Here is a 72,089-nt window from a genome sequence, read left to right on the forward strand (position 1 = left end):
TGGATGTGAATGTGGATGTGTATGTATGGATGTATGCATGTAGATGTGGATGTATGAATGTGGATGTGGATGTATGAATGTGAATGTGGATGTGGATGTGGATGTATGGATGTGAATGTGGATGTGGATGTATGGATGTGAATGTGGATGTGGATGTGGATGTGGATGTATGGATGTAGATACGGATGTGGATGTATGTATATGGATGTGGATGTATGAATGAGGATGTGAAAATGGATGTATGCATGGATGTGTATGTAGAATAATGAATGTGAATGTGTATGGGAAATAATGTGTCATCGATATGAGTGAATGGATGAGAATGAGTACATATGAATGGAATGTGGAATAAGTAATGTGGATTGAGGAGAGATAATATGGAAAGACGGGAGTTTGATATAGAAACTGTATTTTGTGACCTGTTTGTAAATGGGTATAAGCATGTTAACGTGCTATGCTTTTTATGCTAGTTCACATGTGTGAACAAGCATTCCTAGTTAGCATAAGTTTAGGCATGTAAGTCACTATATTAGTAATCATATTTAAAACTTCTGGCTGATACAAAAAGCTCAAATGAGCACTTCAAAAAAAAAAGAGTAATCAATGAAAGTTGTGGTATATTGAATTACGAGCTAGTCTTTGAAGCTAGTTAGCACGGGCGTTACAGCGGAGTGGTAGGGTGATGAAGTGCAAAGGCCAGAGCACCATGGAGCCCGCAAGCAAGGCTGCGCATTCGCGTTCTCCTATACACAAAAAACGCAGAGCCGCGCCGCCTTCTCCTATACACAGAAAACGCAGAGCCCCTTCTGCTTCTCCATCTCCCTCCAAAAGCGCAAAGCGATCTCAAGGTTCCCCAATGTCCCTTTCGGGTACTCTCTCTCTCTCTCTCTCTCTCTCTCTCTCTCTCGTGCAGGTTCTGTGTGTTTTCTCTTCTACTTTCGACTTCAGTACCACAAGAAGCTCCATGCAATACAGTTGAGCACATTTCCATGCAATATAGTTGAGCACATTTCCCTTTACAGTTGAGCACATTTCCCTTTGATGTGTGCAGGCCGATGGAAAGCTCCGAAGGTCATGATCCCCATGCAGGAAAATTTCTGTACAACTTTGGTAGAGTTCAATGCTGCTTATGGCCTTTCCATGGAGGGTTTAGATCCCAAAATGGTTAGGTAACACCATATTCGTGAGTTTGGGAATCTCCCAAGTCCCATTTTTGTAATACTAAAAAGGTGGGACCCGATTAACATGTCTATAAGTTTCTCAAAACCCTATCATGTGACCTATCATTGGAAAGCGCTTGAAAAGAGGGATCTATTAAGCTTTAAAGCGCACAATTTGGAGTAATGGTGTTCAAGTTATGGCAAATCCAAAGTTTTGACCACGTGTCCTAAACTTATGGGAAATTCCCATATTCCCCAATATGGTATTAGGTGGGAGCAGGTCACTGATGCTGAATGGTTCAGTGTGTTCAAACAAACAAAGGATCCCAGCCAGTACCGCATCAAATGCAGCACCATCCACACTGAAATGTATGAGTCGATGATGAAACTGCACTACAATGTATACCACAAAGCCCCAACCAACATGGAAATTTCCTCAACATTTGCAAAGGGTTTCGTGAAAGAATTCAACCCTACCGTGATTGCAAGCGGGCAGCCATTAGGTTCAATTGGGCCGAGTTTGCAGTGCAGTACTTGCAGGATATTCGAGAGAAGGGCTATTATGAGGGCCATGTTAACAAGTGGAGACTACGCAATCTTCAGCTTCTAGCTTAAAAAATTGAGGATGAGTCTGCTGACATCTGCGAGGAAAACATGGCATTGGCAGGAAAGAGTACTGCCAAATCTACCAAGGCCACACTTCAGCCTCATCAAGATAGTCGACAGGAGATGGAAGCTTCTTCATTTTGTGGGTTGGAGGAATGGCAGTGCATGAAGGCAGTTGTCCTTCAAATGAAAACACAGCTACATTATGAGAAACAGAATCTAAACAAAGTGCAAGAGGGCCTGGAACTTGCTAGGGCTTTGAATGCTAAAAATGCGAAGGTCACTCCTATTGTCACGGCCATGAGACAGAGGTTGCAAGCAGCTGAGATGGAGTTGCACGCTCTATTGCAAAGCAATGATGTGGATGCCCGACGAAAGATGGAGCTTGAAGTCAGAATAGAGACAACCAAAGACACCATAGAGGCTATGGGGTTTCCTCTTCGTGAAGATGACCCCATAGATAGTGACATAGACATAACCTGTAAACTGGTAAGTGTCCGTAAGTTTCATCTCTGCACTTTATGTTTGGTACATGTGCTCAAGTAACTCATGTACTTACCATGCTCTTTTTGTCTTGGTTTTGTAGGTTGAGGTGGAAATTGCAAAATCCAAGGTGCAAAACTCTAAAAGCCAACTTGAACTTCTGATGCACATGCAGTCCAAGCTGCAGGGCTCGTTTCTCCAAACTGCCCTAACTAATCTAGCCCTTGCTAGTTTTATGAAGGATAGAGAGGTGCAAGACAGCATCGGAACAAACCTGTGTACTGGCTGTGGTCTGCCCCTTGAGGTCCAACCATTCCTTGCAATGGTCAAGCTCCCTTGTGAGCATAATTATTACCTTCTGTGCTTTGCTGCTACAGGCTCCCTTGGGACCGTATATAGGTGTAAGATCCCTGTTCCCACCGAGCAACGGATTCGGGGTACTGGCAGCGGAAGTAGCGCTTCTCGCGCGGGACAGGGGTCCCACACTCGGGCCTCGCCCACGGATATCCGGATAAGAGACTAATCCGTCGGTTGTTCCAAAACCGAACCCGGAAAAACTTCCTTTACCGGAAAGCACGGGCGATTCCACCAGGATAACTTTTTACTCTAACGTAGTCAAGATCATTTCTGATCAAGATGATCCGTTTACATCTATAAGATACTTAGCCAGTTCAAGGAAGAAACTTGCACTTGGATCATTGGGATCAACGCTTTTTTCCCCATTCAAGAGGCACAGCCGTTGATTCCTATCCATAGAACAGTTTCTGTCCGGGATTTATATTTTTATTTTCTATCGTAAAAACAGAAGTTTGAGTCTCGATTTACGGATCCATCAGTCCAGCCTAACCCCATCCAATCCCATGGGTTAGCCAACCGCCCAACCACTGTAGTGATGGGATCCAATTAAAAATTTGGTTAGGTTTTGTCCCGGGTACCAAGGAAAAGAGTTCCAAGGCCCCCTAGCCGGATGTTCATGCAAAATAAAACTAGTCACACCACTCACACACCCAATATGAAATTGCCTTTTTCAACCAGATTCAACCAATTTAAAACAATCCTTTAATAAAACCATAGTGTCACTGATCACAATCTTCCAATTTATCCAATTGATTCTTAATTTCCCATCATTCCTTCATCAGAGTATCTATGGCATCATTGGCAACTAGAACGCTCAGGAGCCGTTTCGATAGTTCCTAGCCCATAATACTTGGCAATATAATCACTTAACAAGATGGACTCTCGTTGAAGATCAGCAAGATCAACCAACAGATCCATATAAGGAGCCATGGACTCATCCATTGAAGACCAGCAAGGTCAATCAACCAGATCCATGCTCGATTTCAGAAAACAACTCCAACTCTATTCCAATATCTTCCTCGACGCACGCGTGGGTATCCTAGGCAACCCAGAGCCCGAGCACCGTATGGTCAGCACCCTCTAGGATCCTTCGCAGGTAACCTAGCGCTTCACGCATAGGCCGCTTCCTTGGCCCCTCATCCACCGTACCGGAAGCTCACCATTTTAATCGCACCGAGGCTGGTCAAGACCTCGGCCGACCTTGCTACGCGAGACGTCCTTCATTGACTCCCCGTCAGCAGTTGCAACTTTCTCATCACGACCTTAATCACAAGACGGTCAAAATGCTCCCCCCAGCATTCTTGACATAAAACAATCATTTACAGACAGCATTTACAAACAGCATTTACAAACAGTTTACAATACAATTTCTATTTTAACTTTCATTTTGCCACATTATCCCTCCTCAATCTACATTACTTATTCCATATTCCATTTATATGTATACTCATCCCATCACATCATTTCCATCTCATCACTTCAGATTCCCTCACATCACAATCGTATATTCACATCCATACATCCACAACTATATGCGTACATTCACATCTACATGCATACATCTACATCCCTATGCATACATTCACATCCACATTCACATTCACCTCCATACATCTACATCTACATGCATACATCCACTCCACATTCACATCCACATCTATACATCTACATCTACATGCATACATCCACCTCTACATCCACATCTACGTCTATACACCTACATCTACATGCATACATCCACCTCTACATCCACATCTACGTCTATACACCTACATCTACATGCATACATCCACCTCTACATCCACATCTACGTCTATACACCTACATCTACATGCATACATCCCCATCCACATCCACCTCTACATCTATACATCTACATCTACATGTATACATATACATCTCCATTAACAACTACATCTACATGCATACATCCATATCTCCATTCCCATCTACATCTATACATCTACATCTACATGCATCCATCCACCTCCACATCCACATCTACATCTATACATCTACATCTACATGTATACATCCACATCTCCATTCACATCTACATCTATACCTCTACATCTACATGCATCCATCCACATCTCCATTTACATCCTCATCTACACATCTATTTCTACATGCATACATCCACGTCCCATGCATACATCCACCTCCACATTCACACTCACATCCATACATCTACATCTACATGCAACATCCACATCTCCATGCATAATAAAATTCTTTTAATTTATCTAGGATGATAGTTCCTAGAATATGGTAGGAATTCCTCTTTTTATACTTTGAATGAATTTATTTTATGCGTAATTTCTATAAAAATTTTGCCATAGCTCCGCTACTATGACTGATAAATCTCAATTTTTTTTCTAAGGGATAAAGCTCATTATTAAAGAAATAATTAGAATGGTCCCTAATTGGATCATCAATCCATAATGGTCTCTAATTGGATCATTAAGAAAACAATTAGAATGGTCTCTAATTGGATCATCAATCCACAATGGTCTCTAATTGGATCATTAAGAAAACAATTAGAATGGTCTCTAATTGGATCATCAATCCATAATGGTCTCTAATTGGATCATTAAGAAAACAATTAGAATGGTCTTTAATTGGGTCATCAATCCATAATGGATTGAATCATCAATGTGCATAAACTAAAAGCATAGCAAAAAGCCATTAATTTGGCCTCAAGCATAGCTTAATCTTGGATTAAGGAAAAGCTTTATGAAAAGCTTCATTTGGATTGAGAATGGGTCGTGAGTATGACCATTTCTTGAGTGAGAGAGAGAAATTATAAAAACCATTAGAATTTAAATATAAGTGGAAATTAACTTCTATAGCATTTATTAAATTATGTAACTCTTCACTACTATTCACCAATTAACTTCAATAGCATTTAAAAAAAAACCATACCAATTAAACTTCTCAAGCTTGAGAGGGGTTGAGAAGAGAGAATCATTGAGAAATCATAGAAAAGATCAACATTCAATATACTTACCTTATGATTTGCTTGATTCTTTATTCACGGTAGAGGCCCCCAACCAATCAATTGGTTTAGTATGTTGATGGAGCCACCAATGGGGATTGAAGAAAGAGGGAAGTATCAAAAACTAGTGAAATATTAAAGAATTCACAGTTCTTGGCTTAGGTAGAGTAGAGTAACAAGGCATAAGACACTATATATTTTAGCTTAGGTGGAGTAGAGTAACAAAGCATAAGAGATTATATTTTGGCTTAGGTGGAGTAGAGTAACAAAGCATAAGAGACTATATTTTGGCTTAGGTGGAGTAGAGTAACAATGCATAAGACATTATATTTTTTTCAACAAGGGGAGGCTTCTATTTATAGGAAAATTTGAGCTCCTAACCAAACAAACTGATTCTAGAATTTTCCAAGTCAGTTTGGTTGAATTTGGACTAGATTTGGACTTAGTTTGGTTACTTTTTGATTCGGTTTAGTTCCATTTTGATTTGGTTTGGTTCAAGAGAGATGAGAGATAAAAATATCACATTATTTTTTGTTTAAAACTCATTCAAGCATGTGAAATATGCACCTCCTTTAAAGAATTCCCCTTCCTTACATATGTGTCAAAATTTTATTGCTCATAGTTTTTTACTAATAAACCTTGTACATTTTCAACTCTTCATCTTATGTGAAATATGCACCTCCTTTAAAGAACTCCTCTTCCTTACATATGTGTCATAGTTTTTTTTACTAATAAACCTTGTACATTTTCAACTCTTCATCTTATGTGAAATATGCACCTCCTTTAAAGAACTGCCCTTCCTTACATATGTGTTTATTTACTAATAAACCTTGTACATTTTCAACTCTTCATCTTATGTGAATTATGCACCTCCTTTAAAGAACTCCCCTTCCTTACATATGTGTTTATTTACTAATAAACCTTGTACATTTTCAACTCTTCATCTTATGTGAGCATTTACTCATTTTTGGATACCCAAAATATCTCATATTTTTAATATTGCTCATAGTTTTTTTTACTAATAAATCTTGTACATTTTCAACTCTTCATCTTATGTGAGCATTTACTCATTTTTGGGTATCTTCTTTTACAAATTGGATTTATCTCCTCCCTACACATGGATTGATGCTATTGGCCCATAGGAACCTTAATTGGACCATAATCTAAAAATTTCTGAAAATCTAGACCCTTAGACTAAGGTTCTTTATACTTATTTTTAATTAATTCCAATTGCACATTGGAAAATTCTTTTTGAATTTCTATTTCAGGGGAACTTATTTTAATAAGATGAGTTAATTTTCTATCCCAAAAATATTCATAATCTGAATATTCTCTCTCTAGCATATTTTTCTCTCTCTAGGCTAAAACAGTTAGAACAAGGCCTTTATATTTCTGAAGAGGGATTGATTACAGGGGAAGATACTAGACATCAAAAAGGGGTTGGGGGAGGAATCTTACATTCTACCCCACTTAAAAAACGCGAGATGTCCTCATCTCGTAACTTGGAATAATTTCGCAAGATGCACGAATATGAGACTTAGAGAAAAATTTTAATCACGATTAACGACCAAGAAAAGTCTTAAAGAGAGCAAGATTCAAAATAAGAACAAGATTTAAAATTTATTCATTCACGGGACTTATACAGTAAAGATAGAAGAACTCTTTACACTTCCATAAGCCCGTCCATCATATGGTCACAAAAGCAGTCCTCACAAGCTGCACAAGTATAGGGTAACTCATCTATGGGAATGATTCTGCTGGTTATTGCCGCACCTATCTCAGTGGTATGAGGTGATCTAACAAAAGGACCTCTGAGAGGCAAGCCAAAAACGGGGTAAAGGCATATCTTCTCATGAGGAAGAAAACATGCTAGTAAGAAGACCCGCTCAGAAAACCCAAGATGCCTTGATCTCATGACACAGTAGTATCGGGGACCCAAACCCAAAGCTTCAATAACCATGGCCAAGCGGACATTGTTACGAAAGTGTTGCTGACCCCAGGGTGTTACCCTAGTTATGTTTTGATAGGTCCGCCATTTGGTCTGCGCTACAGAAGTTCCTAGGTGAGGAAAAAGTGAGCGCTCATACTGTTCTATAAAGTCTTTCTTCACAGACTCTCTTGCGTCTTGAAGGTGAGAAATCATCAGGGATAAAACTAATTCCTGTTGCCAAGCCATGAAGGAGATTAAGAAAGAAAGGAGATTGATGGGAGTAAGATTACTGTGAGCGACAAGTAAAAGTTACGACTTATATAAAGGAAGGAGCTAGCGTAACCTAGAAGCCAACGGTAACTTGCCACTGAAGTTTTACCGTCTTTCCATGATTTGTGTTTGACACATTTTTCTATAGAAGGCATTAAGAATTTTGAGATGAGGAGATAAAAGAAACTTGTAGGCTAAGTCACCTACTTTCATTGAATTCAGATATAAGGATCACAATATCTGGGGGATAACTTCTTATACTCCCCAAGAGATAAAGAACTTCTTTTGGACCGTACTCGAATGAAAACCAAAACCTTGGTATCCAAAACACCGATTCTCACTTCTAAACTCATTGTTCTAAATCCTTAAAACATGCGTGACTCCTGAGAAGTATTCTAGGAAAAGGGTCTTCCTTTTTTAAACAGAAATTTTCTTTTATTTTAGAGAGGGAATAATTATAAGATCAGAAAGGAAGATTCTTACTCCAGTATACCTCGAAGGCTGGGGAGGAATCTTACATTCTACCCCACTTAAAAAAATGCGAGATGTCCTCATCTCGCCAAGTAGAGGACAACTCTTTTTCTTAAGATCCAATTTATTCTGGGGTTCCTTATATTCTGGTCAACCCAACAGAACACTGGGATAAATATCCCTTATATAGAACTCATTATTAAATAACAATTCATTCAGATCATATCATTCATATCTTTAACATGATAATGGTCCATTAGACCGAAAAGTTTCCTTCGAAACATTCCTCCATGGAAATTTCAGTCAAGCAAGTTCTCAATTTGACATCCCTTAACTTGATCTACCGGTCAAATATTAACAGTAGCAATCTAACAGCACACCCATTAACCTCATAGTGATTTGCTGAATTCATTATCATCATTCTAGTTATGAATATCATTACAGGGATTCGTCCCATTCCCCCTCATTGTGGTTTCATTATATTTCAACTAATTTTTTAAAAATCAACATTTTTCAATCAGCATTTTCAATCAGAATCCAAATCAATTCATCCATTCTCAAACAGAATTAAAAATCATATCAATCACATGCAAAATCATCATCTGGATAGCATTAACGCTTATAATTTCAAGTCTTAGATTTACTCGTATATACTGTCAGTAAAGAGCTGCAGTATACTCTCGGTATATACGGGTAGTCACGGTCCTTGGAATTATAAAGTAAATACTATCATGTCTAGGCCTCAAGCAAGTCAGGGATTCTATATAATTGCGGTACTTCCATTTGAAGACCCAATTACCAAAATTACGAGTTTCAGTTTGAATATCAAATTGTATGAATTATATCACACAATTATAACCTTTTTGTGTTTCTTGATAAATTTTTGACCTATTTGTCTTCTCAGGTGATCTTTATTAACCAAATGCTCTGATACCAACTGTAAGATCCCTGTTCCCACCGAGCAACGGATTCGGGGTACTGGCAGCGGAAGTAGCGCTTCTCGCGCGGGACAGGGGTCCCACACTCGGGCCTCGCCCACGGATATCCGGATAAGAGACTAATCCGTCGGTTGTTCCAAAACCGAACCCGGAAAAACTTCCTTTACCGGAAAGCACGGGCGATTCCACCAGGATAACTTTTTACTCTAACGTAGTCAAGATCATTTCTGATCAAGATGATCCGTTTACATCTATAAGATACTTAGCCAGTTCAAGGAAGAAACTTGCACTTGGATCATTGGGATCAACGCTTTTTTCCCCATTCAAGAGGCACAGCCGTTGATTCCTATCCATAGAACAGTTTCTGTCCGGGATTTATATTTTTATTTTCTATCGTAAAAACAGAAGTTTGAGTCTCGATTTACGGATCCATCAGTCCAGCCTAACCCCATCCAATCCCATGGGTTAGCCAACCGCCCAACCACTGTAGTGATGGGATCCAATTAAAAATTTGGTTAGGTTTTGTCCCGGGTACCAAGGAAAAGAGTTCCAAGGCCCCCTAGCCGGATGTTCATGCAAAATAAAACTAGTCACACCACTCACACACCCAATATGAAATTGCCTTTTTCAACCAGATTCAACCAATTTAAAACAATCCTTTAATAAAACCATAGTGTCACTGATCACAATCTTCCAATTTATCCAATTGATTCTTAATTTCCCATCATTCCTTCATCAGAGTATCTATGGCATCATTGGCAACTAGAACGCTCAGGAGCCGTTTCGATAGTTCCTAGCCCATAATACTTGGCAATATAATCACTTAACAAGATGGACTCTCGTTGAAGATCAGCAAGATCAACCAACAGATCCATATAAGGAGCCATGGACTCATCCATTGAAGACCAGCAAGGTCAATCAACCAGATCCATGCTCGATTTCAGAAAACAACTCCAACTCTATTCCAATATCTTCCTCGACGCACGCGTGGGTATCCTAGGCAACCCAGAGCCCGAGCACCGTATGGTCAGCACCCTCTAGGATCCTTCGCAGGTAACCTAGCGCTTCACGCATAGGCCGCTTCCTTGGCCCCTCATCCACCGTACCGGAAGCTCACCATTTTAATCGCACCGAGGCTGGTCAAGACCTCGGCCGACCTTGCTACGCGAGACGTCCTTCATTGACTCCCCGTCAGCAGTTGCAACTTTCTCATCACGACCTTAATCACAAGACGGTCAAAATGCTCCCCCCAGCATTCTAGACATAAAACAATCATTTACAGACAGCATTTACAAACAGCATTTACAAACAGTTTACAATACAATTTCTATTTTAACTTTCATTTTGCCACATTATCCCTCCTCAATCTACATTACTTATTCCATATTCCATTTATATGTATACTCATCCCATCACATCATTTCCATCTCATCACTTCAGATTCCCTCACATCACAATCGTATATTCACATCCATACATCCACAACTATATGCGTACATTCACATCTACATGCATACATCTACATCCCTATGCATACATTCACATCCACATTCACATTCACCTCCATACATCTACATCTACATGCATACATCCACTCCACATTCACATCCACATCTATACATCTACATCTACATGCATACATCCACCTCTACATCCACATCTACGTCTATACACCTACATCTACATGCATACATCCACCTCTACATCCACATCTACGTCTATACACCTACATCTACATGCATACATCCACCTCTACATCCACATCTACGTCTATACACCTACATCTACATGCATACATCCCCATCCACATCCACCTCTACATCTATACATCTACATCTACATGTATACATATACATCTCCATTAACAACTACATCTACATGCATACATCCATATCTCCATTCCCATCTACATCTATACATCTACATCTACATGCATCCATCCACCTCCACATCCACATCTACATCTATACATCTACATCTACATGTATACATCCACATCTCCATTCACATCTACATCTATACCTCTACATCTACATGCATCCATCCACATCTCCATTTACATCCTCATCTACACATCTATTTCTACATGCATACATCCACGTCCCATGCATACATCCACCTCCACATTCACACTCACATCCATACATCTACATCTACATGCAACATCCACATCTCCATGCATAATAAAATTCTTTTAATTTATCTAGGATGATAGTTCCTAGAATATGGTAGGAATTCCTCTTTTTATACTTTGAATGAATTTATTTTATGCGTAATTTCTATAAAAATTTTGCCATAGCTCCGCTACTATGACTGATAAATCTCAATTTTTTTTCTAAGGGATAAAGCTCATTATTAAAGAAATAATTAGAATGGTCCCTAATTGGATCATCAATCCATAATGGTCTCTAATTGGATCATTAAGAAAACAATTAGAATGGTCTCTAATTGGATCATCAATCCACAATGGTCTCTAATTGGATCATTAAGAAAACAATTAGAATGGTCTCTAATTGGATCATCAATCCATAATGGTCTCTAATTGGATCATTAAGAAAACAATTAGAATGGTCTTTAATTGGGTCATCAATCCATAATGGATTGAATCATCAATGTGCATAAACTAAAAGCATAGCAAAAAGCCATTAATTTGGCCTCAAGCATAGCTTAATCTTGGATTAAGGAAAAGCTTTATGAAAAGCTTCATTTGGATTGAGAATGGGTCGTGAGTATGACCATTTCTTGAGTGAGAGAGAGAAATTATAAAAACCATTAGAATTTAAATATAAGTGGAAATTAACTTCTATAGCATTTATTAAATTATGTAACTCTTCACTACTATTCACCAATTAACTTCAATAGCATTTAAAAAAAAACCATACCAATTAAACTTCTCAAGCTTGAGAGGGGTTGAGAAGAGAGAATCATTGAGAAATCATAGAAAAGATCAACATTCAATATACTTACCTTATGATTTGCTTGATTCTTTATTCACGGTAGAGGCCCCCAACCAATCAATTGGTTTAGTATGTTGATGGAGCCACCAATGGGGATTGAAGAAAGAGGGAAGTATCAAAAACTAGTGAAATATTAAAGAATTCACAGTTCTTGGCTTAGGTAGAGTAGAGTAACAAGGCATAAGACACTATATATTTTAGCTTAGGTGGAGTAGAGTAACAAAGCATAAGAGATTATATTTTGGCTTAGGTGGAGTAGAGTAACAAAGCATAAGAGACTATATTTTGGCTTAGGTGGAGTAGAGTAACAATGCATAAGACATTATATTTTTTTCAACAAGGGGAGGCTTCTATTTATAGGAAAATTTGAGCTCCTAACCAAACAAACTGATTCTAGAATTTTCCAAGTCAGTTTGGTTGAATTTGGACTAGATTTGGACTTAGTTTGGTTACTTTTTGATTCGGTTTAGTTCCATTTTGATTTGGTTTGGTTCAAGAGAGATGAGAGATAAAAATATCACATTATTTTTTGTTTAAAACTCATTCAAGCATGTGAAATATGCACCTCCTTTAAAGAATTCCCCTTCCTTACATATGTGTCAAAATTTTATTGCTCATAGTTTTTTACTAATAAACCTTGTACATTTTCAACTCTTCATCTTATGTGAAATATGCACCTCCTTTAAAGAACTCCTCTTCCTTACATATGTGTCATAGTTTTTTTTACTAATAAACCTTGTACACTTTCAACTCTTCATCTTATGTGAAATATGCACCTCCTTTAAAGAACTGCCCTTCCTTACATATGTGTTTATTTACTAATAAACCTTGTACATTTTCAACTCTTCATCTTATGTGAATTATGCACCTCCTTTAAAGAACTCCCCTTCCTTACATATGTGTTTATTTACTAATAAACCTTGTACATTTTCAACTCTTCATCTTATGTGAGCATTTACTCATTTTTGGATACCCAAAATATCTCATATTTTTAATATTGCTCATAGTTTTTTTTACTAATAAATCTTGTACATTTTCAACTCTTCATCTTATGTGAGCATTTACTCATTTTTGGGTATCTTCTTTTACAAATTGGATTTATCTCCTCCCTACACATGGATTGATGCTATTGGCCCATAGGAACCTTAATTGGACCATAATCTAAAAATTTCTGAAAATCTAGACCCTTAGACTAAGGTTCTTTATACTTATTTTTAATTAATTCCAATTGCACATTGGAAAATTCTTTTTGAATTTCTATTTCAGGGGAACTTATTTTAATAAGATGAGTTAATTTTCTATCCCAAAAATATTCATAATCTGAATATTCTCTCTCTAGCATATTTTTCTCTCTCTAGGCTAAAACAGTTAGAACAAGGCCTTTATATTTCTGAAGAGGGATTGATTACAGGGGAAGATACTAGACATCAAAAAGGGGTTGGGGGAGGAATCTTACAATAGGGCTCCCTTCTGCAAAAAAAGCATACCTACCGCATGGTTGTGCAACCTTGCAACACAACGACATCCAACCACACAAGAGATTGGTAAGAAACCATACTTGAATGTATGCTTGCTAGCTAGCATACAGGACATATAGTCTGCAAGCTTGATCATATTGGGAATAAAAGGTGTGCTAGTTAGCATAATGAATATGCTAATTAGCATGCCAGGTATGCTAGTTATCATACTAGATATGCTAGTTAGAATATACAGTATGATAGTTAGCATATTGCATATGCTAATTAACATATCCAGTATACTAGTTAGCATACTAGATATGCTAGTAGGATGCTAACTAGCATATACCGTATATGCTAGTTAGCATACCCTGCATGGTAACTAGCATCCTCGTTAGCATACTCTGTATGCTAACTAGCATCCTAGTAAGCATACCCTGTATACTAACTAGCATAGCATATATGCTAGTTAGCATACCCAATATGCTAACAAGCATACCGGATATGCTAATTAGCATATCAAGTAGGCCTACTAGCATATCCAGTATGCTAACTAGCATACGGGATATGTTAACTAGCATGCTAACTAGCATACCGGATATGCTAAAAAGCGTATCCAGAATGCTAATAAACACAACGGATATGCTAGTTAGGATATTGGATACGCTAACTAGCATACAAGATATGCTAATTTGTGTAACCAGTATGCTAACTAGCACACTGGATATGCTAGTTGGATGAGTGGATGCTAATTAGCATATCCAATATGCTAGTAAGCATATTGGGTATGCTTATTAGCATACCGGAGATAGCATATTGAATGCTAATTAGCATATCCAGTATGCTAGTTAACATATTGGATTGCTATCTGAAATGTTAATTAGCATACAGGATATGCTAATTAGCATATTGGATTGCTATCTAAAATGCTAATTAGCATGCAGGATATGCTAATTAGCATATCCTGTATATAACTAGCATACTGGTTATGCTAATTAGCATACTGAATATGCTAGTTAGCATACTTGATATGCTATTATGCATGTTGGATATGCTAATTACCAATTTTTATATGCTAGTAAGCATTTTGGAGCATATTGGATTAGCTTAGAGGTTATAAGGTCTACTAGTTAGCATACTAGGTATGCTAGTTAGCATATTGGATATGCTTATTAGCATACCGGATATGCTAGCTGGAATGATAGTTAGCATACAGGATATACTAATTAGCATATCCAGTATACTGGTTAGTATACTAGATATGCTAATTAGCATATCATGTATGCTAACTAGCATACTGGATATGCTAATTAGCATACTTGATATGCTATTAAGCATGTTGGATATGCTAATTGGCATATACTGTGCTCTAGTAAGCACATAGAAGCTTTTGGGTACACTTGAATTGCTTAGAGATTATAAGGTTTACTAGTTAGCATACCTGGTATGCTTGTTAGCATACTTGATATTCTAGTTAGCATATACGATTATGCTAGCTAGCATACACGGGAATGCTAATTAGCATACTGGCCTAGCTGCACACATAGTTAGCATATGAAACATACTATGTAGCATACATGACATGCTTATAAAGGGTGTAATCAAAGATTTTTTTGTTGCAGGCCTCTCAAAGCCCCTACATGATGTGGGCAGTGTGCATGACACCAAAGATTTTTTTGTTGCAGGCCTCTCAAAGCCCCTACATGATGTGGGCAGTGTGCATGACCCCAAAGGTAAGGGAAAGGCTACAAACTGAGAACCCTTCGACTGAGAAGGGTGGTGAGCTAGATACAATGAATGAAGAAGTAGATGCGGGATCCCAGCAAATGCAAAGTGCAAGCATGAAAACAACAGAGGAAGGCGGTGACGTGAGCAGTAAATCAGAAGAAGATGATTTTTTTGTCATGGTTCCTCATGCGCATGCCATGCCTGCTGCAACTGACACAGTAAAAACTTCTCAGCAAACAATGGCTAGTGCTAGTGCATCAGGGAGAACATTGAAGACTAACAGCATAGAGGACCCGCAGGAAGTTGGTGATAACAGCCCTCTCGAGGGTTTTTTGCGAAAGGCTAAGGCAAAGAGAAAATTGGGCCCGGAAGAGGTACCTGAAGAAACTGCAAGCAACGGCTATGGTTCCCCAAAGAAGATGGAGGACAAAGCTGAAAGCACCAAAGGTGAAAAGAAAGCCACCCGCTCAAGAGCTTGCAAAAAACTGTGTTAAGACCTTTCCTTTTTTGCCCAGATTCTGTACTGTAAGCAGGCAACTGTCACTGTTCAGTTGTTTAGCCTTTACTTAGTGTTCCCATACCTATGCCCTTCACTCTTATGGCTATGCCATTTTGAAAACCTAATGCCTCTTGTGGCTATCATGTAATTTTTTTTATTTTCCCGGTGAAAATGTCTTTGTGTAATATAATGTTGAGCAGCAGTCCATTATATTTTTCTACCAATCTATGAACTTCTTCACTTCGTATCGCTGTTTCTTTGCAGAGGAAGAGAAACTGGCATTAATTGCCTTGCCTGATGTAAATGCTGCCATGCAATGGCAGAAATTACGGAAATGGCGAGTCCGCAAAGTCAGGCAGATAAGGAGACAAAAATTGGAGATTGAAAAGCGGCCCAAACGATATTCACAGCGTGCCCGCATAATTTTTGAGCGCCTAAATTATGTTCACCCATCAGGGGAGGTTATATATACTAAATGGTTCCAGACCCAATATGGGTGCCTAAGCGACTGTATGATGAAAAAAGGGCTCTTTTACTAGATCTCAACGGTCTTTTGCTGAGGGTGGTAGAGACTCGCTTCGGCGAAAAGCCCCCTGCATATGCAGATGAAATGTTAAAATACAATGTAGAGGATAAGCAGGTGTTCTGTCGTCGCAAGGACAGCCACATGTTTTTGGACTGGTGTCTTCAGTTCTTCAGTGTGTATATTTGGAGCACAAGCATGCATCATAAAGTCATGAATATTTATAGGGCTGTTTTTAAATTGGAGGTAGTGCCAAGGATTGCCGGTTTTTTTGTGCAAGAGCACTGCAGTTCGCAACCCTGGCAGATCTTGAATAAACCTGTGTTTATGAAAGATTTAGCCTTGTTTTGGAAATACAATCCGGCGTACAACACCAAAAACACGCTTTTGATGATGATATCCTCTACAAAGTGTTTCAGAACCCAGCACAAGCTTGGCTCATTACTCCGAAGCTAGAGGACCAGAGTGCTGAGGAGAGACAACAGTTTCTTATAGAAACTTTGAAAGACTGGCTTTTTCTTTGGCTGCAATCGGATGATCGGGCAGCGTATGTGGCTGACAATTTCTTTGATACAGGCTCTGATAACTTCTCTGATGCAGTCATCAAACAGTTGGCTGAGAGACAAGCAGAACTTCATCACAAACAAAAGGAAGATGACCTAGAAGCAGAGAGAGAGAGAAAAAAGCTAGGCTGGAGAGGGAAAGAAAAGAAAAGGAACAACAGAGAGGTGACCTAGAAGCAGAGAGAAAGGAAAAAGCAGAGGAAAAGGAGATTAGAGAGAAAAAGGAGGGAGCAGAGAAAAAGGAGGGAGCAAAAAAGCCCGGTCACTACAAACGCCCTCTAAGGAGGCCTAAAGATTTTTGGCGGGTGTGACTCATTGTAAAATTAAACCCTATGTAATGTTATTTGATGCTGGAAGTTAATGATGAGATAATCTTTTCAACAGTTGCCTCCTACTATTCCATTTTTATGTATTACAGAATTATGTATTGGGTTTTTTGTTAGGTAGCACACACTATAAAGTAGCAAGTATACAGTTAGCATATACTGTGGTAGTTAGCATACACTATATGCTAGTTAGCATAATCCTGTATGCTAGTTAGCACACTATATAGCAGCTAGTTAGTATACAGTTAGCATATACTGTGCTTGTTAGCATACACTATATGCTAATTAGCATATACTGTATATGCTAGTCAGCGTATACTGTATGCTAGTTAGCATACAGTATATGCTAACTAGCATATACTGTATGCTAGTTAGCATACGCTTTATGCTAGTTAGCACACACTATGTAGAAGCTTGTTAGTAAACAATTATCATATACTGTGGTAGTTAGCATACAATATATGCTAGTTAGCATATACTGTATGCTAGTGAGCACAAGCGATTGAATCTCATTTTTCTCCTTGAATGCATAGTTTTCTGCAAAGTCTACAACCGACACAACCACATCGTCAGGAAATCTAAGAATACAATCCTTGAACTGTTGTGCTTGCCATCGAGCGATATAGTTATGTTTGATAAAAACCTTCAGCTTGGTCTGTAAGAGTTGAAGAAACTCCCAGCACTGCATTTCTTTAGTCACAAGATCTTTTCTCTTTTTTTTGTCTCCGTGCTTATCTGTTACCTCCACATATGCAAACAATTTTACAAAGATATTCTTACCTGGGCTTTGTGTCTCTAAGCAGCATGTTTCTAGCTTTTTCACACCACATTTCTTACATTCGCCCATCAAACACTCACTATTGTGGTAACCAGCATCTATCTGCTTCGGGCAGAGAATTGACTCCCATAGATGTGTGACACCTTTGAAAGTTTGACATAAATCCATGCAACCCCTGCTAGTTTCATCACCTCTGACGCAAACGCTGCATGTACATCTACATTGGGCTCCATGCAGCCCGAATGACTGAGACCGCATATGGTTAAGTGTGTCCTTTAAAAAGGACATATGCACATGATATTCGCAGCAGCATGTGTATCTATCTTTCAGCCGCCGTACCAAAAATGGCTTCATCATCTCAAACATTCTCATACCTATTTTGTAATCTGGATGCTTTTCTTTGAATCTGTAGAAGAGCTCAACCTGCAATTATGAGAGTTAGAAGGCGGTTATTATGCTAGTTATGCTAATTAGTATACAGGCCATACGCACGGAAGCATACTGTATGTAACCAGCACTTACAGTATGCTAACTAGCACGTACAGTATGCTTCCATGCATGTGCAGTATGTTAACTAGCACTCATAGTATGCTAACTAGCACTTGCAGAATGCTAACTAGCACTGACACTATGCTAACTAACACATTCAATAGGCTAATTGGTACATTCAGTATGCTAAGTAGCATATTCAGTTAGCTAATTGGTATATTCACTGTGCTAACTAGCACAAACAGTGCTAAACTAGCACAAACAGTATGCTAACAAGCACATTCATTATGCTAACTAGCACATTCAATATGCTAAGTAGCACTTACAGTATGCTAACGAGCACTTAAAGTATGCTAATTAGCACTCACAGTATTCTAATAAGCACATACAGAGTGCTAATTATCACTAATCATATGCTAACTAGCACTTACAGTATGCTAAGATGCACCTACATTATGCTAACTAGCACCTTGAGTATGTTAACTAGCACTTAGAATATGCTAACTAGCACTTAGAGTATGCTAACTAGCACTTACAGTATGCTAATCAGCACCTACCATATGCGAACTAGCACTCACAGCATGCTTACTAGCATATTTACATGCTAACTAGCATGTAGAGTGTGCTAATCAGCACATAGAGTATGCTAACTAGCATACACAGTCTGCTAACTAGCATTTACAGTGTGCCTCCAGGTATGGCTTGTATACTAACTAGCATGTAGAGTGTGCTAATTAGCACATAGAGTATGCTAACTAGCATTTACAGTGTAGAGTGTGCTAATTAGCACATAGAGTATGCTAACTAGCACATAGAGTATGCTAATTAGCACATAGAGTATGCTAACTAGCATACACAGTCTGCTAACTAGCATTTACAGTGTGCCTCCAGGTATGGCCTGTATACTAATTAGCATTACTAATATGATAAATAACGCACTCTGTAAGGTGATCAACATATTGAAGATTTGAACTAGGATATACAGTATAGCATGTTCTAGCATGTAGAGTGTGCTAATTAGCACATAGAGTATGTGCTAATTAGCACATAGAGTATGCTAACTAGCATACACAGTCTGCTAACTAGCATTTACAGTGTGCCTCCAGGTATGGCTTGTATACTAATTAGCATTAATAATATGATAAATAACACACTCTGTAAGGTGATCAACATATTGAAGATTTGAACTAGCATATACAGTATAGCATGTTCTAGCTAGAATAAACCATAAACAACCACAGTGTAAATAACAACCAGTATGCTAACTGTAAAGTTTCACATGCTTTTTAGTGTACTTGAATAATGGTGCTTTGGTTAGATCAATTACTTGAGGTTCATCAAGGAGGTGTACAGGGTGCTTTATGTAATTTTTTCTCCCCATCCTCTTTCGACAAACATCTTTTTTGTTAGGGGATACACGTGTCTCATTCCTCCAAAATGTGTAAACCAGCTCTTTCATCTCATCTGTGATTGTGCTACGACGGGCATGTTTTTGACATGCAGCCAATGAAAACATTCCACCGTCAACATTCGATGTCACCCGCAATTTAGCCTTGTACAAGGATCGACGCAGAACTTTAAGGAGTCTCGAGAATTTTGACATTTGCATGTTCTCCTTTGAATTCAACATCATGGACAATGCTGTATGCTTCAAATACAACTCCTCATTACAGCTTGGCTGCTTTACAAGCGCCAAGGTGTTACGAACATTGCACATGATTGCACTTTAAATAGTAGACTCCTCTGGACACACTGCTTGCACGACAGGATGATGAGATACTAGATTCCAAATTTCTTGCTTGTCTTCTGTACTAATTCCTTCAGTCCTCCTCTTGAATAGTGCCACAATCTCAGACGAGATTTTCTTCTTCTTTTCCTCCTCAAAGGCAAGCTCTCGAACCTGAACCTGCTTAAGTTTTTTCTTCTCTCGTTGTTTCCTCTTTCTTTGTCTCTCATAATCCCTAATGGTAGTACAAGTTGGGTCCTCCAAGTTCGGATTCATTGTCTGTAAAGGATCCCTTCTGCTACCTTCATCTCCTGCCCTTGAACGCGCAAGTAAACCTACCAGATCAGATTGCAAGGTATGGTTCGCCATAACTCTATGAGATGGGGAGGAAGTGGGCTACACGGAGAGAATGCGAGGCAAAGGGAGAGGGTGAGACTGTTTGAGCAGCATCACAGAGAGAGAGAGAGAGAGAGAGAGAGAGAGAGAGAGACTTGGCTTACACAGATCATGGAGAACCTCGAGAGAGCGAGAGAGAGAGAGAGACACAGAGACAGAAAGATAGAGAGATAGAGAGAGAGAGAGAGCGCTCATCCACTACACCATGACTTCAGTGACTGAAAAGATGCTACATTTGAATTTGGCGCCGAGTAAATTTAACATTAATTATGGAAAGTTTATTTCAAAATGGACATATTCTTGGCTCTCGAATGTATGCTAACAAGCACTACTAACTAGCATTGTCCGGGACAGCATTTTTTGTGCACGTTAACATGCTTCTACCCAAATGACTGTTTTATGTCAAGAATGCTGGGGAAGCATTTTGACCGTCTTGTGGATTAAGGTCATGGAGACCTAACTGATAAAGTTGCAACTGCTGACGGAGAGTCAATGGAGGACGTCTCGCGTAGCAAGGTCGGCCGAGGTCTTGACCAGCCTCGGTTCGATTTAAATTGTGAGCTTCCGGTACGGTGGATGAGGGACCAAGGAAGCGGCCTATGAGTGAAGTGCTAGCTCACCTGCGAAGGATCCTAGAGGGTGCTGACCATACGGTGCTCGGGCTCTGGGTCGCCGAAGATACCCACACGTGCATCGTGGAAGATATTGGAACAAGGAATAAGAATTGTTTTCTGAAATCGGGCATGGATCTGGTTGATTGACCTTGCTGGTCCTCAACAGATGAGTCCATGGCTCTTTTATATGGATTTGTGGGTTGATCTTGCTGATCTTCCACGGAGATTCCATTATGTTATATGAATATATTGCCGGTTACTATGAGCTAGGAACTATGGAAAAGGCCCCTGAGTGAACAAGTGGTGAGCGTTCTGGCCGGTTGCTAATGATGCCATAAGTACACCGATGAATGAATGACTAGAAATAAGGATTCAACCAGAGATTTTGAGGATTGTCATCAGTGACATAATGGTTTCATTAAAGGATTGTTTTAAAGTTAGCTGAGAAAAAGGCAATTTCATATTGGGTGTGTAAGTGGTGTGACTAGTTTTATGTTTGCATGAACTTCCGGCTAGGGGGCCTTGGAACTCTTTTCCTTGGTACTACCCGGGACAAAACCTAACCAAATTCCTGATTGGATCGCATCACTACAGTGGTTGGGCGGTTGGCTAACCCATGGGACTGGATAGGGTTAGGCTGGACTGATGGATCCGTAAATCGAGATTCAATTTCTGTTATTACGATAGATAAAGTAAATCCCGGATAGTAATTGTTCTATGGATAGGAATCAACGGTTGTGCCTCTTGATGGAAAAAAAAAGCATTGATCCCAATGATCCAAGTGTAAGTTTCTTTCTTGATCTGACCAAGTATCTTTATAGATGCAGTCGGATCAGCTTGATCAGTAATGGTCTTGACTACGTTAGAGTAAAGAGTTATCCTGGTGGAATCGCCTGTGTTTTCCGGATAAAGTAAGTTTTTCCGATTTCGATTTTGGAAAAACCGACGGATTAGTCTCTTATCTGGATATCCGTGGGGCGAGGCCCCGTGTGTGGAACCCTGTCCGCGCAAGATGTACTACTTCCGCTGCTAGCACCCGAATCCGTTGCGCGGTGGGGACAGGGATTTCACACAATCGATAAACTAATCGTCGATCGATAAAGTTATCAATTGAAATAAATCACTATAAAAATAGCACATCATTTCCAATGTACTATGTGCATGACTTTCAATATCTGAAGGCCGTAGGCTAAAAAAAGAGGCATTTCTTTTCCGTGGGTAGTGCTTCTAAAATTGGAAAATTATAAATATTTCTAATATATTGTAAGGTTCCCCCCTTCTAAAATAGGGGAAACACTTAAGATAGTCCACTAAGTCTTAACTTGGAGAAATTTTCTATTCATCTCGACACCTTAACCATGTAGAGATTCGAGGATACGATTCATAGATAAGACTTAGTCCTATCCCACAGGGAGAGCGTGATCTTCTAAAAATCAAATCACCCATAGGGTAATTGATCATAAATTGGGCAACTACTAGACTTGATTTCTAGAGGCAACGCTTTTTTTCTCATCCATGCAAGGCACAGCCACTGGCCTAGTCTTCTAAAATAGAGTTGCCCAAGAACCTATTTATCTAGCGTAGGGCTTTCACTTAATCTATTGGTCTGTAGGATGGTGCCGTCGAGGCATTCCATCCTCCCACTTTCCACCCTACTCACACGTCAATTTGTTTTCTAATTAATCCTACCACACTGTTTGACATAAATAAACATGTTTCTTAATTAAGGCTCTTTTCACAAGGTTTGTTAAAACAGTCTTTTTCCACAATACAATAATGCCAAAGACAAGATTCATAAAAAACGTTTTTACATGAATCAATTCCATAAAGCCAAACCGACTCTCTTATTCTTTTCCTTTATACTGCCGATTTTCTAGCATTCAGCCTTCCAGTCTCTACATGCTCGGCAAAACCCTACCGGACCATACACCTCATCGTCGACTACCGGGGTGAGGACTCAAGCCGGCTTGTCTCATGGCCTGTCGCCCTCTCAGGCTCCATCGCTCGATCCTCCTGCCCCTCAGAGGGATGTGTGCACACTAGGGTGGGCTTATTCACCACACTAGCCTGGGCCCTCAGAACTAGACAGCATCATATTAATCTCTCGCCTCAATCGGTGAACCTTATTCTCCCAATGGTATGAGGAATACCGTGGGCCATTCCCGAGCTTTGCTAACGACGCTGCCCGACTACACAAGCACGGAACGAAGTTAGCGTCGAAGCCAGGAAAAATTTTCACTCTTTAAAGATAATTTCAATGCAATTCATTGAATATACAGAATCACTCAATTCGTAACTTCATACAATTTTGTCATTATTTTAAAAGAAAAAGATACACATTTATTAACACTAATATTAAAAAAAAACTCTTCTTTAAAAGATAACCAAGCTAGCCTAGTCACCATTTCCTTGAGGAGCTTGTAAAGGGAGGGTTAGAGCCGTATCGGGAGCATCTTCTCTAATCTCGTTGTTGCGCGCTCCTCCCAAGGCAATCTTTTGATGTTTCCGAGAAGGGCCATCTTGGACGTCGTCTTGTAGGGCTCGCTGTCGCGGTCAAAACGCTCCAGTCAGATCTCAATTCTGGGATCATTTGCTCACCGTGCATATGAGCAAAATACCACAGTGCATGAACCCTCTCTAAGGCTAAAACCTCTTGCTAAAGTCCACGCAAAATGGGGGGAGAGAGAGAGAGAGAGAGAGAGAGAGAGAGAGAGAGAAGAGTTAAGGACACTGCCTCCTAGTAAGAGGGGGATAGAGGAAAATTGCTTTATCTAAAAAGTGGCAAATGAGGGGGTGTGGAGAGGGGTGGCTGTACTACAGCAAGTACACTGCACAGGGACAGACGGTGGTACGGACGGCGGCACAACAGAGCATAAGCTACGCTGAAATGCCTGTTGCCCATGGAGCACCCCGAGAGGGTTTATATAACTGTGGGGTACGGGTATGGGCGCTACGCAAAGCAAGGACAAAAGGACGGTGTACCAAAAAAGGTTGTAGATCAGTGGCCTGCATGGCTCAGGGGGGAAGGTACGATGTCGGTTAACAGGGAAAGGAGTGGTACACATGTACCTTATCTGATTAGGGGCAGCATGGGTGTCCACCTAGCGGTACGTGTGGACCACACAGTGGACGGCTATCCTTTGTTTCTTGTGCCACCATCGTGCACCCTGGTAAGTGTGTACGGTCCAAATTTTTGGAGCGGGGTCCCCAAATTTGGGGCACCGATCTCGATTTGCGTGCCAGACCGCCCCGGGGGCGAATTTTTTTTTGTCAGGGATGTTCTCTTGGTCGTTGGGGTACAAACCGTTTGTCAATCGGACGCTCGGTCGTGCATTTATTAAGGTTTAAAGGTCGTCGCTTTTTAACTAAAAATGACTGAAATCTGCGTATAAGCTTGATCCGGTGTCCGTTTTGGATGTTGTAAAATCCTATACTAGGGTAAAATCGCATGCACATTCCAAATTTAGGCTCAAAATTTAAAGATTCTAAGTAGAAATGACTCATTTAATAAAATCATTGATTTTTATACCATAAAAACTCATAAATTTATGTATTACATGGACATTTCTTTATTAGTGAAGATGGGTATGTTACATCGTTCCCCCCTTAAAGATATCGAGATGTCCTCATCTCGTCATGAATTGGGGATAATCCTTTAAGAGGGTAGCTTCATCTTCCCAAGTTGCATCCTCTTCAAGGTAATCTTTGCACTACTGTACTAGATGTTCTACAAGAGTTCTATTTCGGAGTTGCCTTTCCCTAGAATCTATGATGCTACTGGGCTCTAATTCAAGGACTCCTTGAGTAGGGATTACAACTTGTTCATCATCAACAAGGTCCCACTCGTAGAAGAACTTTGTCTCCACCCTTAAAAATCCTTTCAGACCTCTTGTTGTCAACATAATAATTTTGTCGATCTTGGGCAGCTTTAATATCCTTTTGGATTGCCTTGGTTTGTTCCTCCATCTCTTCGAGCAATTTTCTAGATGCCTCAACTCTTATGGTCAGATCAGATAAATTTAGAGGAGACAAGAATTCTTTCCCATAGAGTGCTTTGAATGGTGACATTCCTATGCTCTAATGATAAGATGCATTGTAGGCAAATTCTACCAGAGGAAGGTATTGAATCCACCTTCTTGGTTCCCGTCCACAATATGCTCTGAGAATGTCTTCAATTACTTGATTGACTCTCTCACTCTCGCCATCGTTCTCTGGATGATAAGCTGTGCTAAAGCAAAGTTGAGTTCCCAGGGCTTGAAATAAGGACTGCCATAACTTTGAAGTGAAGTCAGAATCCCGGTCGCTTACTATCCTTTTTGAGAGTCCATGAAGTTTGAGGACTTCCTTGATGAATATTCGAGCAACATCAGAAGCTTTGAAGGTCTTCTTTGTTGGTATAAGGTGAGCTACTTTGGTAAGTAAGTCCACTACTACCAGAATGGAGTCATATCCTCCTTGAACAGTGGGGAGACTTGTGACAAAGTCCATACTAATGTACTCCCACTTCATTTGGGGAATATCCAAGGGTTGAAGTTTTCCAGGCATCTTAACCCTTTCAGCTTTGATCCTTTGGCATGAGAGACATTGCTTTAAGTACCGAAGGATATCATTTTTTAAGCCAACCCAATGAAAGCTCCTTCTTACGACATTTAATGTTTTTGCATAGCCTAGGTGTCTTGCAGAAGCAGGAGGACTATCATGAGCTTCATGGAGGATTAGTTTCTTTAAAGTAGGATCCTTAGGGATACATAGCCTGTGATTGACGTAGAGGCTTCCTTCATGAGTGGAGTATCCCTTGATTAGATTCTTCTCTTTCTCTAAATTTCCCCCTTCTTCTACTAACTTCATCATCCTTTGATAATCTGGATCATGAGATGAGTCTTCTTCCACACCTTAACCAGTATGGGATTATTTGGCATTGAAATTGCACTTAAGAAAGATTTGCGGCTAAGTGCATCTACTACCACATTGTCTTTCCCAAGGCGGAATTTGATGTCGAAGTCAGATTCTTGTAGAATTTCAATCCATCTCCTTTGTCGCATGTTGAGGTTAGGCTGGGTGAGGTTAGGCTGGGTGAAGATCTACTTCAGACTTTTGTGGTCAGTTATTACAAGCTGGAGTTTTTTCCCCAAGAGATAATGTCTCCATAATTTTAGGCAATGAATAACTTCTAAGAGCTCTAAATCAATGGAAGAGTATGAGGAGCATGTGCATAGAGTTCTACAATTCTTGTGCAGACACAAACTCTATGCCAAGAAGAGCAAATGTACCTTCTTTACTCATCAAATTGAGTATCTTGGGTTCATCGTCTCCAAAGATGGCATTTCAGTAGACCCCGCCAAGGCCTTCTAAAATAGGGGGAAACACTTAAGATAGTCCACTAAGTCTTAACTTGGAAAAAATTTCCTATTCATCGACACCTTAACCATGTAGAGATTCGAGGATACGATTCATAGGTAAGACCTAGTCCTATCCCACAGGGGGAGCGTGATCTTCTAAAAATCAAATCACCCATAGGGTAATTGATCATAAATTGGGCAACTACTAGACTTGATTTCTAGAGGTAACGCTTTTTTCCTCATCCATGTAAGGCACAGCCGTTGGCCTAGTCTCCTAGAAGAATAGAGCTGCCCAAGAACTTATTTATCTAGCGTAGGGCTTTCACTTAATCTATTGGAAAGCATCCCGACTAATCGGGTCCACCCGTCCGTAGGATGGTGCCGTCGGGGCATTCCATCCTCCCACTTTCCACCCTACTCACGTGTCAATTTGTTTTCTAATTAATCCTACCACACTGTTTGACATAAATAAACATGTTCCTTAATTAAGGCCCTTTTCACAAGGTTTGTTAAAACAGTCTTCTTCCACAATACAATAATGCCAAAGATAAGATTTATAAAAAACGTTTATACATGAATCAATTCCATACAAGCCAAACTGGCTCTCTTATTCTTTTCTTTTATACTGCCGATGATCTAGAATTCGGCCTTCCAGCCTCTACATGCTGGGCAAAACCCTACAGGACCATACACCTCATCGTCGGCCCGACGAGAACTCAAGCTGGCCTGTCGCCCTCTCAGGCTCCATCGCTCGATCCTCCCGCCCCTCAAAGGGATGTTTGCACACTAGGGTGGGCTTATTCACTGCACTAGCCTGGGCCCTCAGAACTAGACAGCATCATAATTTCTCGCCACAATCGGCGAACCTTATTCTCCCAATGGTATGAGGAATACCTTGGGCCATTCTCGGGCTTTGCTAACGACGCCGCTCGGCTACACAAGCACGGAACGGAGTTAGCGTCGAGGCCAAGAAAAACCTGCACTCTTTAAAGATAACAACTTCAATGCAATTCATTGAATACATCATCACTCAATTCGTAACTTCATACAATTTTATGTCATTATTTTAAAAAGGAAAAGATACACATTTATTAACACTAATATTTTAAAAAAAACTCTTCTTTAAAAGATAACCAAGCTAACGTAGCCACCATTTCCTTGAGGAGCTTGTAAAGGGAGGATTGGAGCCGCATCGGGAGCATCTTCTCTAATCTCGTTGTTGCGCGCTCCTCCCGAGGTAATATTTTACGTTTTCGAGAAGGGGACATCTTGGACGTTGTGTTGTAGGGCTCGTTGTCGTGGTCGAAATGCTCCAGTTAGATCTCAATTCTAGGATCGTTTGCTCACCGTATGAGCAAAAGACCACATCGCATGAACCCTCTCTAAGGCTAAAACCTCTTGCTAAAGTCCACGCAAATGGGGGGAGGGGGGAGGAATTGTGAGATGTCCTTAACATAAAAACGTTTTGCTGAAGGGGAGAAGGGCTGCTGTAAGTCTCTTCACACACAGGGGGTGGGGGGGTGGTGGGGGGAGAAGAGTTAAGGACACTGTCTCTTAGAAAGAGGGAATAGAGGAAAATTACCTTATCTGAAAAGTGGCAAATGAGGGGGTGTGGAGAGGGGTGGCTGTAAGGGGCGGCTGTAACTACAGCAAGTACATTGCACAGGGAGAGACGGCGGTACGGACAGCCGCACAGTAGAGCATAAGCTATGCAGAAATGCTTGTTGCCCATGGAGCACCTCGGCGGGGGGCTTATATAACTGTGGGGTACGAATAATGGGCACTGCACAAAGCAAGGACGAAAGGACGATGTACCAACAAAGGCTGTAGATCAGTGGCCTGCATGGCTGAGGGGGAAAAGTACGGTGTCGGTTAACATGGAAAGGAGTGGTACGCATGTACCTTATCTGGTCAGGGGCAGCATAGGTGTCCACGTAGTAGTGATACGTGTGGACCACACAGTGGGCGGCCGTCCTTTGTTTCTTGTGCGTCCATCGTACAGGCACCCTGGTAAAGTGTGTACGGTCTAAATTTTTGGAATGGGGTCTCCAAATTTGGGGCATCGACCTCGATTTGCGTACCAGACCGCCGCCCGGGGGGGGGCGGGGGATGAATTTTTTTTTTGTTCGGGATGTTCTCTTGGTCGTTAGGGTGCAGACCGTTTGTCAATCGGATGCCCGGTCGTGCATTTATTAAGGTTTAAAGGTCGTCGTTTTTTAACTAAAAATGACTGAAATTTGCGTATAAGCTTGATCCAGTGTTCGTTTTGGATGCTGTAAAATCCTATATTAGGGTAAAATCACATGCAAATTCCAAATTTGGGCTCAGAATTTGAAGATTCTAAGTAGAAATCACTCATTTAATAAAATCATTGATTTTTATACCATAAAACCCATAAATTTATGTATGGCATGGACATGGGTATGTTACATCCTTCCCCCCTTAAAGAAATCGAGATGTCCTCATCTCGTCATGGATTGGGGATAATCCTTTAAGAGTGTAGCTTCATCTTCCCAAGTTGCATCCTCTTCAAGGTAATCTTTCCACTGTACTAGATGTTCTATAAGAGTTCTATTTCGGGGTTGCCTTTCCCTAGAATCTATGATGCTACTGGGCTCTAATTCAAGGACTTCTTGAGTAGGGATTACAACTTGTTCATCATCAAGAATATGATCGAGACTGGGTACATAAGGTTTTAACAAACTTACATGAAATACATTGTGGACTTTGATATGGGCTGGGAGTTGGAGTTTATAGGCACTTTTACCTAGACACTTGATAACTGTTTAGGGACCACAATACCTAGGGCTGAGCTTCCTATATTTTCCAAGTGATAGAGAACTTTGTTTGGGTCGCACTCGTAGATGAACTTTGTCTCCACCCTTGAAAATCCTTTCAGACCTCTTGGTGTCAACATAATGCTGTTGTCGATCTTGGGTAGCTTTAATATCCTTTTGGATTGCCTTGGTTTGTTCCTCCATCTCTTCGAGCATTTTCCTGGATGCCTCAACTCTTATGGTCGGATCAGATAAATTTAGAGGAGACAAGAATTCTTGCCCATAGAGTGCTTTGAATGGTGACATTCCTATGCTCTGATGATAAGATGCATTGTAGGCAAATTCTACTAGAGGAAGGTATTGAATCCACCTTCTTGGTTCCCGTCCACAATATGCTCTGAGAATGTCTTCAATTATGTAAGATTCCTCTCCCACCCCCTTTTTGATGTCTAGTATCTTTCCCTGTAATCAATCCCTCTTCAGAAATATAAAGACCTTGTTTCTATCTGTTTTAGCCTAGAGAGAGAAAAATATTCTAGAGAGAGAATATTCAGATTTTGAATATTTTTGGATAGAAAAATATCTCTTCTAATTCAGATGAGTTCCCCTGAAACAGAAATTCAAAAAGAATTTTCCAATGTGCAATTGGAATTAATTGAAAATAGCTATAAAGAACCTTAGCCTAAGGGTCTAGATTTTCAGAAATCTTTAGACTATGGTCCAATTAAGGTTCCTATGGGCCAATAGCATCAATCCATGTGTAGGGAGGAGATAAATCCAAATTGTAAAAAAGAAGATACCCAAAAATGAGTAAATGCTCACATAAGATGAAGAGTTGAAAATGTACAAGGTTTATTAGTAAAAAACTATGAGCAATATTAAAATGACTCCATTATGACACATATGTAAGGAAGGGGAGTTCTTTAAAGGAGGTGCATATTTCACATGCTTGAATGAGTTTTAAACTCATAAAAATTGAGATATTTCATCTCTCCTCTCTCCTCATTCAAGTCTAGTTCCAAAAAGTTAGCTTAACTGACCTAAAAATGGTCAAATATTGACCAAACTGATTTAGAAAATTCTAGAATCAGTTTGTTTGGTTAGGAGCTCAATTTTTCCTATAAATAGAAGCCTCCCCCTTGTTGAAAAATAGTTAGTGTTTATGCATCGTTACTCTACTCCACCTAAGCCAAGAACTGTGAATTCATTTAATAATTCACTAGTTTTTGGAGCTTCCCTCTTTCTTCAATCCCCATTAGTGGCTCCATCAACATACTTAACCAATTGATTGGTTGGGGGCCTCTACCGTGAACAAAGAATCAAGCAAGTTGTAAGGTAATTAGTGAATATTGATCTTTCTAATTTCTCAATGTTTCTCTCTTCTCAACCCCTCTCAAGCTTGAGAAGTTTAATTGGTATGGTTTTTTTTAAATACTATTGAAGTTTGAATAGTAGTGAAGAGTTACATAAGTTAATAAATGCTATTGAAGTTAATTTTCATTTATGTTTAAATTCTAATGATTTTTATGTAAACTCTCTCTCTCACTCAAGAAATGATCATACTCATGACCCGTTCTCAATCCAAATCAAGCTTTTCATAAAGCTTTTCCTTAACCCAAGATTAAGCTATGCTTGAGGCCAAATTAATGGCTTTTTTCTATGCTTTTAGTTTATGCATATTAATGATTCAATCCATTATAGATTAATGATCCAATTAGAGATCATTTTAATTATTTCATTAATGATAAGCTTTATCCCTTAGAAAAAAATTGAGATTTATCAGTCATAGCAGCGGAGCTATGGCAAAATTTTTATAAAAATTATGCATAAAATAATTTCATTCAAAGCATAAAAAGAGGACTTCCTACCATATTCTAGGAATTATCATCCTAAATTAATTGAAAGAATTTCATTATAATCATGGAGAAATTGAATTTTAATATCATGCATAAAGGATAATTTTTTTATATATCAAAAGTGTTACTTTTATCATTTTTAATTTTCATGCATAGAAGTATGCATAAAGGATAATTTTTTTTATATCAAAAGTGTTACTTTTATCATATTGGATTTCATGCATAGAGGTATGCATAAAAGTTGAATATTTTATTATAAAAGTGTTACTTTTAGCATAATTGAATTTCATGCATAGAGGTATGCATAAAAGATATGGGAAGTGATAAGATATGATAAGATGCATGTGGATGTGGATGTATGAATGTGGATGTATGGATGTGAATGTGGATGTGGATGTGGATGTATGAATGTGGATGTATGGATGTGAATGTGGATGTGGATGTGGATGTATGAATGTGGATGTATGGATGTATGAATGTAGATGTATGGATGTGAATGAGGATGTAGATGTGGATGCATGGATGTAAATGTGGATGTGGATGTATGGATGTATGCATGTAGATGTGGATGCATGAATGTGGATGTATGGATGTGAATGAGCATATAGATTTGGATGTATGGATGTGAATGTGCATGTGCATGTAGATATGGATGTATATATGTGAATGGGAATGTGGATGTGGATGTATGTATGCATGTGGATGTGGATATGGATGTGTATGTATGAATGTGGATATGGGATGTGGATGCATAAATGAGATGTGAAAATGGAGATAAGCATGTAGATGTGGATGCATGAATGTGGATGTATGGATGTGAATGAGGATATAGATGTGGATGTATGGATGTGAATGTGCATGTAGATATGGATGTATATATGTGAATGGGAATGTGGATGTGGATGTATGTATGCATGTGGATGTGGATATGGATGTGTATGTATGAATGTGGATATGGGATGTGGATGTATAAATGAGGATGTGAAAATGGAGATAAGCATGTAGATGTGGATGTATGGATGTGAATGTGGATGTGGATGTGGATGTATGAATGTGGATGTATGGATGTGAATGAGGATGTGGATGTGGATGCATGGATGTAAATGTGGATGTGTATGTATGGATGTAGGCATGTAGATGTGGATGCATGAATGTGGATGTATGGATGTGAATGAGGATATAGATGTGGATGTATGGATGTGAATGTGCATGTAGATATGGATGTATAGATGTGAATGAGAATGTGGATGTGGATGTGGATGTATGTATGTATGTATGTGGATGTGGATGTATGAATGAGGACGTGATAATGAATGTATGCATGTGGATGTGGATATGGATGTGTATGTATGAATGCGGATATGGATGTGGATATGGATGTGTATGTATGAATGTGGATATGGGATGTGGATGTATAAATGAGGATGTGAAAATGGAGATAAGCATGTAGATGTGGATGTGGATGTGGATGTGGATGTATGGATGTGGATATGGATGTGAATATATGATATGTGATGTGAAGGAATCTGAAGTGAAGAGATGGAAAATGATATGATTGGATGAGTACACATATAAATGAAATGTGGAATAAGTAATGTGGATTGCATGAGGGATAATGTGGAAAAATGAGAGTTAATATAGAAATTGTATTTGTAAACTGTTTGTAAATGCTGTTTGTAAATGGCTGTTTTATGTCAAGAATGCTGGGAAAGCATTTTGACCGTCTTGTGATTAAGGTCGTGGAGACCTAACTGATAAGTTGCAACTGCTGACGGAGAGTCAATGGAGGACGTCTCGCGTAGCAAGGTCGGCCGAGGTCTTGACCAGCCTCGGTTCGATTAAAATGGTGAGCTTCCGGTACGGTGGATGAGGGACCAAGGAAGCGGCCTATGAGTGAAGCGCTAGGTCACCTGCGAAGGATCCTAGAGGGTGCTGACCATACGGTGCTCGGGCTCTGGGTCGCCCAGGATACCCACGCGTGCGTCGAGGAAGATATTGGAACAAGGAGTAAGAGTTGTTTTGTGAAACCGGGCATGGATCTGGTTGACTGACCTTGCTGGTCCTCAACGGATGAGTCCATGGCTCTTTTATATGGATCTGTTGGTTGATCTTGCTGATCTTCAACGAGAGTCCATCTTGATAAGTGATTATATTGCCGAGTATTATGGGCTAGGAACTATGGAAACGGCCTCTGTGTGGACAGGTGGTGAGCGTTCTAGTTGCCAATGATGCCATAGATACTCTGATGAAGGAATGATGGGAAATTATGAATCAACTGGATAATTTGGGAGATTGTGATCAGTGGTACTATGGTTTCATTAAAGGATTGTTGATGCTAAGAAAAAGGCAATTTTCATATTGGGTGTGTAAGTGGTGTGGCTAGTTTTATGTTTGCATGAAATTCCGGCTAGGGGGCCTTGGAACTCTTTTCCTTGGTACCCGGGACAAAACCTAACCAAATTCCAAATTGGATCCCATCACTACAGTGGTTGGGCGGTTGGCTAACCCATGGGATCGGATGGGGTTAGGCTGGACTGATGGATCCATAAATCGAGACTCAAACTTTTATTTTTACGATAGAAAAAAAAAAATAAACCCCGGACAGAAACTGTTCTATGGATAGGAATCAACGGCTGTGCCTCTTGAATGGGGAAAAAAGCGTTGATCCCAATGATCCAAGTGCAAGTTTCTTCCTTGAACTGACTAAGTATCTTATAGATGTAATCGGATCATCTCGATCAGAAATGATCTTGACTACGTTAGAGAAAAAAGTTATCCTGGTGGAATCGCCCGTGCTTTCCGGTAAAGGAAGTTTTTCCGGGTTCGGTTTTGGAACAACCGACGGATTAGTCTCTTATCCGGATATCCGTGGGCGAGGCCCCGAGTGTGGGACCCCTGTCCCGCGCGAGAAGCGCTACTTCCGCTGCCAGTACCCCGAATCCGTTGCTCGGTGGGAACAGGGATCTTACAGTTGGTATCAGAGCATTTGGCTAATAAAGATCAACTGAGAAACTAAATATGTCAAAAATTTATCAAGAAGCACAAAAAAGGTTGTAATTGTGTGATATAATTCATACAATTTGATATTCAAACTGAAATTCGTAATTTGGTAATTGGGTCTTCAGATGGAAGTACCGCAATTATATAGAATCCCTGACTTGCTTGAGGCCTAGGCATGATGGTATTTACCTTATAATTCCAAGAGCCACGACTACCCGTATATACCGAGAGTATACTGCAGCTCTTTACTGACAGTATATACGAGTAAATCTAAGACTTGAAATTATAAGCGTTAATGCTATCCAGATGATGAATTCGAATGTGGTTGATATGATTTTTAATTCTGTTTGAGAATTGATGAATTGAATTGGATTCTGATTGAAAATTCTGATTGAAAAATGATGATTTCTGAAATTAGTTGAAATATAAAAATCTGAACAAAACCACAATGAGGATGAATGGGACGAGTCCCTGTGATGATATTCATAACTAGAATGATGATAACGAATTCAGTAAATCACTATGAGATTAGTGGGTTGTGCGGTCAGATTGCTACTGTTAATACTTGACCGGTAGATCAAGTTAAGGGATGTCAAATTGAGAACTTGCTTGACTGAAATTTCCGTGTGGAGGAATGTTCCGAAGGAAACTTTTCGGTCTAATGGACTATTATCATGTTAAAGATATGAATGATATAATCTGAATGAATTGTTATTTAATGATGAGTTCTATATAAGGGATATTTATCCCAGTGTTCTGTTGGGTTGACCACCCAGAATATAAGGAACCCCAGAATAAAATTGGATCTTAAGAATAAGAGCTGTCCTCTACCTTGCGAGATGAGGACATCTCGCACTTTTTAAGTGGGGTAGAATGTAAGATTCCTCCCCAGCCTTCGAGGTATACAGGAATAAGAATCTCCCTTTCTGATCTTATAATTATTCCCTCTCTAAAATAAAAGAAAGTTTCTGTTTAAAAAAGGAATACCCTTTTCCTAAAATACTTCTCAAGAGTCCCACCTGTTTTAAGGATTCAGAACAATGAGTTCAGAAGTGAGAATCGATGTTTTGGATATCAAGGTTTTGGTCTTCATTCGAGTACGGCCCAAAAGAAGTTCTTTATCTCTTGGGGAGTATATGAAGTTATCCCCCGGATATTGTGAGCCTTATATCTGAATTCAATAAAAGTAGGTGACTTAGCCTACAAGCTTCTTTTATCTCTTCATCTCAAAATTCTTAATGCCTTCTATAGAAAAAGGTGTCAAACCCAAATCATGGAAAGACGGTAAAACTTCAGTGGCAAGTTACCGTTGGCTTCTAAGTTACGCTAGCTCCTTCCTTTATATAAGTCATAACTTTTACTTGTCGCTCACAGTAATCTTACTTCCATCGATCTCCTTTCTTTCTTAATCTCCTTCATGGCTTGGCAACAAGAACTAGTTTTATCCCTAATGATTTCTCACCTTCAAGACGCAAGGGAGTCTGTGAAGAAAGATTTTATAGAGCAGTATGAGCGCTCACTTTTCCCTCACTTGGGAACTTCTGTAGCGCAGACCAAATGGCGGACCTATCAAAACATAACTAGGGTAACACCCTGGGGTCAGCAGCACTTTCGTAACAATGTCCGCTTGGCCATGGTTATTGAAGCTTTGGGTTTGGGTCCCCGATACTACTGCGTCATGAGATCAAGGCATCCTGGGTTTTCTGAGCGGGTCTTCTTACTGGCGTGTTTTCTTCCTCATGAGAAGATATGCCTTTACCCCGTTTTTGGCTTGCCTCTCAGAGGTCCTTTTGTTAGAACACCTCATACCATTGAGATAGGCGCAGCAATAACCCACAGAATCATTCCCATAGATGAGTTACCTTACACTTGTGCAGCTTGTGAGGACTGCTTTTGTGATCATATGATGGACGGGCTTATGGAAGTGTAAAGAGTTCTTCTATCTTTACTGTATAAGTTCCGAGAATGAATAAAGTTTAAATCTTGTTCTTATTTTGAATCTTGTTCTCTTTAAGACGTTTCTTGGTGGTTAATCTTGATTAAAATTTTTCTCTAAGTCTCATATTCGTGAATCTTGCGAAATTATCACAAGTTGCGAGATGAGGACATCTCGCGTTTTTTAAGTGGGGTAGAATGTAAGATTCCTCTCCCACCCCCTTTTTGATGTCTAGTATCTTTCCCTGTAATCAATCCCTCTTCAGAAATATAAAGACCTTGTTTCTATCTGTTTTAGCCTAGAGAGAGAAAAATATTCTAGAGAGAGAATATTCAGATTTTGAATATTTTTGGATAGAAAAATATCTCTTCTAATTCAGATGAGTTCCCCTGAAACAGAAATTCAAAAAGAATTTTCCAATGTGCAATTGGAATTAATTGAAAATAGCTATAAAGAACCTTAGCCTAAGGGTCTAGATTTTCAGAAATCTTTAGACTATGGTCCAATTAAGGTTCCTATGGGCCAATAGCATCAATCCATGTGTAGGGAGGAGATAAATCCAAATTGTAAAAAAGAAGATACCCAAAAATGAGTAAATGCTCACATAAGATGAAGAGTTGAAAATGTACAAGGTTTATTAGTAAAAAACTATGAGCAATATTAAAATGACTCCATTATGACACATATGTAAGGAAGGGGAGTTCTTTAAAGGAGGTGCATATTTCACATGCTTGAATGAGTTTTAAACTCATAAAAATTGAGATATTTCATCTCTCCTCTCTCCTCATTCAAGTCTAGTTCCAAAAAGTTAGCTTAACTGACCTAAAAATGGTCAAATATTGACCAAACTGATTTAGAAAATTCTAGAATCAGTTTGTTTGGTTAGGAGCTCAATTTTTCCTATAAATAGAAGCCTCCCCCTTGTTGAAAAATAGTTAGTGTTTATGCATCGTTACTCTACTCCACCTAAGCCAAGAACTGTGAATTCATTTAATAATTCACTAGTTTTTGGAGCTTCCCTCTTTCTTCAATCCCCATTAGTGGCTCCATCAACATACTTAACCAATTGATTGGTTGGGGGCCTCTACCGTGAACAAAGAATCAAGCAAGTTGTAAGGTAATTAGTGAATATTGATCTTTCTAATTTCTCAATGTTTCTCTCTTCTCAACCCCTCTCAAGCTTGAGAAGTTTAATTGGTATGGTTTTTTTTAAATACTATTGAAGTTTGAATAGTAGTGAAGAGTTACATAAGTTAATAAATGCTATTGAAGTTAATTTTCATTTATGTTTAAATTCTAATGATTTTTATGTAAACTCTCTCTCTCACTCAAGAAATGATCATACTCATGACCCGTTCTCAATCCAAATCAAGCTTTTCATAAAGCTTTTCCTTAACCCAAGATTAAGCTATGCTTGAGGCCAAATTAATGGCTTTTTTCTATGCTTTTAGTTTATGCATATTAATGATTCAATCCATTATAGATTAATGATCCAATTAGAGATCATTTTAATTATTTCATTAATGATAAGCTTTATCCCTTAGAAAAAAATTGAGATTTATCAGTCATAGCAGCGGAGCTATGGCAAAATTTTTATAAAAATTATGCATAAAATAATTTCATTCAAAGCATAAAAAGAGGACTTCCTACCATATTCTAGGAATTATCATCCTAAATTAATTGAAAGAATTTCATTATAATCATGGAGAAATTGAATTTTAATATCATGCATAAAGGATAATTTTTTTATATATCAAAAGTGTTACTTTTATCATTTTTAATTTTCATGCATAGAAGTATGCATAAAGGATAATTTTTTTTATATCAAAAGTGTTACTTTTATCATATTGGATTTCATGCATAGAGGTATGCATAAAAGTTGAATATTTTATTATAAAAGTGTTACTTTTAGCATAATTGAATTTCATGCATAGAGGTATGCATAAAAGATATGGGAAGTGATAAGATATGATAAGATGCATGTGGATGTGGATGTATGAATGTGGATGTATGGATGTGAATGTGGATGTGGATGTGGATGTATGAATGTGGATGTATGGATGTGAATGTGGATGTGGATGTGGATGTATGAATGTGGATGTATGGATGTATGAATGTAGATGTATGGATGTGAATGAGGATGTAGATGTGGATGCATGGATGTAAATGTGGATGTGGATGTATGGATGTATGCATGTAGATGTGGATGCATGAATGTGGATGTATGGATGTGAATGAGCATATAGATTTGGATGTATGGATGTGAATGTGCATGTGCATGTAGATATGGATGTATATATGTGAATGGGAATGTGGATGTGGATGTATGTATGCATGTGGATGTGGATATGGATGTGTATGTATGAATGTGGATATGGGATGTGGATGCATAAATGAGATGTGAAAATGGAGATAAGCATGTAGATGTGGATGCATGAATGTGGATGTATGGATGTGAATGAGGATATAGATGTGGATGTATGGATGTGAATGTGCATGTAGATATGGATGTATATATGTGAATGGGAATGTGGATGTGGATGTATGTATGCATGTGGATGTGGATATGGATGTGTATGTATGAATGTGGATATGGGATGTGGATGTATAAATGAGGATGTGAAAATGGAGATAAGCATGTAGATGTGGATGTATGGATGTGAATGTGGATGTGGATGTGGATGTATGAATGTGGATGTATGGATGTGAATGAGGATGTGGATGTGGATGCATGGATGTAAATGTGGATGTGTATGTATGGATGTAGGCATGTAGATGTGGATGCATGAATGTGGATGTATGGATGTGAATGAGGATATAGATGTGGATGTATGGATGTGAATGTGCATGTAGATATGGATGTATAGATGTGAATGAGAATGTGGATGTGGATGTGGATGTATGTATGTATGTATGTGGATGTGGATGTATGAATGAGGACGTGATAATGAATGTATGCATGTGGATGTGGATATGGATGTGTATGTATGAATGCGGATATGGATGTGGATATGGATGTGTATGTATGAATGTGGATATGGGATGTGGATGTATAAATGAGGATGTGAAAATGGAGATAAGCATGTAGATGTGGATGTGGATGTGGATGTGGATGTATGGATGTGGATATGGATGTGAATATATGATATGTGATGTGAAGGAATCTGAAGTGAAGAGATGGAAAATGATATGATTGGATGAGTACACATATAAATGAAATGTGGAATAAGTAATGTGGATTGCATGAGGGATAATGTGGAAAAATGAGAGTTAATATAGAAATTGTATTTGTAAACTGTTTGTAAATGCTGTTTGTAAATGGCTGTTTTATGTCAAGAATGCTGGGAAAGCATTTTGACCGTCTTGTGATTAAGGTCGTGGAGACCTAACTGATAAGTTGCAACTGCTGACGGAGAGTCAATGGAGGACGTCTCGCGTAGCAAGGTCGGCCGAGGTCTTGACCAGCCTCGGTTCGATTAAAATGGTGAGCTTCCGGTACGGTGGATGAGGGACCAAGGAAGCGGCCTATGAGTGAAGCGCTAGGTCACCTGCGAAGGATCCTAGAGGGTGCTGACCATACGGTGCTCGGGCTCTGGGTCGCCCAGGATACCCACGCGTGCGTCGAGGAAGATATTGGAACAAGGAGTAAGAGTTGTTTTGTGAAACCGGGCATGGATCTGGTTGACTGACCTTGCTGGTCCTCAACGGATGAGTCCATGGCTCTTTTATATGGATCTGTTGGTTGATCTTGCTGATCTTCAACGAGAGTCCATCTTGATAAGTGATTATATTGCCGAGTATTATGGGCTAGGAACTATGGAAACGGCCTCTGTGTGGACAGGTGGTGAGCGTTCTAGTTGCCAATGATGCCATAGATACTCTGATGAAGGAATGATGGGAAATTATGAATCAACTGGATAATTTGGGAGATTGTGATCAGTGGTACTATGGTTTCATTAAAGGATTGTTGATGCTAAGAAAAAGGCAATTTTCATATTGGGTGTGTAAGTGGTGTGGCTAGTTTTATGTTTGCATGAAATTCCGGCTAGGGGGCCTTGGAACTCTTTTCCTTGGTACCCGGGACAAAACCTAACCAAATTCCAAATTGGATCCCATCACTACAGTGGTTGGGCGGTTGGCTAACCCATGGGATCGGATGGGGTTAGGCTGGACTGATGGATCCATAAATCGAGACTCAAACTTTTATTTTTACGATAGAAAAAAAAAAATAAACCCCGGACAGAAACTGTTCTATGGATAGGAATCAACGGCTGTGCCTCTTGAATGGGGAAAAAAGCGTTGATCCCAATGATCCAAGTGCAAGTTTCTTCCTTGAACTGACTAAGTATCTTATAGATGTAATCGGATCATCTCGATCAGAAATGATCTTGACTACGTTAGAGAAAAAAGTTATCCTGGTGGAATCGCCCGTGCTTTCCGGTAAAGGAAGTTTTTCCGGGTTCGGTTTTGGAACAACCGACGGATTAGTCTCTTATCCGGATATCCGTGGGCGAGGCCCCGAGTGTGGGACCCCTGTCCCGCGCGAGAAGCGCTACTTCCGCTGCCAGTACCCCGAATCCGTTGCTCGGTGGGAACAGGGATCTTACAAATTACTTGATTGACTCTCTCAGTCTGGCCATTGGTCTTTGGATGATAAGCTGTGCTAAAGCAAAGTTGAGTTCCCATGGCTTGAAAATAAGGACTGCCAGAACTTTGACGTGAGGTCAGAATCCCTGTCACTTACTATCCTTTTTGGGAGACCATGAAGTTTGGGGACTTCCTTGATGAATATTCGAGCAACAGCAGAAGCTTTGAAGGTCTTCTTTGCTGGTATAAGGTGAGCTACTTTGGTAAGTAAGTCCACTACTACCAAAATGGAGTCATATCCTCCTTGAACAGTGGGGAGACTTGTAACAAAGTCCATACTAATGCACTCCCCCACTTCATTTGGGGAATATCCAAGAGTTGAAGTTTTCTAGGCATGTTGACCCTTTCAGCTTTGATTCTTTGGCAGCACGAGAGACATTGCTTCAAGTACCGAAGATCATCATTTTTCAAGCCTGCCCAATGAAAGCTCCTTCTTACGGCATTTAATGTTTTTGTATAGCCTGGGTGTCCTACAGCAGGACTATTATGAGCTTCATGCAGCATTAGTTTCTTTAAAGAAGGATCCTTAGGGATACATAGCCTGTGATTGAAGTAGAGGCTTCCTTCATGAGTGGAGTATCCCTTGATTAGATTCTTATCTTTCTCTAAATTTCCCCCTTCTTCTACTAACTTCATCATCCTTTAATAATCTGGATCATGAGATGAGACTTCTTCCACCTTGACCAGTATGGGATTATTTGGCCTTGAAATTGCACTTAAGAAAGATTTGCAGCTAAGTGCATCTGCTACCACATTATCTTTCCCAGGGTAGAATTTGATGTCAAAGTCATATTCTTGTAGAATTTCAATCCATCTCCTTTTCCGCATGTTGAGGTTAGGCTGGGTGAAGATCCACTTCAGACTTTTGTGATCAGTTACAAGCTAGAATTTTTCCCCCAAGAGATAATGTTTCCATAATTTGAGGCAATGAACAACCTAGTCCTATCCCACAGGCGGAGCGTGATCTTCTAAAAATCAAATCACCCATAGGGTAATTGATCATAAATTGGGCAACTACTAGACTTGATTTCCAGGGCAACGCTTTTTTCCTCATCCATGCAAGGCATAGCCGCTGGCCTAGTCTTCTAGAATAGAGTTGCCCAAGAACCTATTTATCTAGCGTAGGGCTTTCACTTAATCTATTGAAAAAAGCTACCCGACTAATCTGGTCCACCCGTCCGTAGGATGGTGTCGTCACGGCATTCCATCCTCCCACTTTCCACCCTACTCACGCGTGAATTTGTTTTCTAATTAATCCTACCACATTGTTTGACACATAAATAAACATGTTCCTTAATTAAGACCCTTTTCACAAGGTTTGTTAAAACAGTCTTTTTCTACAATACAATAATGCCAAAGACAAGATTTATATAAAAAAAATTATACATGAATCAATTCCATACGAGACAAACCAGCTCTCTTATTCTTTTCCTTTACACTGCCGATGATCTAGAATTCGACCTTCCAGCATCTACATGCTGGGCAAAACCCTACGGGACCATACACCTCATTGTCGGCCGCTAGCAAGGACTCAAGCTGGCCTGTTACTCTCTCAGGCTCCATCGCACAATCCTCCCGCCCCTCAAAGGGATGTCTGCACACTAGGGTGTGCTTATTCACTGCACTAGCCTGGGCCCTCAAAACTAGATAGCATCATAATCTCTCGCCTCAATCGGCGAACCTTATTCTCCCAATGGTATGAGGGATACCTTGGGCCATTCTCGAGATTTGCTACTAATGACGCCGCCTGGCTACACAAGCACAGAACGGAGTTAGCGTCGAAGCTAGGAAAATCTTGCACTCTTTAAAGATAACAACTTCAATGCAATTCATTGAATACAATATCACTCAATTCGTAACTTCGTACAATTTTATGTCATTATTTTAAAAGGAAAAGATACACATTTATTAACACTAATATTTTAAAAAAACTCTTCTTTAAAAGATAACCAAGCTAACCTGGCCACCATTTCCTTCAGGAGCTTGTAAAGGGAGGGTTGGAGCCCCATCGGGAGCATCTTCTCTAATCTCGTTGTTGCGCACTCCTCCGGAGGTAATATTTTGACGTTTCCGAGAAGGGGCCATCTTGGACGTCATCTTGTAGGGCTCGCTGTCGCGGTCGAAACGCTCCAGTCAGATCTCAATTCTGGGATCGTTTGCTCACCGTATGAGAAAAAGACCATAGCGCATGAACACTCTCTAAGGCTAAAAACTCTTGCTTAAGTCCACGCAAATGGGGGGATTGTGAGATGTCCTTAACACAAAAACGTTTTGCTGAAGGGGAAAAGGGCTGCTGTATGTCTCTTCACACGGGGGGGGGGAAGAAGAGTTAAGGACACTGCCTCCAGCAAGAGGGGGATAGAGGAAAATTGCCTTATCTGAAAAGTGGCAAATGAGAGGGTGTGGAGAGGGATGGCTGTACTACACAGGGACAGACGGCGGTATGGACGGCGGCACAGCAGAGCATAAAGGCTATGTAGAAATGCCTGTTGCACATGGAGCGGGGGTCTTTATAATTATGGGGTACGGGTATGGGCGTTGCGTAAAGCAAGGACAAAAGGACGGTGTACCAGCAAAGGCTATAGATCAGTGGCCTGCATGGCTCAAGGGAAAAGGTACGGTGTTGGTGGTTAACATGGAAAGGAGTGGTACGCATGTACCTTATCTGGTCAGGGGCAGCATGGGTGTCCATGTAGTAGTACGTGTGGACCATACAGTGGGTGGCCGTCCTTTTTTTCTTGTGCAGCCATCGTAAGGGCACCCTGGTGTGTACGGTCCAAATTTTTATGACAGGATCCCCAAATTTGGGACGCCGACCTCGATTTGCATGCCGAACCGCCCAGGGGGCGAATTTTTTTTTGTATGAGATGTTCTCCTGGTCATTGGGGTGCAAACCATTCGTCAATCGGACACCCGGTCGTGCATTTATTAAGGTTTAAAGGTCGTCACTTTTAAACTAAAAATGACTGAAATTTGCGTATAAGCTTGATCCGTTGTCCGTTTTGGATGCTGTAAAATCCTATATTAGGGTAAAATCACACGCAAATTCCAAATTTGGGCTCAAAAGTTAAAGATTCTAAGTAGAAATGAATCATTTAATAAAATCATTGATTTTTATACCATAAAAGCTCATAAATTTATGTATTACATGGACAGAGTAAGCAAGGTGTCAAAGGTTAATCAAGGTTTATAACTGGCCTAAGTCAAGGAAAATAACCAAGCTTAATAAATAAACACATGACCACACTGTGTCTACTCTAAGAACAAGTTAATACCACAAGCCTAGGGAAACAAGAAACATCAGAGTTACAGGAGCTTTTTGCCTTTATTTATTTATTTATTTATTTTGCACGTGACAATTTTTACACAGACCTTCCTAAGCCAAAACTAACATCGATCCTAGTACCATGTTTAACACAAGGCATTATCCAGGAATCTATTAGCTCACTTTAGGCAAGGCTACCCCCTACCAACCAAGGCATCGGTCTGGAGTAGAATACTCCTCGCCTACCAAGTATCAATAAGGCGATAGGCCAACATTAAAGCACATCATAGACTTGTATTGCCATTTATTGTAGGCTTTTTTTTTTAAATCTATTTCTTTTGATCTTCGCTCCTGAACTATAATTTGTCTTGCATTCTTTCGATAAAGGGGTAATAGCTATGTCCTAGAGGTCAACACACACATGGCCAGGTGTAAAACATTAAGATGGTTTGACCCTAGACCTAAGACAATCGTATTCCAAGGTTAACTAAAGACGTCATGCTGCCTAGGAATATTTCCAATAAAGTTAAGCTCATTAATGATTTACACTAGCATGCAAGCAACTTCAAAAACTAAGTAGTACATTGACAATTTCCATGTGGTCATGCATTATAGTTTATGCAATTAATTGAACAGTAAAAACGAAAGAGAGTGGGTATGGAAGAATTACACCTGTAATTGGAGATCTCCTTGATTTGACGAGACAGCTTGCAATTTGATGTAGATATATTTTGATGAACGTTGCGGCAGTCTCAGGACTTGAAAGCGAACCCACCTCAAACTTTTCAACCTGTACAATCAACTAACAAGCACTATACCTCGAGAGGCACATCAGTGTGAAAATTTCAAGACTTGTTTAAGGAATCTAAACTAGAAAAAACTTGAAAACACTAACCTACCTACCAGTCACCACACTACTACTGAGGATACGGTAAGAGGATGTTGTAGAGTCCTGGCTCTAGCCCTAAGGCTAAGCCTCTATCCGCATCATCCAAACAAATAAAGTCAACCTCCGTAGTGCCATGAGTTTCATCCGTCCATTCATCATTGTCAGATATTTCCTTTTCATTTTCCCATCCACATAAACTCATCAAAAATGTAACCATGCGAGGATAGTCATCTTGTGGAAAAGGAAAGCATTGGGCTATCGGGGATATGTCCTCTACGGAGTAGGGGTCAGTCATGGTCAATAGGCGAATTAGCCATTCTAATTCCTCAACATTTTCTTCTCTGGCTAGTACATCTATATGATCCCATTCAGTTTCAATTACAGGATAGCACATGTGGAATATCTGAGAAAGGTACAGATGATACCTCTCACCAAAGGTAGGAGTGGATGAAGTGTATGATGATCGGGCATCTGCCATATCTGCAAACACAGATATAGCATCAGTAGGTTTATGACAGGTCAATCTAGTTCTTGATTGTATACGGATATTTCTCTTGTTTTTGTGCTCTTGCTCTTTTTACTATTTTTTGTTTTTCTTTTCTTTGTTTTTTTTTTTTAAAATGTATGAAGCTATATATATACATCCCCTTGAATTTGGCAATTACATGGTCAGGGGAGAAGGTTAAGGAGGAAGAATTAGAATGTCGAGCGTGAGTACATGCTCCCCCTTTCCTTGGGTAGATCATATTATTTGCAATGATGTTGCAGCCTCTTGGAACCAATTTGTCCAGCGGGTCATAGGTTGTGATGTGGGTAGATAGCTTTTTATGACCCTTGTGGCCACATCCAATTGCAGAGATGGTAGTGTACGCTCCCATTGACGAATGGAGGAAATGGTTTCCGACGATACTATTACAAGGGGAGACGTAGACTCGTCGGTTTTTTGTTGGGTGTTGACAAGAGTAGGTGTAGAGCATGTAGAAACTTCTATATGAGTGTGTGCCTGGCATGAGGAGCTAGAAGCTTCATGTGGCTCCCCCCTTCCTGAGCTAGGTGGTAATGATCGATATCGTTTGGGAATCCAAACTAACTCTGGAAGAAGTGGTGCGGAGCACTCTATTACCTTTCCCTTACCACGGTCTTGAATTGTCATTGGGGTGGCAACAATTGGTTTGCAAGGTTTTACAGGTGATGTAGAGGGATTCAACTTATGTTTAGGGACCCAAATCTGGTCATTCCCCTCGTAGTACCCTTGGGCTACTAATAATTTTTTAGGGATCCATCGCGATGTTACATTGCCCTTTCTCGGGTGGGTAGCTGCTTTCCTTTTACGAGGCTTCTTGGTGTGGCTGAACGAGATTGAGTAGGGGAAGTAGCTGTTAACGAAGCTTTGGGGACCCATTTGTATGTACTCTTTGGCATAGTAAGCGAAGCTTTAGGGACCACCTTGCCTGTTTCCACTCTTGGCGTTGAAGCGTTAGAGGGGTGGCCAACAATCGAAGATGGTTTTGACACTGGACTTTGTGATTTTTCGTTATCTAATATTTGAGTGGATGACTTAGGTGCAGGATTTTGAGCGGTCAGACCTAGTGTTGGTTCTTGCGTTGTGACTTGTCTGGTTGCCCAATCGATATTGCACTTGGTGGCCATCATCCATTTGCGCCCTAAGATTACAGTCCCTTCCATGGTACCAGCAGGCATAACCAAAAAGCTTTGAATTATGGTTCCCTTGTCATAAGCAACCGGAGTGTGCAGAATTCCTGAGACAGGGGTTTTCTTCTTGTTGATTCCTTGAACTTGGATAGAACTCTTGGATAAAGGTGGTTTTCCCAGTTGACACCACACGCCATATGATAGCAAATTATGTTGAGCTCCTGTATCCAATAATGCATTATATAGCACCTCCCCGTAAGGACTCTGTAACTCAATTGGGTATCTTAGAGGTGGGTCAGATTCCAGTGCATCCTCCTCTGCTTCCTCGAAAAATACTTGCGTAATTCCCAAGTTGGCTTCTCGTTGTCTCCTAGCACGTTGTTGACGTTCTTTGGCTTCGACTCTCGCTTGTATCTTTTTAAGCTCAGCTTGTTCTTTAGCTGCCTTCTTTTGATGGATTGCGTGTAGCTCCTCCTGGCTCAGGGGGTCATAGTATCTTTTGAATTTACTCCCATTAAGGAATCCAATGGTTTCAACTCCGTTGAGAGTCTCCACTCTGATGGTACCTTGCGGGGTAATTTCACATACTCTATATGGTTCCTTACCAGCATATTTGAGCTTCTTCTTTTCGTTACGCACTCCATACATCAGGACTTTATCCCCAACCTTGATGTCCTTGTCCTTTAGGTGGCGATCAAACCATTTTTTCCTTCTATCCTTCTCCACAAGGGCATTGTACACAGCCAATTGTCTTTCTTCATTTAGCCGCTCAAGGATATACAGACGCTTTGCTAAGGGATTACCATCCCAACCCTCTTGAGTAGTAACACGAAGACTAGGAATGACAAATTCCCACAGCATGACTACTTCTTGGCCATATACCATTTTGAATGGTGTGCAGTTAATAGCCACTTTGTACGCAGTACGATAGGCCCATAAAGCTATCGTAAGCTTTAGATCCCAATCCGTGCGATGAGCTTCAACTGTCTTTGTCAAAACAGAGATTAATGTCTTGTTTGTACTCTCGGCTTGGCCATTCGCTTGCGGATAATAGGGAGTAGATTTATGATGGGATATCATGAAATTTGTTGTGAGCTCCTTAATCACTTCATTTATAAAATGCGTACCATTGTCGCTCACAAGTTCAAAAGGACAACCGAAGCGTGTGATTATATTTTCAAAGAGGAACTTGGCTGTTGTCCTCGCATCTGCCTAACGTGTCGCTTTCGCTTCAGCCCATTTGGTCATATAGTCAGTGGCCACAATAATATAGCGAGATTGTGTGTTTCGGGCCGCTGGGCTAATCGGACCTACAAAGTCTAAACCCCACTTTTCAAATGGTTGGTTTACTTTGATTGGATGTAGGGGCATCTGATCTTTCCGTTGGGGTTTCTTGTATCGTTGGCATTCATCGCAACCCTTCACAAAGAGTGATGCATCTTGGAACATAGTGGGCCACCAATACCCTGATTGTAAGATCTTTCGCGCAGTTAAGTCTCCTGAGAAGTGACCACCGGGGCTACGCCCATATGTGCCTCTTGCAAAATGTATAGATACTCATCCTCTCGGGCACAACGCCTAAGAACGTCATTCTTCCTCTTTTATAAAGAGTCCCGGCTATCAGGCAATAGGGTTTGCATTCTTTGATCAGCTTTCGAGCTAGATCTTTACGAAGCTCCTTGGGTGGAAAGCCATTAACCAAAAAGTTAACAATTTTCTCACTCCATTCAGGCATTGTCTCCACCATGAATAGGGAAGTGTCAGGTAAGTCATCATCAACCCCTGTAGGAGCCTCACCATTGGGTATGCGAGACAAATGATCAGCCATAACATGTTTCTTGCCAGGTCTCACAACAACCGTGAAATCAAACTCAAGAAGAATCAATAGCCATCGTGTGATTCTTCCTGTGGAGCATGGTTTGTTTACCAGATACAACAATGCTTGATGATCCACATAGAAAACAAACTTGGTGGCAAGGAGGTAATAACAAAATTTCCTTACTGCATATATCATTGCCAACCCTTCTCGCTCCGTAGTGGTGTAGTTCATCTCAGCATCGTTCAACTGGCAACTGGCAAAGCTAATGGGGTAGTCTAGCTTGTGTTCTCCAGGTTGAGTTAACACACACCCAATAGCAAAGTTTGATGCATCAATATGCACATGGAAGAGTAAATCCCAGTTAGGCATTCTCAAGATTGGAGCACTCGCCAAGGCCTTCTTTAATAGCTCATAGGCACGGTCACATTCTTCGGTCCAAATAAACTCGCTCGATGAGAAGCTTATACAATGGTCGAGCTATCTCGGCGAAGAAGAGAATAAACCTTCGATAATAACCAACGTAGCCCATAAAGCGTTGGACTCCCTTGTAGTTGGTGGGTGGGGGTAATTCCAGAATGACTTTGATTTTACTCTCGTCAGTGGAAATCCCATTTTTGGACACTATATGCCCTAAGATAACCCCGTGTTTAACCTAGAATTGGCATTTGAAAGGATTCAAGGAGATGCGATATAATCTACACCTTTCAAATATTTTTCGTAAACACATTAAGTGCTCGTCCCAAGAGGAATGACCACAAAGATCATCTAAGAAAGCTTCACAGAAGTCCCTTAGATATTCCTTAAAGGCCGTGTTTATCAATCGTTGGAATGTTGCAGGTGCATTGGTCGAGCCAAAAGCCATGACGCGAAAGGCAAACACTCCAAACTGATAAATGCTATTTTAGCTTGGTCCTCGACTGCAATTGTGATCTGATTGTAACCCGAGTACCCATCTAAAAAGCTATATGCCTCCTTGCCTGCCACTCTTTCAAGCACATGTTCAGAATATGGCAAGGGGTAATGATCCCTTCTGGTGGCTGCATTAACCTTTTTGAGATCAACGCACACTCTGAGTTTCCCATTCTTCTTTGGCACGATGACTATCGGAGAAACCCATTCCGAGTGCTCAATTGGGTATATGAATCCACATTTTACCAGCTTTTCAATTTCCTCTTGTACAATCTTTGTGTACTTAGGATTCATTGGGTAGGGACGTTGCTGGACTGGTTTAGCAGTGCTAATCATTGGAATCGTGTGTTGCACCACCGAGGGTGGAACACCCTTCATATCATGATATGTCCAAGCAAATATGTCCTTGAATTCTTTGAGAAGCTTCGTAAGTGCAGCTTCTTCCGCGCGCCTTGGTGAGGTCTTGAGCAATAAAAACTGGTTTAGACTCCTCACCCGGATCTGCTAAGTCTATCTCCTTAACTACTGCAGGGCCATCGTAGACACCGCTACTCCCATTGGTAGGCGTTCGTTGGGCTTTTGTGTAGACCACTTTACGTTCCCCTGTGGTAAATGATTTGAAATGCTCGGGTGCGGGGTGTAAGTCTATTGGTTCTTGTTGTGCCAGGCTTTTTTCTTTCAATTCCGCTTCCTTTTGTTGCTGAGCCAACTCTTGGTTTTGCCGCCTTCTTGCAATATGACTTAGTTTTGGCTTCTCTTCGATTTCTAATTGGGCGACGTCATGAGGTTGCAGAATACACCACATGACACTTTGGAGGTATTGTCCCCAATTATCCGCTATCTTTCGATGAGCATCAATGGCTCCTACATAACTAAGCCATTCTGCAGTGGATCTCTCCTTATTTATTGCAGTTCGTACATTAGCTCGATAGCATTGGCGCTTATGTCTCGTTTTCTTCTTACCAAGTTTTTGATTTTTGTTTCTATCAGATTCGGACTCACTTGGTCGATCTTCACTTTCGGATGAACTGCAGGAGGCCACTGTCCTAGGCCTTGAGCACCTTGCTTCCACATTTGGGTGAATATTTGATTCATTTTTTCCATCAGGCTCAGGGTCAGTTTCTTCTTGAGATTCATACTCAGAGTTGCATTGGTCAGAGTCTTCGCTACTTTCAGTGTCGGTGGAGTTTGCCACGTTCTCGCCATTAGGAGTCAAGTGCATAACACCTATCATGTTTATTGGCACTAACGGTGGCATATCTTGCCCCTTAGGTGTTACCCAACTTATGCCTCTATTTCCCCATGTGTCTATGGTTGCCGCTAGGTGTACCCAATCCACGTTATCCGACTCAGTCATACCCGGTAGGACATCCATGTAAGGAGAATCCTTCCCATCATCAATCTCTTTTTTGCATGTATAGCAATACCTTACATTAGGACTTGTTTGGGGTTTTCTTGGGCCCTTTTATTTGGACACTTAGTGAAATGCTTAAAATGCTAATCAAGCTTTGACCAAGCTAGTGGCCTAGGCCTGAAAATGCATTTTTCCTTTTCTACAAAAAAGAAAATAGGCCTAAAGGTAATCTAATCATTAGATCTTCTGTCCTTGGGAAGGAATATGGACCTAAATGCCTTTTTGTCTTGTAGTGAAGTACCTTTCACAAAGAATGTTTGAAAATTTTCGTCACTTTGTTCCCTCCCTTTTTGGAGGTGCTGTAGATCCCACTCTCTCTACACTCTCTCTCTAAAACGCGTTTAGGGTGTTTTACTTGGGTAAGGGCTTCTTTTTCTCTCTCTAGGAGCCATGGCCTGCAGATCTGGACCTCCTACTCCATCATCCTCTCCACCAGCTCTCATGGAAGAGCTCACCATCCCCTCTTGTGAAGGTACAGATCTACACATCCTTGCAAGCTGAAGCTCTTTATCTCCATCACTAGCAAGCTCTCCATATCTATCATCCTCTCCACCAGCTCTCATGGAAGAGCTCACCATCCCCTCCTGTGAAGGTACAGATCTACACATCCTTGCAAGCTGAAGCTCTCCATCTCCATCACTAGCAAGCTCTCCATATCTATCTCCTCAAGGCCTCCATTTCTCTATATCCATCTGCATCTCCTTCACCTCCATCTCCATCACCATCTCCATCTTCATCTCCTCCATCACCATCCACATTTCCATCCTCCACCTCCATCCTCCATCTCCATCATCTCCATCACCATCCACATTTCCATCTCTGTATCCATCTACATCTCCATCTCCATCACCATCCAGATTTCCATCTCTGTATCCATCTACATCTCCATCTCCATTTGCTAGGTACTATGGCTCTACGGGACATCACCAACAAGCAATCAAAGTTTCGCTTGCACGTGGACTTAGACGAGGAGTATGCCACAATGCGAAGTAATCGAACGAAGGGATGTATTCCTGCTGAGGTGCTACGACTTCAAGGTGCAAAAGCCATTGATCTTTGGACTGATGGAAGCATTTATCCCCTTGATCCACAGACTGGTGCACCTCCCCCTTTTCGTAATATCACGCAGGTCGTACGCTTCTTGGGTGATGGTTATAATGGTTTCTTAGGGTACTGTCAGAGGCTCTATTCTTTGTACTTGCAGGAACTCTCAAATCAAAATCACCTCAGGAAGCTTCTAAAATTATGCAAGGCAGAAAAGGAAGAATGTGCGTCAACTTTCATGGCCACAAAAGAACATATGCTGGCTCGAGTCAAGGATCTAGAGAAGGAGGATGCAAAGCAGAAGATGAAGCTTGATAAAGGTGTGGAAAGGAGGGATCGAGCTATAGAGAACTATCTCCGTCTTCGAAACTCAACTCGGAACCTTCGCCGACGTGTCGATCATTTCACTCACCTCCCCGTGGGATATAATGCAAGGCAGCGAAAGCGCAAGCCTCTGAGTCTTCTTTCCAAAGATGGGGGGGCTCGCAAGCGACGTGTGCGTCAAACAAGGTAATCACAGCTTCAAAACTAGCATTACATTCCTTTTTCATATAGTTATGTCATTGACTCTGAACTATGTGATGTCCAGGGAATGTGCTAAAGCAATATTAGGTTGTTCCAATACTGAGGAGTCTATCCTTGAGCACATTATTCCAGAGCAGAAAGTAATCAATATGATAACCAATCCAGTAAATGGTGCGTTGCGTGACAGGATTCAAAAGTATTTTCTCAAGGAATTCGAGCAGATTGTCAGTCCCATTGACATGCTCACTGTGTGCGACACAGCAGGTATCAGTGATAAGGGATACAGGGCTTTGTATACTTGCATCACAGCACGTCTACGAGGCAAAGGAATGACACGATCTATACTTCCAACACCATACAGTATAGTTATGGCAAGGAAGTCAGCAAACAACAATATTGCCGACTTGCTAGGCGGCTACAGATGGGTGGATGGTAGCATGCCAATGTCAAATTCAAAAGATTTTGCTTACAACAAGTTTAACAATGTTTACATCGAGGTGGAGGCGCTTCAACGAGCTATGATTCAGTTTTATGATATGACATTAGAGGAGACGGATGGAAAGGCTATATTTGTCCTCAAATTGGATGAATGTCAGGTTGTAAAGGGCCAAAGGGTGGAACGTACAAGTCTGACACTCATGAGCAGGGCATTGAAGCGAAAGAGCTTAGACGGCGAAGATGAAACAGGTGATGCGGAGAATAACTTGCACACAAAGCGACGCAAGCAAGATTACTTTGGAGTGCAGTCTGAGAAGAACATATGGTGGCAGGCGGCATGGACCCTTCCGCACGAGGACCATGACAGTCTGAGGTGGTACTTCACCCGTACAGGTATTCAAGGAGTGATACACAGGCAATCAAATGGTGAAGTCTTGCATGTGCCTGGCACTGGTCACTTTGAAATAGAGTGGCACCTTGGTGGTGATCTCAAGACCCTCAAATGCATGTTGGGAACTAAAAGCGGTGCTAACACTTTGTTTCCATGCATCTTTTGTTGTCATCCAAGGATGCCAAGTGTCGCAGTGGGGAAGGCCAAACAAGCAACCAAGGTGAAAGGTCGTAAGCAGGCAAGTGCAAAGGGCTCAAATCAATTACAAAAAGGGAAGGGTATGCACGTCTGGCTCAATGGAATTATGAGCTGCAATCAAAGCAAGGCACCATCTCGCGCAGAGGAGGATGCTACTTGGAACCCTATTCTTTCAATTCCACTGTCGCGAGTACATGTGTGTACCTTGCACGCAAGACTTAGAATTTTGGACAAATTGTTGATGCTCCACATCAATTATGCTTGGAACATGGAGCCAGAGTCACGGCGAGAACAGGGCATCCAAGAGCTTGAAGTTGTTTTATCATCCGTGGGGCTTCACGCAGGTGCTGTCACCCTCTCTAAGGATCGCAAAAACCCATCAAGTACCCAAGATAACCCTAATAAGATATGTATGGGTGGTGCAAAAGCAAGACACCTGCTCTCAAACTATGGTGAGGCTCAAAGCCATACACATTTTGAATTATGGAAGCAGATTTGTGATGTAACAACCTATCGAGGCAATGAGGCGACACTAGGATTGAAGCGTGCACATGTGTGGGAAGCTTGTGATGAGATGATGAGGCTTCTTGAGCGCCCGTATCTTGATGAAGCAGAGATAGCTACATTCAAGACTTCGATTGACAGATTCACAGAAGAAATGATCGATGCTTGGGGGGAAACTCATATAACACACTACATGCATATTCTCTATGCGCACAGTTCCTTCTTTCTAGATGAATATGGGTCTCTTGCACTCTGGAGCAACCAAGGCATGGAACGATCACATTACCAAGCCAAGGCGGCCTATTTTAAGAACACGGGTCATGGTGGTGGCAAGGTTCGCAGCAATGCGTTTCAGGAAATGTTCAATTGGTTTTACCGTGCACTTACTGGGAGAAAGGCCCAAAAGCGAGCCGGAAATTTGTCTTTGAGGCGCAAAATCATGAAGGTGTTAGGTGCAAGGCGAAAGAGAAGGGTGCAATGCGTCAATGGCACGTGAAAGAGCGAGGCAATGGCACAGTGGTCGACTAAGAAATGGCCGTGTGTGGTTACCCACCCAATAATTCTTGTTCGCCACTTTTTGGCGCGTTCATTTTGTAAATTGACTTTTTTGTAATTTTGGCCTCCTATAAATATCAATGAGTTTTATAGTCATTTTTAAAAGTCTTGACTTGTGAGCTCTCTCTCTTCCTCTCCCCTTGACTCTCTCGCGCGCGCTCTCTCTCTCTCTCTCGCTCGTGCAGTAATATCTCACGCACATGGAGCCCCCAAATGATCCTCCCTCCAATACGCAGGATGACATTTTCAAAGACCTTGGGCCCTTACCGGTGGCACATAGAACTGCAATCCCAAACATTTACCCACAAGCCCAAGTGGATCTGGAAGCTGAGCGTGTGAGGCTTGAGCGAGAGGCCCAAGAGGCCCAAGAAGCCCAAGAAGCGAAGAGATTACACAAAGAAGCAGAGGACATGGAGGCAGCTGAGAGAGCAAGAAAAGAAGCCGAAGAGACGGTCAGAACTCAAGAGGACGAGGCAGCAAAGAAAGCACAGGAGGATGAGGCTGCCAAGAAGGAGGAAGAAGACGAGGCAGTTAGGAAGGCGGAGGCAGATAAGAAGGCTGTAGAAGAAGCTCAGGCCGCCGCAAGCAACAAGAGAAGAATAGCATTCTTTGCTGCGGAGGAGGATTGGCTTAACAGAAAAGCTCACGGATTTGTTGCTGACCTGCGAATGGCCGGATACGAAGATGACACAATTTTGGAAGCGGCCATACAAAGTCTTCGAGCAGAATATACAAAGAGGAGAAATGAAGACACAGTAGAAAGGGAGCACCTGCCGAGCAATAGGATTGTCAATGCAATGCTAGACAGAGTCTTGGCTCGTGCACTTGGTAAAGGAAAGAGAAAACTCTCAGCTGAGGAAGTAGAAAATAAGAGACAGAAGCTTGAACGAGAAGCCAGGGCAGCAAACACACGGAGGCTTCGTGAGGAAAAAGACAGGAAAGATGAAGAGGAGCGAGTAAGGAAGGAGGCAGAGCAGCGAGCAGCTCCGAAGACTCCATCTGCAAAGACAAAGAAAACTCCAACACCTGCAAAGGCTAAGAAGGGGAAAACCATTCCTAAACGCTCAAAAATCCCTTCCGATAACTTCCAAGAGCAGCGACAGAAGTTTAAAAATGACACGCCAGCTTGGACTCGCCACGCGCAAGCACCACCGCCCCCAACAACGCAGAAGAAGCAAAGGTGGAGACCAGGGACAGTTGCCCTTAGAGAAATTCGCAAATATCAAAAGACCTGCACACCAATTATTCCAAAGGCACCTTTTGGGCGTCTCGTCAAAGAGATTATCCACGACCAGCACCGGGATGTCAATCGTGTGCAAGCGGCGGCACTAGGCGCTCTGCAACAAGGTGCCGAGGATATTTTGGTTTCGCTTTTCCAAGACGCGGTTTTGTGCATGGTGCATGCAAAACGTGTCACTTTGAAGCCATCTGATCTTCATCTAGCTAGGCGTATCCGTGGAGAGGAAGCTCTCTTTCACTAGATAGGGGAAGCCTTGTAATGCAACAAACCGTGTTTTGTAATCTCAATTTGATTAATGAAAAACCATGTCTATTTTCAAAAAAGTTATTTTCTATTGCAAGTGATTGTTGTCTTGTCAAGGTAATTGTAGTCTTTTGCATGTAATTGTTGTCGCTATGTACATTCGACCTCATGTGAACGCTCGTCTGCCACCGCCCGTCCGACTTTGGCTCGACTCGACGGTCCAATTTCTCCCGCGTATGGCCCCAGAAGGGTATATCAGCTGTGCGGGGTGCGCCGGGGCCGAGGGGGGGGGCCGGTGGTCGCTCCGTGGAGCCTGTGTGCCACGGAGCGACTTTTGGCTGTTTGACCTGGTCAAACAGCCAAAAGTCGCTCCGTGGCACACAGGCTCCACGGAGCGACCACCGGCCCCCCCCCTCGGCCCCGGCGCACCCCGCACAGCTGATATACCCTTCTGGGGCCATACGCGGGAGAAATTGGCCCGTCGAGTCGAGCCAAAGTCGGACGGGCGGTGGCAGACGAGCGTTCGCAAAAATTGATTGAAACATCATAACAGGACACGACAACAACATATAAACACATCAAGAAGATAAAACTTAAAATCAGCTCGAAAAACATCTTGATGTCATTAATTGTTTGATTTTCACAGACGAGCGTTCACAAAAATTGATTGAAACATCATGACAGGACACGACAACAACATATAAACACATCAAGAAGATAAAACTTAAAATCAGCTCGAAAAACATCTTGATGTCATTAATTGTTTGATTTTCACAGAAGGCAAATGATTACATTGGATCTAGCCAACTCGCTTGATGAGCTTGGTGAAAGCCTCGTGGGTGAGAGTCTTTACTGATGGTTTGTCACCAATGCGTTCGGCTATCTCTTTGGCATCAGTGATGCCTTGTCCAAGGCTAAGGCCACAAAATCCTAGGAAAGACCCTGCACCTTTATCACCAAAGCTATAGATAGCTGCTTCCCTATTTACAAGAATACATTTATGGGCATTTTGGGCTATAGGGGCTTCAGACAGGACGGCGCTTAGGGCTCTGCACTTCAAAAATTCAGCTTGCGCATCATTTGAAAAGTCGTTGTGAATTACGTGAAGCATCTCGGCATTGAAGCTCGGGATGTAGTGCCATAGCGCAGCATCTTTCCCCTCCACCTCCTTTCGTGCTCCACCCTTTCGGCTTGCGAACCAGTCCATTTCTCTTGCGGTCTACAAAGTAGATAGAAGAATGAGTTGACTTCAAAAAATTACAAATTAAGAAGGGAAGAAATTGGGTGTACTACCTCAGTGGCATCATCATGATCCGCAAGGTCTGCATCACTAATATTGATGCTCCCGAGGCTGACAGAATCCGAAATGGCAAGCGGCTTGTGAGGGGCAAAGCTAGTTTCTGGCACACTCTCGTAGAAATCCTTGCACTGGGATATTTGTACAAGAGTCTCTGCCACAAGGGACTCTATTGAGACATGATTTTCCGGGAGCGCAAGCACCTTTGTGACATCTGCGGAACTGAAGTCAATGTGGATGTCATCATCTTTGGACGGCTGTTGTGTGTCTCGCATGCCCGCGTACATAGCAATGACTGAGAGAGTTTCATCCTGGTGTAGCCCAAGGACATGGGCGATGTCATCCAAAAATAAGAACTCTACACCTTCTACTATGATGGGGTGTAGAGTTCGCACTTCGAGCTCTGGAACTTCATCCATGACATCGTCCCCTTCGATGTCCCGTTTCACAGCCTCAGCTTGCGGCTCTTCCGCCAGAGTCACAAGTGCAAGAGATGCTTCTTGCACTGGGGTGACAATCTCTTCCTTTGGGTCAGCTTCCTTGATCAAGAGATAAGGTGTGGCTTTCTTTGGAGGAGTGGCCTTCCTCTTTCCCTTGCTTTTCTCTGTTCCCTCTAAGATCAGGAGGGCAAGAGTCATGTCCCACCTCAAAAAACTTGTGCCAATGTTGCCCATTCCAAGACCTACGAGGTTATCTTCTTCCTCCTCCCTTAGATATGCGCTACTAAGGCCTTTGAGGAATCTTGCAAGCCTAAACCTGAAATTTTTGTCCGCTTTGTAGGTATGCTTGATAAGATCCACAGGCACCCAAGTTCCCTCCTCGTCTTCAAAGTTGACACAGTATTCAGCCATGTATGTGTCCATGTAGCTAGTGAACGCCCCAAACACGTCATTATGGAGTTCGGCGGTGCCTTCCATGTCAATAGATGTCTGAAAGATGGGTGCAAGCTTCTCGATCAAGTGATCGAGGTCAAGCTTGTGCAATTGAGATAGGAGAGCTTGGGCGGGGGTGGCCATGCTTGAGTAGCGAAGAAGGCGAGGGGACCGCAAAGATGCCGAGAGTGAGGAGATGAACTCAAAGTGGCCAAAAGTGACTTATAAAGAGGTCTTTAAAAATTTTTTTATGTTTAAAAACTCACTTAAAACCTCCAAAAAAATAAAAACACGCGACAAAACTTAAAAGTGCACAAAATTGAACGCAAATTGCGAGTAGCCAAAATTGTTTTGAATTAATCTCTCAAAATCTGTTACATAGCTTGCTTGATATGGATACATCTGGGGAAGGGAATGCTTTTACAAAAGTAAGATGCCTCTTTCCTCTTACGTAGAGGTGTGTTATCAATCACAAATGAAAAGTCACCTTTCAGTGCAAACCTAAGGCCTAAGTACTCCCTTAGGTTCGCCATATTCCAATCAGCATTTACTACGATATCCCACACATCAGCTTGCGTGCTAACATGTACATCAAGCTGTTCTGCATCGTTGATGTCCGAATCGAGTGCTTGCCATTCGCCTCCAGTCAGCTTCCAACGTCTGTAAGGAAAGATAATAGAGAGTTGTTGCTTTCCAAGCTGGTACCGAACGACCATCTTCTCCGACACCACCATGCACTTTATCTTGTCACCCTGATGTTGAATAACCTTCAAATCCCACGAAGGTGGCAAAAAGGCACTCATTACTGTGCCTCCCTTTGCAATCCACATTGTAGGAGTCCGGTGAGCATCAGCCTCCTTGAACAAAAACACAAACAAATGTAAAGGCATGAAGAACGTGAGAGTCGCACGATGTGACCCATAGGTGCACTTCATTGCATTGCACACATCAATCTCAATCCGACGTCTGGTTAGTGCAACCAAAGTATTGTCGGGCTTTGGCCAATCATGGTCCATGAGACTTGGTGTAGGGAGCCTCCGTAGAGTCCCAGAACCATCTCTTGACGTGGGTACAATATACTCTGCATGAAAGAAGAAAACTGAGCGCTCTAAAAGCTCTGATGTTGAACAACCAGTATATAGTAGCTTGCCGATTTCAAAGTGATGCGCCTCAAAGGTTCCAGAAAGGGCCTCTAAAGGCTCCCATTCCACAAATGTCGACGGAAAGATGTCTGCACAGAACATTACAAGAACACACTTGAAAAAATCAAGCTTCCGTAACATGAAATGATATTAGCATGTCTCAGTGCAGCCCATAAAACAAGAAGCACAAATAAAACTTACAATTTGCAGGAAAGCGTTTGTGATTGGCATTGTCAACACGGAGTTGCGATGCCTTGTAGACGTGTTGGATCATCACCTGCTTGCTTCCGTCAGCCCCCTGCTTGAGATCCACTATGCGACCCTTCCAATGGTGTGACTTTAACCCTATGTATCTGCGAGAGACTTTGTGGGCTCCCCTTGTGCTTGGACGCATCGTCACCCACATTCCTTTTGCAAAGGTGCTTGTAACCCACAAGCCAGTGTCGTCTTGTTCGTTGCTGCTGCTAAAGGACTCCACCCTTGAACGAGGTCGGCGACTCATTGTGCTTGGCTAACCGACTAAGCTAAATGCTATGAAGTTGTAGGTGTGTGAGAAGATCTCTGCAACCTAATGCTAGCAGAGCATATAAGCTGGCAAGAGGAGTCATGAATGTGTATAAGCTAGCAAGAGGAGAGTGAAGAATGTGTGCAAGCAAGAGAGGATGGACTTGATGGGGAAAAAAGGACTGTTTTCCAAGCTTTCCATAGCCAAGAAGATCTCTGCAACCTAATGCTAGCAGAGCATATAAGCTGGCAAGAGGAGTCAAGAATGTGTATAAGCTAGCAAGAGGAGAGTGAAGAATGTGTGCAAGCAAGAGAGGATGGACTTGATGGGGGAAAAAGTGGACTGTTTTCCAAGCTTTCCATAGCCAAGAAGGCACAGAAAGATAGATCTAACTTTAGGAGGGAAGGGGAAGGCAGAATGGGGAGGGAGGAGGCCAAAAAAGATTCTTTTAGTTAGAGAGAGACTCAAAACCGAATTGCTAGTTTTAGAGAGAGGAAGAGGGAGTGGGGAGAGGGAAAAGTAGCTTTAAATGAGGGATAATGATGGGGGGGCGTTTCTGGCCCTAGCCCACTTTTTGAGGTGGGGTCATTTATGCCAGTTTGAGCTGTCTTTATTAAAAAAAGGTGGGAAATCTGATTTTATTGAAAGATTTTGCATTTTCAGCCCAATTTCTTTAAAAAAAAACGTATGATTCAAGTTTGACCCCTACATATTAGGGGCAGGGAAACCCAACATTTTTCTCCACATGGCCTTCTCCCATTGCACCATTCCTTAATGACTGTCATTAGGCTTGGGGCAAATTAAAGGGCCCAAGAAGACCCCAAACAAGTCCTAATGATGGGGCGGAATGAACAGTGGTATCCGATCGATTATCGATGATAACCTTGCTTCCTAAAGGATGTGCATGACCATTCTCAAGATCAACTCGAATGACAGAGTCCTGGAATTGTAGGTAGACATGGTTTTTCGACCAGTCATGCACCATTTGTGCTTCCCTCATGAAAGGACGTCCTAAGATCATTTGATATGACATAGGATGCTTGGAGAAATCCATTACAATGAAGGTATGTTTTACCTTGTATCCTAGGACCTTGATCTTAAGGTCCCTTAACATTCCAATAGGTTTAGCTATGGTTCCGTTTGCCATCTTAACCACTATGTTTGTGACTTCAAGGTGAGGTCTTCCCATAGATTCCCAACAGTTTTTAGTCACAATACTCACGCCAGCACCACCATCAAGGATTCCCTTTAGAGTTAATCCCTTGGTAGTAATGGGGAGGGTTGCATTAGATTCGTCACCTTCAAAGTACTGTCCAAACTTGTTCACAGGTATTTCAACGACCGAGTCTTCATCTAGGTTGGGTTGTAGATCCCAATGTTCCCCTTCATCTTGAAGCGTGTCGGGTCTATCCATATTTGCAAATTGTGGTAACCCCGCCTTTAGTTCTCCATTGAGAAATGCCCGAAGAGCTAAGAATAGCTCAGGATCTCCGTATAATTTGGATATGATCGTGGTTCTGATCTCAGAGGACATGAAATCCATTAGCTTGGACACATTCAACGGTACTTTTCGAGACATCGCCCCTTGACTAGGGACTGGTGAAGATGGAATCACTTCCTCTTCGATGGGGTCAGGCATTCCCTCACTAAACATTCTTTCCAGCAAGAAGGGTGTTTGCCCACTTCCGGATGTCCTATCCTCACTTTCTTCCCGAATGATACTCGGTATAGCTAACGGTTTATGGTTCCGGTGAGGCTGAACTTGCGTAGGAAACACTGTGTCTGGAATTTTGATTTTTCTCGGGTTTGGCTCCAGTTCTCTTTGTGTTTCTTCCACCAAACCCCTTAAGTGTTGCACTTGTTCAATCTCCTCAACTGGGTTTGGGTAAGTACCAATCTTTTTCTTGAGGGTTTTTGGCCCACGTGGCTTGTCTTGGGGAGTCTCAGTCAGTTTGGGTGGTTGAGAGGGCATTAACTGACTTGGTTGTGGGGCCGAGGAAGTTTCCTTCTGTTTCCCCTTATTTATGTACTCGCTTGATTCTCCTTCATTGAGCTCCCATGTGGGTTCCTCCCTTAAGGTAGTGGCTTTGGTCCCCATGGTTTCTATTGAATCAGAATCATCTTCAGGATCATTCATATACACGGGGTCGTCTCCTGTCCCTATGTTAGTCTTTGAACTGGGCTTGGAGCTCGTGGCATTAAGCGATCTCTTTCTCCGTGTTTTCTTTTTCTTTGCCTGAGCGATTGATGCATTATCCCTCTCTTCAAGAATGTAGTTTTGATTTTGAAGCATTGACCGTGTAACTACATTCGCAGGTACAACGGGTGTGGTTCCTTGTGCTTGGTTGGTGACCTCAACCAAATTCAATGGCGTAATCTTGGGTGCATTAGGATTATGTGGACATTGAGCAATCAAATGATCTATGCCACAACGATTACATGTAAGTACCGGCATCCCTGATGTGCCCCCTTGAATTGGTTGCATCTGAGTAGCGATCTTCTGTAGCCTATTAGGGCACTCCGCTACACGATGCGGTCCACCACACTCGTAGCATTGAAGAGGTGGTCTCCTCGCCAAGGTATTAAGGTTTTGCCCTCTTGTAGCGAGAGCAGCCGCTTGATATACAGGCTTGACTTGCCCAAAATGATCCTCCATGTAGTACTGGGGAATCATTTCAAACGTATCAATCCCATATGGAGCCGTGGGGTCTATCTCCTCTTCATAATCCCCACACGCACTATGTGACTCACAACCCATCTGGTTTATAGGAGTAATCCTTGGATGTGGAGGTTGTGGTCCTAGCACTGGCGGTGGTAACGGCACAGACTAGACTACATTCGGATTCCTTGGAACTATGTGCTGTGACGGTTGCTTGACAGGTTGTGCAGGCATTAGCGCAGGTACTTGAGGTGTGTTTGACCAGGCTAGTGGTGCCTGATTTGCCAACATTCGCTTAAGTACTAGGCAATCTTTAGATTGATGGCCATACTTACCACATGCATTGCAATTCCCATTGAATTTGACTCTGAATGTGGGACATTCACTCGTGCTATGTGGTCCTAAGCACACCGAACACCATTGTTGCTCTCTCCTTGGGTACATATGGCTATTCTAAGGAGCTCGATTACCCCTAAAGTATTCTTGGAGAGCCTTAGTAAGGTCGGTCACAGACATTTCAGATATCTTGGGTTCCTTGGCAATAGGTTTCACCGTCATTGGCTCGTGCCCAGATACTTGCGAACTAACGGATTTTGTTTCTGAAGACACCTTTTTACCTGCAATCATCAAGTTGTCTTCTAACTGGATTGCATTGGCAGTGACTGCTTCCCACGTTGTAAGACCTCTAATGACTAGGCCATTGTAAATGTCCTCGTGGCGCAATCCTCAGATGAATCTATCGAGGAGTTGGTTGTTATTGAAGCGTTCATCGGCAGTGCAGCGAGAATTTAGATGCTTCAATTGACTTATAAAGTCTCTCACTGACTCCCCTTCCTCGCGTTCAGCTTTTTGAAGTTGAGATGCTACCCCCCCAAAGCACACTCTCGCGTATGTATTCTTTCAAGAACAATCTCTTGAGAGTGGGGTAGTGAGTGCGCTCTTCAACCCTTAAGGTTCGATACCAATCTCCGGCCTTCCCACTCAAGGTTAAGCCTAAGGCTTTACACTTATGCAACTCATTGTTCTCTTCCAAGGAATCACACACATGTTCAAAGACTTCAATGTGCTTCCTAACATCCTCGTTACCACTGAAGTTTTGAGTGAGCTTAGCCACTTGTACTGCCTTGCTTCTAGGTTCTCTCTCAGCCATGCCCTGCATGTTTTCCGCAATGGATCGTCCAATCGTCTGAGCAAATGCTGCGAGATCACCTAAGTGAGCAGGCATAGTTGGTGGAGGCACTTCTGGGATAGCCTGGCTGATAGGAGTTGGTGTTGGTCTGAGTATGTTGGTAAATGACGTAGGATATGATATGTGACTAGGCCTAGCTCCCCTTGGATAATGGTTATGATAAGGTGGTCGTGGAGCATACGCCATTGGCATACTAAGAGGCGTAGGAGCTACATGAGCATGAGTAGCGATAGGTACATATGGTTGATAGGCACTGGCACGCATTGTTGTAGGTACTGTTCCACTAGGTAGCGGTGTCGTACTGCTCATCATTGGGGTAGGCATTGTGGATTCCTGAATGGAAAGTTGAGCCAAGGTTGGAAAGCTAAAGTTACTACTCGTGGGCTCAACCTGCATTGAGACTCCAGGTGAAACAACATACGAAGGGTCTATGGGACTCACCGCAATTGTGATAGGGTTGGTTGTTTGGTCTTGCCCGTATCCAAAAATCTCATAGGGCCAATGGAAACTAGGTTCACTCCCCTATTTTGCCTCTCAAATTGGATAATTCTATGAATAACCTCACATATCATTTGTTGTTGCTCCTCTAGATTAGTGGCGCTAGATGTAGATCGTAGGACTTCTAACCAACCTACATGGTATGTTTAACCCATGTATAGGTCAGTTAGAGTCTGTGTGTGTAGATCATATTCCCAATTTTCATTGAGAAATATCCCATCTAGACTTGGTGTGCCAAACGGTTCTCTTGAAGTGGACGCAATGTCACTTCTTATGGATTGGCTTCTAGGGACCTCTACTTTAGGAAGAGCATCGGAATGTGGTAGCTCAGTAGGGCCCTCATTAAACGAAGCACATGGATACTCTTTGGGAGGGTAGGGTCTACATGAGATGTGAATGGCGAATCCACTACCCCACCTTCTTCATTTACTTCGCTTGTCGCATGTTCAGAGCATGTAGCTCTACTAAAGGTCTCTATTAGACGACTAAACATGCTAGATCTGGGTTGTGGGGCCCAACCTGGCATGTTTTGGCTTGTCTCCTCAGGGTTCTTGGTAGGGTGTCCTTCCATGGCTTCTGAGTCAGAGGACGAGTCACTATCCACTATTCGTGGATCTTGGGTTGCACTCCCTTGGGTTCCAGCCGAAGGCCAAGATGCTAACGTGGAGGGATGGTGTGAGCCTGCGTAAACTGAAACACTTTCTAGTGGTTCAGGCTCTAGCACCCGACTAGAACGTAGATGCATGTGACGTGGGTACCCTACGTGCGTTGGTAACTACCCTTGAAACTCACACAAGTGGTTTCTTAGGTGTTTCGCACCCCGTTTTTACTTGTTTTTAGATTGTTTTTAACCCGTTTTTGACCCCCTTACTTATGGTCGAACCTGGACTAGGGCGTGTGATAGCTCGAAACGAGCGTATCGTTTAAAGGGTCCTAGTGTGCTTTACAGCACCGTGTTCGCCTATCTAGAGCTCCTGTAGTCCTCAAAACAGTTCGTTTCCTTTGGGGGGAAGGGGCAAAAGCCTATTTGCTTGTGGAGGAAAGGGTGAGGGCTTTATCCCACATGCTCACTTTACTCCTTGGGGAGTGGGCTACATATAGGGCACGACTTTCCATAAGCTCTCACTTGAAAGAAAGCTATGGAGGCTCACTCTCCTATATATATATATCAAAAGACCGAGACCGAGAGACCGGGGCCGGGGTCGTGGGTCAATTGGGGTTCTTTCTTTTCAAAAAAATTTTCTCTAATTAGAAAATCTTTCCTCTCCACACGTTTGGTTCTTTCTTTAAAAATAAAATTTAATTTTTTATTTTTTATTTTTTATATTTTTTTAATTTTTATTTTCTGTTTTTTTTAAAGATAAGTTTTCTAGGGTTTCTTTAGGGTTCAGCCTTGGCCGCGGCGCAGTTCGCACACAGCACAGGTCTAGGGATTCAGAAATCCCCCCCTCACACGCAGGAAACCAGATAACAGAATGCACGCCCACACGCGGAGCGGAAAAATAACAAAAAGAAACAGAAATGTAGAAGACAAATTGCAGAAACAGAGATTGAAAACCACAGAAACACCTCAACAGCAACACAGACGCCTTTCCTACAGTGTAAATTAAACTTCATGCAGCAGCCCGAGCTGCAAACAAGAGCTTGGTGCAGGGCAACTCCCCGGCAGCGGTGCCAAAAATGTGCGCTTTTGCCACACAGGTCGTAGCTAAGGACTTGCCGGACACCGTATGCGAGCCACGAATGGCTGCAAGCAGGGAAGGAAGCTCAAACAGAATGCAAAGGGTGTGTCACTCACCGCTCAACTGCCGCCTTGAAGGATTCCTGTGTCGCAGTAGTGAAGAAGGAGCCGCCGTCGCCGCTCTACCGCCTCTTCGCCGCCGTGCCGCTACACAGTGCTCGATCGCTCTCTCACTCACTCTCTCTCTCTCTCACACACGCAGGAGAAGGAAACCAAGGAGATAAGGCAAGAGCACTCTTGTATTCACAACACATGAGAATGAGGATTTTAGGGTTACATTTGACTCTTATAGGTGACTTGGCCGTTCACACTTGGGCGCCCATACATGGCCGGTCGACCCTAACCCTTATCCTACTGATATTCAAGGTGCACCTCTCATCGGTGATCACCCAATCCCTTCATCCTTAACATGTGGTGCCGACAAGCCCGGCCCATGACTCAGAATATTTAAATTAATGACGTAAAACATAGTACGTCTCAATGTCCGTCATAGGTTAACACTCCTAAACCGGTTTTCCCGCTTTGAACAACGTCTTCCTCTAGCTTCTTCAATTTTCTACACTCTACCATCTCTTATAATTTGTATTATTCTCTCAAAAATGGCAACATAAAACCATCATCAAGCTTGTGCAAAATGTTGTGTAGAGCTAAATGAAGAGGATCAAATAAGGGAGGTGAGATCTTTATCCCATCGACCTGCTTCTTCTATTAACTCTATTGAGATTGCCAACATAATTTCTTTAATTGGGTGTTGGCAAAATCTTATTGTATCAAAGGGGAGTTGGGTTTTCATGCAACCAAATAGGAGAAGAAGCAAAGATCAAAAAATCAATTTTTGGCAGCATGGAAAGGTAGGGTGAAGGATTTTAGAACTATAGAAGGGAAGAAAAATGTTAGGGAGATTTTAATCTAGCATGTGTACATGCACAAAGAACTTGTGTTGCATGATTATCGTGACTATCTTCAACAACATAGACCAAACTGTGAGTGTTTTTTGCAAACCTTAATGTTTTTTGTAAACCTTAAGTGTGTTCTAACCACATGATTTAATTGTTGTAGATATTTATCCATCATTCTATCAAGGATAGCAGCTACTACTACGAGTGCATTTTGGGACTACTGGATATTCTACATGATAGCATTGGAGAGTTACAATACCAAAATAGATCTGCCACACCCAGTTAGTCCAATTAGATATTTTCTTTTACAATCATTTTTTCTAATTTCTGGACAAAGGAAACACCTATGGTGCCTTAAGAAGGCTAGATCTTCCAGAATAGCATAGTATGGATTGGCCCTCTCCTCATGCCACTATTACAGATACTTATAGAGCTAAACTCTTTTTAGAAGTACAACGTTCTCTATGGCCAGGCATTGAAACTAGAATTGTTAAAATAAATATTTGCGTGCCCATTATAATTTTTATGGACTTGTTTAGCAAAAATGACGTGAAGGTCTATCGTGTTGAGATATCGAGCTCATCTAGTGAGACGGTGGACACTGATGACCCGCCCGGGGGATAGGTCCCACACTTACACCACTAGCATGGTTGGTGAGATCATGGGTGATATGCAGCCAGTGGGATGACAGGCTGTGTGACAGCCATTCTAGAGACTCGCATAGTTATAGCGCTAGCTCATTTAGTTGGGTTCACACTATAGAGAACCCGTGTATGTATTGGTTGAGTATCTTTCATATTGTGAGTACTCTTATCTTGTATATGGTGTGTTGAGTGTTGAGTGAAGAAGAAGAAGATTTCCAGCCTCTCACCTTGTGTGTTCTCTATTAGGGTTTTGTGAGTGTGAGTGTGTGTGTGTGCTTGCAACAGCTCAAGCTCTCTTCCCCCTGCATCTTTTCATGGTATCAGAGCCTGGTTCGTGCTAAGGGTTGAGCTGCAAGCAAGAGAACCACAGGAAGCGGTACGAGGGTAAGAGCTTCAACTACTCTTCCCTATTTGTGTTGGGTGACTACACCCTTGTCGGGAGCTCTACATGAGGCACCGGCAAACGATCTTTGATTGAGGAGCTTTCTTCGCGGGAGTAAAGCTATAGGGCAACTATACTACTGGACAAAAATTTACGGGCTGAATACGCGTTTCGGGCGCGTCTGGACCTTCGTTTTTTAAAAAGCAGGCGATTTCGAGCACTACGGGTAAGTCATCGATTCTCTGCAGAACTCTGTTTTAAGAACTGCAAGAAGAGAGATTGACTGTGCAGACATTGTGGGTGCTGCAAAGAGGTCAACAGTTGCCATTGGGTGTATGTATGCACATTGAAGTCACTGGTTGTGACATTTGAGAGTACTATAGTCCCGCTCTACAGGAAATATAGCAGTTTGTGCAGGACAAACCAAAGTGCTATTTCTGGTAAAATTGTGTGTTTGGCAAGATGTCAAATGATGGGATAACCCAGATTGTGGCTGAGAAGCTAGATAAGAATAACTTCCATGCTTGGAGGTTCAGGTTGACGAATTTCCTGATGGGAAAGGGCTATTGGGACTACATAGAAGGTGAGCATGAAGAGGCACCGGAGATACCGGACATAAAAATTCGACTACTGCAGATGTGAAAGAGTTTAAAGACTGGAACCAAGGAGCCAGGAAAGTTATGTATTGGCTCTCCATTAGTATACAGGACACCATGATTGGGCACATTCAGGATGCCAAGTCCCCTAAGGAGGCGTGGGACACCTTGGTAAAGCTCTATGAAACAAATACTAAGGCACGTAAGATACAGTTGAAGAATGAACTTCATACTGTGGAGAAAAAGAGCATGTCTATGAATGACTATGCGTTGAAGATAAAGGGTATTGTGGAATCCCTTGCATCTATTGGTGTGTCAATAGATGATGATGATAAGGTGGAGGTCTGTCTACGTGGTCTCGGGCCACAATACAAGGCATTCAAGACGTCTATTCAGACTCAGGAGGAAAACATTCCCAACTTTACAGATTTGGTGTCTATGCTGATTATAGAAGAGAAGAGCTTGGGTGAAGACCAACAGTCTTCACAAAACAAAAACAGTTCAGAGCAACAGGCCTTCTACACAAGTTCAAGAAGAGGACGAGGTAGAGGAGGCCGTGGATGCGGTCAAGGAGGTGGCCGAACAGGTAATCGGAATTATGGACAGCAGCAGTAGCAACAACAGTCCCAGAATACACAACAACAACAACAACAACACGCAGGTGGAAGAGGCAAATTTAGAGGTAGGGGGAGTCAAAGAGGCCGTGGAAATTGGCAAAGACAGTATAATGATACACGTGAATGCTATTATTGTGGTAAGCCTGGACATGTGCAGGTAGAATGTTATAAGAAGCAGGCTGACATGCAAAATGGGAAAGTGCAGCAAAACAACTATGCATCCTCAAGCAAAAATAATGAGGATAATGAAAGGTTGTTTGTTATGCAGCATGTCGTGAATGCCATGTCTGAAAATGTTGATGCAGCACAAAAAGATGATGTATGGTATGTGGATTCAGGTGCTTCGAACCACATGACAAGTCATGGGGAGTGGTTCAAGGAAATGAAAAACCTGGAAAGACCAAGTTTTGTGGAAACAGGGGATGACACTGCTCATCCAATTACCCATGTTGGAGATGTGCCATTGTCTATGCAGGATGGCAAAGTGAAGTACCTTGCAGATGTATTTCATGTACCGAACATAATAAAGAATCTAGTTTTAGTTGGACAGATGATTGAGCAGGGTTTGCAGGTTCGGTTTAACCCTGATGGTTGTTATGTTGAAGACTTTAAAGAAAAGTGCAGGTTGGTTGCAAAAGGCAACAGAGTGGGCAGAATGTTTACGTTGGATGTAGACATGCTTGAAATGAGTGCTGCAATGTTTGCAAATGGTTCAAGAATTGTTGCAGACACAGACATATGGCATAGAAGAATTGGACATGTGAATGTGCAGAGAATGAAGTCTATGCAGACAAAAGGAATTGTGACAGGGCTGCCAAAGTTTAAAGTGGAAGGTATGCAAAGAATATGTGAAGCATGCCAATTTGGAAAGCAAACAAAGCATGTATTTCCACGTAACAGATATGTGAGCAGAAATGTACTAGATGTTGTGCATTCAGATGTATGGGGTCCTACGAAGACCATGTCTATGGGAGGCTGCAGATATTATGTGACATTTATTGATGACCACACAAGGAAAGTGTGGGTATATTTCATGAAGGAGAAGAGTGAGGTGTTCACTCACTTTCAGAATTTCAGAGTTTTGGTTGAAAAGCAAACAGGAAAATATGTAAAGTGCCTAAGGTCAGATGGAGGGGGAGAGTACTTCTCCAATGAGTTCTCTGAATTTTTGAAGAAGAATGGTATTCGGAGACAGTTTACATGCAGATACACTCCGCAACAAAATGGGACTCAGATATGAGCCTTGATGAGGAGCTTGGGATCCCAGCTATGAGAACACTTGGTGTAAAGAAGGCTATGGAAGCCATGAATGAAAAGCTGCGAAGATCTGGGAGAGTGAAAAATCCTATGCAGAGATTTACCTATGATGGTTATGTGGCACATCACTATGCATATATGGCAAAGGTTGTGCAGGTTGTTGAGCCCACATGCATTGATGAGGCTGTTGGAAATGTGTGTTGGGAGAAAGCTATGGATGAGGAGATGGATGCACTATATGAAAATGAGACTTGGGATTTAGTGCAATTGCCTGAAGGCAAGAAAGCCATTGGTGGATGCAAGTGGGTATACAAAGTAAAACATAACAGTGATGGAAGCATAAACAGGTACAAGGCTAGATTGGTAGCCAAAGGATATACGCAGACATATGGCATTGATTATGAGGAAACTTTCAGCCCACTTGCCAAGATGGCAACAGTGAGAGTTGTGATAGCAGTGGCTGCGTCAAAGCAATGGTCTTTACATCAGATGGATGTAAAGAATGCATTCTTGCATGGGGATTTGCAAGAAGAGGTGTATATATTGCAGCCACCTAGTTATGAGGATGTGGGTCACCCCGAGCATGTTTGCAGGTTGAAGAAAGCCTTGTATGGCTTAAAGCAACCACCAAGAGCATGGTCTGACAAGATTTCTGAATATCTTGTCACTATTGGTTTTCATGTAGCCAATGCAGATTTCTCGCTATAAAGTCAATATTAGATAAAATGGAAAAAATCCCTCAAAATGGGAATGTATTTAAAAAATTTATTTTGGCCATAACTTGAACATGCAAACTCCGAATTTGTCGGAAAAAGTAGATCTAGATTCTACTTTTCAAGCTCTTTCCAATGATATGTCACATGAATATGTTTTGACAAACTTTTGGATGAGTTTACCATACCCCCACTTTTTTCATGGGAATGGGATTTTTCCCACTTTATCTAATATTGACTTTATATGTGAGACATGGTGATAGAGGGGTTGTGTTTGTTGTCATCTATGTAGATGACTTGATCATTACGGGGGACCATGATGTAGAGATCTTTGATGTAAAGATCTTGCTTAGACAAAAGTTCGAGATGAAGGATCTGGGGGAGCTCAGATATTTCTTGGGCATTGAGGTGATTAGGTCACCACATGGTATTGGATTACTGCAGAGACAGTATGGCTTGGACATGTTGTCCAAGTATGGTATGACAGGCTGTAAGCCTATTTCCTTGTCATTGGATCAGAATGGCAAGTTGAGTGCAGATTCAGCAGAGATTTTGGAGGATCCTACTATGTATAGGTGCATAGTAGGAAGCTTGATCTATATGACGATCACCAGACCAGATTTGAGCTATGCTGTTGGGTTGGTGAGTCAGTTTATGCAAGTTCCACGGAAATCGCATTTGGATGCATTGAGACGCATACTGAGGTATGTGAGGTCTACTTTGCATTGTGGACTATTCTATGAGACTGGGACAGAGATATGTGTACATGGGTACACAGATGCTGATTGGGCTGGTAGTATCTCAGATAGAAGATCTACCAGTGGCTTTATGTTTTCTTTGGGGAGTGCTGATGTGACTTGGAGCAGCAAGAAGTAGCCTACGGTTGCTCTATCCAGTACAGAGGCCGAGTACAGAGGAGCTGCTATGGCAGCATGTGAGGTAGCTTGGTTGAGAAAGCTACTTGTAGATTTGGGTCTATCACTGGATAGACAAGTTGTCATTTTCTGTGACAACATTAGCAGTATACAGTTGGCCAGGAACCGAGTCTTTCATGCTCGCATGAAGCATATAGAGGTCCACTACCATTTCGTCATCAGAGAGAAGGTCTTGGCAGGAGACCTTGACCTTGTTTATGTCAGCACAGAGGATCAGGTAGCTGCTGACATA

Source organism: Cibotium barometz, chromosome 48, assembly GCF_041138505.1.
Source record: "Cibotium barometz isolate CiBa-2024 chromosome 48, ASM4113850v1, whole genome shotgun sequence".
Classification (NCBI taxonomy): Eukaryota; Viridiplantae; Streptophyta; class Polypodiopsida; order Cyatheales; family Cibotiaceae; genus Cibotium; species Cibotium barometz.